Below are 72,089 nucleotides of genomic sequence, written 5' to 3'. Positions count from 1 at the left end.
CCTATGTCTTGCGCTAGTCCTTTCATCCAATCCTTCTCTTCTTTGATAGTCTCCAACTACTTGGTCCCTTGCTTGCCCAGCTTCACAAAGTACCTGTAAGATCACAGAAGAAGAAAACTATACAAAGACATGGATCTATATTCATAAACAACTTAGGATCAGATTTAAGTTAACCATACAAATGTAACAAGCATCAATGATACAAAAGCATGGAGGAAAAATCATATAGCTTTTATTGATAAACATGAAAAGATCCAGGAGGAGTTACAACCATTGGTTCCTGACCTAGCATCATCCTCCCAGCAAAGAAGCCCCTCTTCACCTCAAACAAAGCATAGATCACCCAACAATCTGATGTTTGTCTCAAAAAACCAACAAAAATTCCTTACAATATGCAAAATTCCAACCTCTGGATCTCTGGGATGAGGGATCCATATATAGATATCTGTAAGGAGGATGAGTCAGCTTGTGATTTGATCAGTGTCTTCTCTCTGTCAGTTCTTGCTTCCACTTGGAGACTGAAGGCCTCTTACTCATCCTTGGTCGAATTCAGTGAGGCAAGTGTCACTGGAGAAGATTCTGGAAGCTTCCATTGTCTCTCCACCTCGCGAAATGACACTGCCATTTGTCATTTCTCGCCCATCGCACCCCACAGAAGGGACTTTTGAAATGAAACACACCCTCACAGTGTATTTAGGTGCAATGCAATGCACCTAGCCAGTGGAGCAGCTGAAATGATCCTGTTTTGACTTATTCTGAGCAGTTTCTGGTGGAGAACTTCTGGGAGAAGCTGTAATCTGTTGACCTTGTTCCTTTAGGGGTTAGAACAACACTTTTAGGGACTTAGGAGCCCTTGGTTTATGGATATTTCATGCTTGGAGTTGTAGGGCACAAAAATGTCTATAACACGGTATAGCCAAGGATCAAATGAAATCATAATATAAATGGTTATATATATATATGTATATATATATATATATATATATATATATATATATATATATATATATATATATATATATATATATATATATATATATATATGTTAGTGATGCGATTAAATCACAATCACAAATCACAGTGGGCAGTTATAACATAGCACCTCAACTTTAGCCGATTACGATTCGCGATAGTCGGACCCGAAACACATACATATTATGTTTTAAAACCCCAAAACCACAAAATACTACAGGAATGGTGCAAAGTCAAAGTGAATGGACAGATGAAGAATGAACGCACAGGAACTGTTGGATCTTGGAGATCAACAAATAAGGTCGAAGGAAATGGATGATCCAGATGAAATCATGTAGATTGGAATCAAGTAATGAATGACGGAGATTAACCAGAAGCGCTGGTGGAAGAGAAATCTGAAGGTGCATTACCACCATCGATGGTCGAAGATCTACAGTCATCAGGCGCAAACAAGTCCAGGCATTAATCAAGACGAATGGTGGCTTTAAAGCTATAAGTGGGATTTCAGATGGATGCAAAGTGGTAAAGGGTATTTAGAGGAAAGCACCTAATTCCATTCAATGATTGACACGTAGCACTAGAGGAGACAGAAAAATCGCTCATTTTGGGTGGGTAACTCTCGTGCAAGTATCCCACCCGAAATTAATATCATACGTCGGATCTTGGGGTTGAAATCTATGGTGGAGAATGGTCAGACCCGAAAATATATGCATTATGTTTTAAACTCTTGGCGCGTCCACCTTATCGCATATTGTAAAGGTTTACATTGATATAACATTTGAAATGGCCGATTGTGATTTGCGATGTGAAGTCAATAGAGCGTTGAATGGGCAGATCCAACGAATTTATGAAGCAAGATTAATTCTTTTTGAGTTTCGTATTAATCAAAGGTTTGCATTGATTTCGTTGTGTAAAGAGGAAAATCCGTGTTAGAGTTAAATCTGAAGAGGTAGGCAATTGGGTATGTTTTCTTTGTATTTTGGCCAATCATAATTCCCGATACATATGTAAGCCCAGGTTTACACAATTCATACACATTTCGTTACGGCTAAAGTGAACTAAACATCATTAAGGCATATACAGAGGAACTCGACAGTGAATTAACAGAGTAAGCCAAATGTTATCATCCTCTTATAAATTCAGTTATTTTCCTGTTATTTCATTTTCTTTGAGGTGTCATTTACCCTATGTAAAATTCTCTAACATTTTTTACTTTAGATAGTTAGAGAAGTAGTTAAATAATTTAACAGTTTCATAAATCAACAATTGTTCCACAATGTATAAAAATATGAAAATTTACAAAGAAGGGGTTCGAATTTTGGATAACGTGGAGACTAAGCCACTATATTCCTGATATAGCTATTGACTAATGAAAGAATCAGAAATTTCCATGAATTGTTGGGTATAATTTTGTAACTTCTCTGTCATGTGTCATCTTATGTTTTCTTCTTTCAAGTATAGTAATGAAGCTGCAGGTCTTTATTTGCTTATGTAGATAAAGTTAAAATCCCTTAAAAGAGCGCTCCTATACTTGAAGTTTCCATTTTCCTTTCTAAGTTATAGATAATAGTTTTTGTGTAAGGCAACATATTATCTTTAACTTCTCCAAGGGTCATAGATAATAGTTTCTCTATCAAGCATCATATTGTCTATGATTCAGTTCTCAATTTTCATAATTCTTCTAAGTGACAGATAGTAGGTTCTGTGTTAAGCAGCATATTATATTAAACTTCTCCTTCAAGTTTTCTTCATTCATCATTTATATCTAGCAATAAATGGCATTCTAAGATTTTTTGGTCACATATGTATTAAGGGTTAAAGACCAAGTTTTCCAGGTTCTTCATTTAAAAATACAACAAACAATAAAGTGACAAATAAGTGACAACAAACAATAATCATTAATGTCTTAAGCACAATTTCTCCACAGCCAAGAAATTGGTTTCTTAAGGTACAATAGATAGGAATTACCACTCCTCAAACTATCAAGATAGAAGGACATATCAAGAAGAAAAAGGTAATAGTGTTGATTGATTCGGGCAGTACCCATAATTTTATGCATTGTAAGATAACAAAAGAATTGAGTTGCTTCCTATATCCAGCACTAGAGTGTCAAGTGATGGTTGCAAATGGAAGAGCCATAAATTTCTCTGGAAAGTGCCATAATATCAAGCTATCAAAGGGAGAATATGTTTTGAATAGTCCAATGGTTTCCCTTCCAATGGGTGGTGCTGATGTTGTACTAGGAGTCCAATGGCTACAATCTTTGGGTACGAAAACTTTTAATGTTCAAGAAATCTTCTTGAAAATATTTTCAGAAGGAAAGGAAGTTGAATTAAGGGGTATCATAGGGAAAATGAGAAATATAATAAACTCTAACATCATGACAAAGCTTCTAAAGGAATAACAACGTGGCGTAATTGCACAATTATGTTCTTTAGAGCTTCCTACGTCGAAATGATCTATTTCTCCAAATCTCAAAAACGTCTGGGACAATCATTCCAAGGTATTTGAGACTCCCAAAGGCCTCCAACCTATTTTTGATCATGATCATGCTATTCATTTTCCAGGAAGTGTTCCTCCAAATATCTGGCCTTACATATATCACTTTGCACAAAAGAGTAAAATTGAATGTATGGTTGCAGAAATGCTAGAGGCTGGTATAATTCAACCTAGTCAAAGTTCTTTCTCTTCTCTAGTAGTATTGGTGCACAAGAAGGATAGATCATGGAACATGTGTACGGATTATAGGGAGCTCAACAAGCTTACTATTAAAGATAATTTTCCCACTGATGAATAATTGGATGAATTTCATGGAGAAATTTACTTCATCAAGTTGGACCTTCATGCAGGATATCATCAAATCAGAATGAAGACTGAAGACATTTCGAAAACAAAATTTAGAACTCATGAGTGTCATTATGAATTTTTGGTCATGCCGTTTGGCCTTACCAATGCACCTTCTAAATTTCAAGGTTTGATAAATTTCATTTTCAAACCCTTCCTTAGAAAAATTGTGTTAGTATTTTTTGATAATATACTAATCTACAACAAGTCTTGGGAGGATCATGTTCAACATGTTGATAGAGTGCTCAGACTATTGGAGGAGAAACAATTATATGAAAAGACCTCCAAATGTTTATTTGGAGTACAAGAGGTGGAATACTTGGGTCATATTGTATCTCATGAATGTGTTAAGGTAGACCCTCAATAATAACAAGTTCTCCATAGGTAGATCAACATCGTAGCAAAAGAAGTTTTGATGGAGGCGACTCGATATTTCTATGGCTACAACCATAAAAAAAAAATGTCCCTCAAGCAAGCTAAGAAGGATAATAAATTATCACCAAAGTACTATGTTCCTTACAAGGTGTTGCAAAATATTAGTACTATGGCATACATATTGGAGCTTCTTGCATATTCCTGAGTGCCCCTAGCTCTCCATGTTTCATGCTTAAAGAAAGTTATTGGTGACAAGCTCCCAGTTAAAACAATATTGTCAGAACTTGATGAGGAAGGAGAAATCATATTGGAACCCGAAGTAGTCACAGAAATTAGAACCCGACAACTATGAAATCGATCAATTTCAGAGTATCTTATCAAGTGGAAGAACTTAACTGCAAAAAATTTCATATGGGAGGATGAGAATTTTATACAGAAGCATCCGGAGCTACTCAAGCATTGAGGACAACACCTTTTGAAGGAGAGTGGCAAGTTAGGTCCCTATAGTACTAGTGTAACCCCTTATTTTTATTAGTGCAACCCCCTTATTGTATAATTGTGCCCATATAGTCCCCATGTTGCTATTAGTATGCCCCATAGAAGCCCACTACTTTTATTGTTGTGCCCCTAAAATATTATTGTTATGTAAGCTCTGATTTTATTGGGACCCCTTAGACTCCTATATATAGAAAGGAGGTCTTGTCATTTCTATCATCCAAGAATTGTTCATTTGTGTAATGTAAAGGAGGTTCCCCCCTCGAAGAGGCTGATTTATAAGTCATTTATCTCTATTTTCTATCTTTTTTGAGATAGTTTCGTAACACATTTTCCTAGTTAGAGAGAAGGGTTGGACTTCAAAGGAGAGGATGTGTATCTTATGCTTTCACTTAGTTAATCAAAGGAGAAGTTGCAACTATTTGTCAAGAATTCATGTGCAGTGAGTTTGTGATGTTGTTTTATTTTTCTTAACATGTTTTGCTTTCCTTAGTGATTTTCCTTACAGTTATATAGGCATAATTATTTATATTGAAAGCTATGTTTATGTGGAAAATAATTTCTGTGTATTTCGTCTTCTAGATTAATGAATTCCTGGCACACATGCTCATTATGACTTTCTAATTTTCTTAGACACTACACTACATTGACCAAACTCTCATATCCATCACAAAACACTACTATCTTGCTCCTCATTATGCCTGCTACTGCAACTCTTTAAGGCCTTGACCTAGTTGATTTTTTTTTCTCATCCCTGATCCAACAATCCAAAAAAGCATAAATTTATTAAAAATCATCTGTAACTACTATATCTAGCCTAAAATCCATCTTTATTCTAGTCGTTGATTGTGAAATCCTTAGAGAGATCCCTCTCTGGTTTAGCAGGGCTAGCTTCTAAACTACAATTGGTTTGAGGTTACCTCTTTTGATCTCCTCGTTAGCCTGGGACATTGTAGAGGATAAAAATAGACACCATAATAAATCCAAGTGGAATTGTCATAGCCAACTTGGCCTTCGCCAGAACTAAAAATTTAAACACGGAGTATTTGATGGGGCAAGAACAAACAATTGGAAAAGAACATGTAGGCTTGCAAGGAAATAAGTTGAACAACTCCAATCAGAGGTTAAGAATGCAACTCCCATGTAAGTTTATCAGGAAGAACTTAAGGAAACCATACTCAGTGAAGTATCAATGTTGGGAGAAACTATGTAGAGCTTGTATGAAGAAATTGTCACCATTCATAAGGAAGTTTTCCACTTGCACAACATGCAACAAAAGTGTAAGGATAATTCCAAAGCTCTTAAGGCAGTCCATATATCCATCACTATCATGCATGAATGGTCAATGGAATACAAAGGGGCACTGCTTGAATTGGTGAAGAAAAAAGGCAACAAATAGAGTTGGAGAAAGCACAAGTGCATATGATCATTCAGGGAAACAAACAACTCACCTCATTCATCACTAATATGTAGGCCTCATATGCACAGTTGTACAACAATATGGATTTCATGGTTAAATCACACAAGGTCCCATCATTTTGCTTACTCACTGAAGCCAAATGCAGGAATCATGTCAGGCAAGAGGTTGAATAATACTTGGATTGGTTTAGAAAGATTGCTACCACGGAAGATATCTAAGTAAACATGCAAAACATGCAGAAGTACATTGGTGGCCTTGTCCAAATAAATACTATGAATCTCCTGCTAAGGAAGGAAATCTAGATTGGCTCCAAATTAGTGTACCCAGATGCCATAGAGGCTAGAGTCTTCTTTTATCCCAATCCCATTGCACAGTTTTGGGAAGTCATCACACAATACAAAGCTTGGCACCAACGTGTGACCGAGAACCTACAAGTCGAATTTTTTGAGTTGGAGTTTCCTCAAAATCAAGCTTGAATTTTGTCTTATTAGGATGTCTAGTTTGCTCTATCCAATTTTGTCTCATATGGGTATGAGTATATTGTAATATTATTTTATAATTAATTTGTAAGTGAGATTCCATGTGAAAATTGTGGAATGTGAAGGGTCATGACATAATGAAGTTGAAGAGTCATTTCGTAAAGAAGTTTAAGATTGGAGAGGGAAGTCCAAGAGTCATAAGGGGACGTGAATAGTTACCCCTTTTGTTATAAATATACCCTCATAGCTCATGTAAATGAATTTTGGGAGCCAATATTTTGGCTAGGATTTTAGCTTAGGATCAAGAGCTTGGGAGTTTGTTGAGAGCCTTGGCTTCTCCATAATATAGAGGTAGTATATATATCTTTGGAGGAGCAGGTGTTGACTTCATGTTATACTATTGGGACTAGTGGTTCATCAATGGTATAAGTATGCTTGGAACTTTCACTTTATAAAGATTAGAGTCAACATTGTTTCATGCATAAGTTGTGAAAATAGTAGGACTATTCTTGTTATGTTTGCAATATATGTTATTTCACTTACACTAATTTTTATGAACTATTTTGTTTGCATTTGTATGAATCTTATTGAGTGAGTGTTTTTTGTTTATTTCCATCATGGTTAATGTGTGAACTATTTCGCAAGCTAACTCATGATGTCTTTATGCTTGTGTGTTCCTTTCAAGTTGTCTACTATTACAGGCTTCTAAGGGGCTCACTCATTTTCACCTCATATGTTAGAACCTTTCATACATCGCACTTGACCCTGCACAAATTCATGCACTTGTTCACAAAAATCATGAATACAACACTCTATGCATCATTGAATCCAAGGCACATCAATAAAATTGAATTCTTCAACAACCAAGTTGTATTACAGATGAGGATCCTACACCAAACGATGTGAGGTCTAATTGGGACTTCATATTAGGGAGACCCCCTGAATGTTGGCAGATCCAACACCATCAACACAAGCCTATAGCTCGATCAAGCCTCTACTATCAAACCCCAAAAAAGAATAGTCTCTAAATTCAAATCTAGAAAAAAAAACATCAGACATTCATTCATATAGAAATATCAAAGCGTGAAAATTACACAAGGATTTGTTGACACCTAATCCTTGTGATTGGGTGAATTTATGTAAATAAATAAATTAGAAATATGAATAGTCATCGGGAGATGAACTGAACAGTCTCTCCCTCATGTATATAACAAACACCTACCTGATGGAATAAAACAGTCGAATCATTTTTGCCTTATGGAGTTACTGCCTGGCCTGACATGGTATCAGAGCCAGCACCTTTCTTTTTTTGGATTTTATGTCCTTTGTAACTCCCTATTCTACTCCTCTTCTCTCCATTCAAAGGCACTGTCCATACTGCCATTTTCCTTGTCTAATGTCTGTCTCAATTGCTATTTGTGTAGCCTGAACGTTTCACTGCCTGAATTACCTACTCCACGCAATGACCTGCTCCACCCAGTGCCTGTACATTTATCTATAATTCACTGTCCATAAACATTGGTGTCAGTGGTCTGACACGTTCCTTGCAACCTCCCCCTTCCCGCTTCCCTTCACTTCTTTTCTCCACGTGCCTTGCCAGGCTGCCCTGTTGTTCATTAGATTCCTCAAAAAAAAATAAAATCTTCCTATTCGAATGAAGGCCACCACAAAACCTGAGAAGTAATGGCTTTGGCATCTACATCTCCCACCTCGATGCATTTTTTAGCAGGCTCTTGCCGATTTGATTCTCTCTATTGCTCATGCGAGATTTTGCTTCACTGCCATTTTATTTTGGGTCACCAAGTTCATTTGGGTTGGCTGAAATCTACCATAAGCGGATTTTTGGGATTGTTTTTTCACCTGAACACAGATATATTTGAACGTTGTCACATATAGTTGAATGCTGGACGTAGTCACATATAGTTGAATGCTGGACGTAGATATATTTGAACGCTATCACATATACACTGTTTTGAACACTGTGAGTGTGGAGTATCTCAATTTAAAATCCTGTCGACAGTTGTTGATGTTGCAATGCATTGGTTTCTATGGTTTTTATGAAGACTGAATGGTGTTTTAAATGATGGATTTATATGAGGTTTAAAGCAAAACATTTATATGAGTCACATCGTAATTGAGTTTTTTATATAAAGGGGATGTATTCAATATATATTTATATGGTGGATTTATATGAAGCTTATATGATATTTATATGGTGGACTTATATGAGGTTTATATGAGGTGGATTTATATAATGATGGATTTATATGGGTCACATGGTGGATTTGAAATCTTTTGAGAATGCCCTTTAGAGTATAATTTTACTGTATATTGGCAGAAGTATTTTTCTATCAACAAAAGTGAATTTTTTTACAAAATGCATTCAATCATATCCATGGTAGGAATAGTTCTCACTGGCAAGGATAACTATCTCGAATGGTCCTAGATGATAAACCACACCCTCATTTTTAATGAGTTGTGGAAAGGAGTGTGTGTCAGAGATGGAGACAATGACCCAGTACAGCCTACCTCAGACAAAGAGCTCGTCATTTAGGAAAACAAGAACAACGAAGCTTATGCATTAATCGCAACATCTGTAAATGAAGAGGTGAGTCACCATATTTCATCATATTCAACTGCCTTTGAAGCCTTACAAAAGCTAAAAGAACTTTATGATTCACATTCTGCACTTGAAGTTGTTCAACTCATGATTAAATTCTGCACTCTTGAAATGCAAAATAATGATCCTCTTGCTCTTGCATTTGAAGTAAAGTCTTTAATGCATCATATCAAATCCACTAAGGTTGAATTGGATATTCCTCTTATTGCTTTTCTCAAGGCACTTTATCTTACTTACTCCAATTATCTTAAGTCATTGCAAGCAAATGGAAATCTCAAAGATATAACCTTCGACTCTCTTGTGAAAAAGTTTGCTGAAAGAGAGAAAGCTTTTGGAAAGAAGACAACCCCTGAATCTTCTGAAGAGGCTATGTGCCTTGATCATAAAGAAACGAATCCTGCTCAAGATTCTACAAGAGGAAGAGGTGGTCGAAGAGGAAGAGGAAGATATTTCAGAGGCAGGGAGGGCAGACATTCTCAAGGAGAAAAGGCAGATTTGCACTGCATACGCTGCAAAAGAAATGGATCACATGATGCCTCTACATGCAAGCTACCATGGGACAAAATTGAGCAAAAAAGAAACTAACAAAAAGGTAAAACTAATGATACAGACAAAGGTAAATCACTTGAATCCACTCACTATGTTGTGGCACAATGTAACACTTGAGTAAATGAAGATTTATTTAATGCTTCACTTGCTTCTTGGAAAAATGATTGGTTTCTTGATTCAGGAGCAACCTGCCACATGACTCATAGAAAAGATTTTTTTTGAAGATTTCACTGACAATGTTGATGGAGTAGTATAGTTTGCAGATCAATAAAAAATCAAGCCATCAGGGCTTGGCACAATCAGGCTTAAACTGCCTAGTCTTCCAGACTTTCTTCTGCATCATGTTCTATATCTCCCACAGCTCAAGAGAAACTTGTTGTCCTTGGTCCACATCCGCCAGCAAGGTCTCTCCATTCATATGTTTGATGGCAAGATTGAGGTAAGAAAAGCATCTAATCACTCACTTGTCATAAGGGGAATAGAAGAAGAAAGGCTTCTCAAGCTGTAAGGAACCTCTGCTCATGCACAACATTTCTCATACAATTCTCATCATGAAGAAGGTACACTTCCATCAAGTTTATTATGGCATGCTAGATTTGGACATTTGAACTATGACAGTCTCCACTTGTTGAAGAAAAATGGTGTTGCTGGTTTGCCTACAATTCCTAGAAAACTTAAGTAATGTGATGCTTACATTCTAGGAAAGCATAGAAAACAATCTTTTCATGATTCACATTCAGGAGCACATAGAAAAATTGAACTCATTCATTCAGATTTATGTGGTCCAATGCCTGTTCCTTCTGCAAATGGAAATAAATATATCATGACATTTATTGATGACTACACCAGAATGTGTTGGGTTTATTTATTGAAGAACAAATCTTATGCTTTTCAAACATTAAAGAATTTTCATAAATGGATTGAAAATGATGCACAATCTCATATTGGGTCTATTCGCACTGATAATGGAAAATAATACACATCAAATGAATTTGAAAACTATCTTTGCCAACATGGGATCAAACATCAAAAAACTGTGCCTTATGATCCCCAACAGAATGGCGTATCTGAAAGAATGAATAGGACAATCTTAAATATGGTACAATCCATGCTCTTCTTCAAAAATGTAAAGATAATGTTTTGGGTTGATGCTATTCTATGTGCTGCATATATAAAGAATAGATGTCCATCTAATGCTATAAGAAACAAGACTCCATATGAAATGTGGTATGGACATGTTCCTTTAGTAAAGCATCTCAGGGTCTTTGGTTCCACCTGTTATGCTTTGATACCAAAGGTACATAGAAACAAACTTGGTGCTAGAAGTTGTAAGTGTATCTTCCTGGGGTATTCAAACACCTCCAAAGCATACCACCTCTATGATGAAGTAAATAAGAAATTTGTTGTATCTAGAGATGTAATTTTCCTTGAATCATCCAAAACTGACAATGTTGTTGAGCGGCAACTTGATCACTTGGATAGATTCGCAAAAGAAAAATCATTTCAAGAATTTGATAATCAAATTCCACATCTTGAAGGGGGGATTCCTATACTAGATCAACATGTGGAATCTTCTTCTGAAGAACACTCTCCCTCGCATGAAACTCTGACAACAGATGATGCTTTAAGTGATGTAATTGATAGAATTGGGAGACTCAATCTTGATTCAGTCCCAACTGAATCAACGGAGCAACCTGGACCATCTAAAAAAGGTCCCCCAAAGTGAGTGACAAAGACACTTGAAAGTGTTCATCCTGATGAAGTTGGAAAGACAGGAACTAGACATTCAAACCGGAAAAATGGAGGTGATGTAGATGACTCTAATTCACCTATTGATATGGATGTTTCTTATGATTGTGAATTGAACTTGTCTACAGATTTTGAACCAACTTCCTTCAAAGAAGCTGCTTCTCATGATGAATGGAAAGAAGTGATGCAAAAGGAGTATGATGCCCTCATAAAGAACAACACTTGGAAGCTGGTTGATCCTCCATTAGGAACCAAACCAATTGGCTGCAAGTGGGTCTACAAGAACAAGTATAAAGCTGATGGCTCACTTGACAAGCACAAAGCTAGGCTTGTGGCGAAAGGTTTTGCACAGAAGGAAGGGGTTGATTATGAGGAGACTTTTTCCCCCATAGAAATATGGGCTACCATCCGAACACTCTTTGCATTAACAACTCAGAATGATTGGAAAGTCCACCAAATGGACATAAAAACTGCTTTCTTAAATGGAGATTTAAAAGAGAATGTTTTTATGTCTCAGCCTGAAGGATTTGCTGTGAAAGGACATGAACATAAAGTATGCAAACTTGTGAAGTCCTTGTATGGCCTCAAACAAGCACCGCGAGCCTGGTATGAAAAACTAACTGAGCATCATATGAAACTCAATTTCAAACATTTTGATCTTGATGATGCAACTTTATTTTTCAAGAAAGTTGGCAAAACAGTTGTATATCTTGTGGTATATGTAGATGATGTTTTGATGATTGGGAACAATGAAAGCTACATTGCATCCATAAAGAAGGAATTGGGGAAAAGTTTTGAAATGACTGATTTGGGCTATGTTCATTACTATCTTGGCATTGAAGTAACCCAACATCCAAAGTCCATATTTATTTCTCAAAAGAAATACATTGGAGATAAGTTGAACAGGTTTGGCATGATAGAGTGCAATCCTCTTACTACTCCAATGGAACAAAACTTAAATCTCACATCTATTGAAGGAAAAGAATTTGAGGATGCAACAAAGTATAGACAGCTTGTAGGAAGTCTCAACTACCTAACTACTACTAGACCAGACATTTCTTTTGTTGTTGGAATCCTCTCTAGGTTTATGAAAAAGCCTTGTGAGGGACATTGGTCTACTGCAAAAAGAGTTCTAAGGTACTTGAAGGGAACTCAAGACTTTGGAATCAATTATACACAGGTGGATGACTTCAGTTTGATTGGATACTCTGATTTAGACTTCAATGAAGACAAAGAAACTAGGGTATCAACTTCAGGATATGCTATGAGTCTTGGATCAGGAGCTGCCTTCTGGAGATCACGCAAACAATCAGTTCCAGTAGATTCCACAACAGAAGCAGAATACGTGGCAACAACTAAATCAACAAAAGAAATTGTGTGGCTCAAGAAAATTCTTGAATATTTGCAGGTAAAACAAGTACAATCAACTCCACTCATGATTGGCAATACCTCTGCAATAAAGTTGGCCAAGAACCAAAAATTCAATGATCGAACAAAGTACATCAATACTAAATATCATCTAATTCGACATCGTGTTGAGGCCAAAACAATCCATCTCCGTCATTGTTCCACAAATGAGAAAATTGCAGACATCTTCACCAAAGCGCTTGGAAGAGAAAAGCTTGAATGATTCATAATGATGCTTGGACTCACCAACATCCCTTCAGATTAAGGGGGGAATGTTGACACCTAATCCTTGTGATTGGGTGAATTTATGTAAATAAATAAATTATAAATATGAACAGTCATCGGGAGATGAACTGAACAGTCTCTCCCTCATGTATATAACAAACACCTACCTGATGGAATAAAACAGTCGAATCATTTTTGCCTTATGGAGTTACTGCCTGGCCTAACAGGATTCACAACAAACATGGGAAATTGGAGATTTCGATCTAGAAAAGGAAATAAATTTCCATCCATAGAGGAAATGTGAGAAAGATCCAGAGAAAGGATGATAAAAATACGTCAGACATTGAGAGAACAAGAAGATCACACAATTCAAGAAACTCATGAAAATACAGGTAATTCAAATTGTCTCACTTCTCATATTACTTGATGCATATTGTATGTATTAGGAAATATGATTGAAAACCAAAAAAATTTGGAGAATGAAACAATAAAATTAAGATAAAATAATCATTGAAATTATTACCATGTAGTTAAAAAATGAGATGCAACAATAACTAAACAAAACCACTTCAAACCTTGCAAATTATTGAAAACCATTTGAAACAATGCAAATGATTGAAAACTACTTGAAACCATGGTTTATTGGAGTTTTCTGAAACCAATTGAATTCATGAAATTTATGAACCACCTTCGAATAGTAATGGTTTAGGATAACCCGCAAAAATACGAATGTGATTTAACCAAAGAAAACCATTGGAACATAATTTCCATATATCATTTACATGAATTACAATTCATAACAATTTGTTTACAAGATGGATTAGAAAACATGGTTGTGATATAGGTGCTCCAAAACCTATAAACATTAGTTATATTAATGTTTGATATCCTTGTAGGAGTTAAAACAGAGAAAACGTGTCAAGATCTAGAAGGAGCAAGAATATCCCTACTTCAAATGTGTGTGAACTAAGAAGACATTCTTTGTTAAGCATATATAACAACATTAAATTTTCATAACATTCATCATCATATATAATATTTAATGGTTCCTTGAATCCTAAATGATGGTCTCTACCTTTAAAAACCTCATAAGTTTCTTCTTTCAATTCTCACTTGAAGGTTATGAGATTTTTTTAAAGAGAACAAGCTTTTTAAACACATACAAAGCATATTGTGGATTTTTTCTTTCACAAAAAGGATTGTATTATTGCATATAACCATAATGCTCCATGGAACGGTCATGTGATTAATCAATATTAAATTCATAAATAATAAATGCAAAAGATATAAATTAGCATGCATGTATTGATGATCTGCTAGAAGTGTTTACAATGTTAGTCTTCTTAGATGGTGGTGTTAGTGTTGGTATCTTCATCCCTCCATTAGTGATCAAAATTCTTTTTTTTGCATGCATTTTAGGTGTCTCATCTGATCAGCTACATTCCATTAGGATCATGGATCATATGATGGTAGTGGCGCATTATCAAATTTCCCTCATAGTGTTTACCTGCTGGCCTATTTTTACAAGTTCAGGTCATTTACGGTCATATTTTGTCATTACATTTGCAAAAACCATTTTTAGGGTCTTAGGTCTCATTAGGTCTAGGGTTTGTCATCTTAGTCTTGTAAAAGCTCAATAATGGTCAGCAGGCACATGAGGAGGTCTAATAAGGTCTCAGCATCAAACTTTTAATAATGATATACTCAGTGATTGATTTTTCCTCAAAACCCCGTTTTGAGGAAAAATAGAGTTTTATGTTCTATGTATAAAAATTTCATGTAATTTAAATTTTCCTATATGTAATAAGAATCATATGTAGCCCTGGGTCACCTTGTCAAACTCCTGCACTCCAGCTCCTACAAAAGAGATAAGAAAATCCAAGCATTAGTCCATCAAATGTCAAAAAGAGAGCCAAACTGAAAAATAGAGTTTTTAAAGAACAAAGTGAAAAAGAACACTTTAGAAGTGGGTTTTATAAATGAAAAAAATAAAGTAAAAGGGTATATAAAGTGTTCCTTGTGATAAACACTTCATTTTTTCTCAAAGAGAGAGAGAACAAGAGAAAATCGTGTTTGTGAGGCGAAAGGAGAAAAATTGCAGAAAAGTTAAGAAATTTCATTGGCGTAATGCATTTGGGTATAGGCACGCCGCACCTGCTCGGCACGGTGCACCGGATGAAGAATTTACAAAGGAACTTGAATTGGGTGCAGCACACCTGGGTATTAGCACGGTGCACCAGTCTGCCAAGCCAAAATTTCATCCAATCAACTTGCTCAAGCTCCAAAACCTTGCAAATGTCATTCCTCAAGTAAGTAAAAGCCCCCATTTTGCCATTGCAAGAGATGTAATCCTCCTTGATGGTGTTTTAATAGGTGAAAAAATCAAACCCTAATTTGCTACACAGTTGCATTGCAAAACTATCTATGGTTTTGTAATTTGTAATCCTTGTTGTTTTTGCTCCCCTACATAATTCTCTCATATCCTATTCCTCTCCACTGAATTTCCCTAATTTTTATTTCCCTTTCCCTTTCTCATTTATACTCATCCTATCCCCAAAACCCTAAAAACCCTAACACCTAATTCCCACTATTCCCCAAATCCTACTCTGCATTCCCAAACCCTATCACTCCCAAATAACCCTACAGCTAGCATCAAATCCCAAAGAAGAAAACAACAGTCACCTATTCTTGAAATAAAATCTCTTCATACTCATCATTTTACACCATACAATGTCAAATATGGAAACAGATTCAACTTATGAAAGAGATGAGGAAACTGTGAGTGATTCCTCCCAAGAGATTCATGCACCAAGAAAATCACATAAGGGAGGAAAAAACATCCGGGAGGATCCCACCACACTCAAAGAATTATTGGCTTGTCCCCTTGCAGTGACATGTTTCAAACATCAGTCTTGCTACCAGTTTTGTGAGATGGTGGAGAGGGTGAAATATGACCATGAACTTGCTAGATTATTTGTCCTTCATCTTCACAATGGCCAGGTCAGCTTAGTATGTGTTTCCATCACTTTGACACCTGAAACTATAGTTGAAGAAATAGGTATTCCAAATGTAGGTGAATAGTGGAACAAAGGACAACATGTGAGCAAAGAGAATTATGAGCCTTATATCAAGGTTAGTTATCAAAAGCAAATCAGTAGGGTCTTTTCTTTCAGATAACTACAGGACACTTATGCTCCACTCATGAAGCTCATTATCAAATACTTCAGCTATGAAGGGATATTTTCTCGTTTGTACGCCTATCATGTTAGATTATTGATGCATTTCACTAGAGTGAGGATGATGAACCTCCCCTATTTCATATGCAGAAACATTGAGAAAATGACCACATTGGTGCAAAGAAAACCTCCTCATCAACAATACAACAACATTTATCACTTTGAATTGATAAATATTGTTGTTTTGCATCAGCTGAGCTTGTAGAATATTTCATGGGATGCTTTCATTTCACATGAGGTTTTCAAAATCCCTCAAGTGACCCCATCAGTATTTCAAGAGGCAGGAGGGCCTTCAAATCAGCAAGAAGTTCATGAGACTCAAGCTATAGGGGTGCCAGTATTTGTCACTTATGAAAAGGGGACACGGAGGCTATTTGCAGCTGCAAAATGAGTACTATCTGCACCTGGGGTGGAAGGGGTCTCGTTTCCTTCATCTGAAAACAGGAAAATGCTATCTTCACCCGGGGTGAAAGGGGCTTTTCCTTCTTCTTCAACAGAGCAGGTATAGGATAAAGGGAAGAAACCATTGCGTGAGGAAGGGCCTTCTGAAGGTCAGGAGAGAGATTTCATTTTGATTCAAGATGATAATACTGATTTGGGCTCCCAAAGCTCAAAACTCAAGGAGATCATCAAAGAACAAGAAGTTGAAATCCATGACTTGTCTCTTAACCTTGAAAGGGCTAAGTGGATCATCAATTACCATGAGGAAATGAACAAGCAGTTGGAGGATAAATAGACAATCATGGAGCTGCAAACCATAAGAGAAAACACGCAGGCAACAAAAAGAAAGAAAGTCAAATTGACACCTCTTGAGCAAGAGATTGATGCTAACCGGGAATCATGGCAAGAGAGGGAAAATATGCACTAGGAGAAGTTTCTTGAGAAGGCCAAAAAGGAGAAAATGATGTTGCGGGACATGGATTATCACTATTTGGCACGAAACAAAATTTGCAAAACTAGGATAAGGTGCCTAGAAGACAAGCTGAGGAAAATTTTGAGGAGAAAGAAAGAGAAATATAAGATCAAGATCTTGGCTGAAGGTTCCTTGGCCCAGCATAGCACTTGATGCAGATCATTCATGCCAAATTTCAAGAAATTTGGCAAACTTTTTAACAATTTTGAAGTTTTCAAGGAAAGAATAGGTTTTTCTAGCAGGTGCGTAGCGCCACCTTGCGCTCGCTTTTTTTAGGAACCTCCTATAGAGGAAAACTTTTCATTTTTGATTCCTCATGAAAAATAATGCCTGCCGAGAAATTACTAGAAAATTTGGACAAGTTTTGGGTCACCAAAAGGGTCAAAAACACCTCAAAAATGACCTCTCTGCCACTTTTTGGCCACGCAGAAAGCAGTGTTGGGAGAACTGATTTTTGGAGGGGCAAATGGGCACCAAATTTAGAAATTCCACTTTTCCTAGAAAGTATATAGACATATCTTTCCAACAAGCCTACTTGGAGTAGAGTTGGTGAAGGGTAAGGCCTCCAAATTCAGCTAGAAAAAAGTGCTACGCCCAAGGTGAAAAAGTGCCAATTTTGCCCAAAAACTATGTTTTTCGCCTAGTTTTCTTCTAGTTTGACTTTTTCTCTATTATGGTCAAATTCATGAGCTGACATTTTGTAAATTGATCTACTATGATGTAAAAATGATAAAAATTGACTTGATAAGGTAGATACATTAGTTGTAGGTGGTTTGAAGATGAATGAATTAGTGTCCAAGGTTTTAGAGGCAAGTTGTTCCACTGCCTACTTTTGTGTTCCTAGTTTAGATATGGTTGAAACCACCCCTCTTCTCATGGATTTGACCTCTGATGGATAGCACAGGTGTTTTGGAGGTCTATATCATGTGTTGTTTCAGTCATTTGTCAAGGTTGGACTCTTTTGAAAGCTTTGAGCATTATTGTACATTCATCTCTGCATTTTGGCAAGGAAATAGACCAGGGTTTGCAGCATTTTGTGGGATTCTTGTGGCAAGGTGTTTTAGTATTGTTTCTCCTTCTGTAATTTCAAGTTATCATGTGTTTATTTATGCCATTATCTCTCTCTTTTCAGCTTAACTAAATGAATCAAGTATAAAGGTAGAAATCATTGATGTTGTAGTGCTCTACCTTAGGGTTTGTTTAGCTTTATATGTTTTCTACTGTTTGAAGAGGATTCCTGATACTTTCATGACCTCTTCAACTCCTCACTAGTCTTAAGAATTTCCATTTCACTCATTTCAAAGTGCTAAAACACTTGCCTACCTCGCCTCACAGAAACCTCTTAAAATCTGTGTTCATTTCCTGGACCCAAAGTTGTCTTCCCCATCTGATCCAGCAACCAACCATTAAAATCAACAAGCATACCTAGCCTAAAATTAGTTTTTATATCAGTAATCTCAAGCCTTCCTTAACAAATTTTCATTGATATTGACAAGGAGAGAGCCCTCTCCCGACCTGGTAGGACTAGCTACCAAGTTAAGCATGGTTTGATGTTACCCTAGACCTGCCTTTTTCAGCTTGAGGTAGATTTACGCCCTAACATAGTGCTGACCATATTGTGGATGAAAAGTTTATTTGTTTGTTAGTGTTGTTTGCTTTATAAACTACAAATGGAGCCTGAAGTTAGCCAGGTAGCCTTTGAACTGCACTTGCTTTGCGAGTGCATAAGTAGATGAATGCTGCTTCAGTCAATCTCTGGTTTAGTTTTATAAACTGAACATCTGACTTGCAAATTTCCCTAGTACATTAAATAATTCTAGAATTTTGGATGATGAGTTTAGAATTCGGCAAGTTGACAAGATTGTAATGTCAATTTGATTTTTGGGAATAATTCAACACACTGACTTCTAGACGATACACCAGAGCCCATCCTGATCCTGATCCCCCTCCCGTGTATGAAAACCCAAATATCATTCCAAGCATTCTCCACCAAGAAAGTTCTGTGATTCCTGTGTTTAGATCTCATTCATGCCCGGTTGTTTTTGAATATCTTGAAGATCTCCCATTTGATGAACATTTTGAGCTATCATTGTTTGAAACTAAGTCTGAAAGTGCAGTTGGTGCTACTGCTCTAAATCCAGAGTTTGTCAAAGATCTTGAAATTGAAAGAGAAAATCGATCAATTGATGCTTATATTCTGAATCTTCAAACTTCAATTGTAGCTACCAATATTCCTGAGTTCTTAGAATCTGCATCTGCTACTCTTGGTTCATTTGTTGTTGTATCTAATTCATAAATTCCTACTGAAACTCCTTTTATTCCTACCATTCCCATGTAGCATACCATATCTGATAAAAAATCTGCAATGATTTCACCCCCATCCATTCCTTCTACACCTCAAACATCAAGAATTTCTTCACCTCCTTCGACACCTCATACATTGGTCACATCAGCTACTATCTTTGTTCCAACTCCTCCTACATACCCAAGACCGGTTGTAAATCCACCTCGAGTAATGGCTGCCACATATGCACCTCTTGTTTTGCCACAAAACTTGGATGCCATGCCCACTAATTACCAAAGCAAGATCTCATTGTTTGATGCTTCTCAAGGAGTCACAACCTAGAAGCATGTAGATAAGATGAGTGATTTCTTTGATCTCCACGAGATTGATGTAGAGAATGTAACTATGAGATTATTTGTGCAAACGTTTGGAGGTGAAGTGCGAAAGTGGTTCAGAGCATTGCCTGCTGGAACAATCAATTCATTGGAAGCACTTCATAGACAATTTTTGGATCGCTGGGAGGTAAAGAAAAATCCACTTCAAATCCTTTCTGAATATGAAGACATAAAAAAAAATGTTGGTGTAAGTGTCCAGGATTATTGTGTTAGATTCAATACTATTTATAATGCCATTCCAACTGATATTAGGCCACCCATGGGGTTGGATTTGATCAAATTTCTCGATGGTTTTGATCCCCATATGGCGTATCAATTGAGGGAAAAAGACCCAGCTACATTGGAGGACATGCAGAAAATCGTAGTAAGTGTTGAAGAAAATTTTCTAGCTAAGAGAGCTAGAACAAAGGCCGAGAAAAAGGTGACTTTAAAAGAAGAAGCTTCTACCTCAGATCAAGTGCTTCGTAAGCTTGAGAAGATGTTTGATAGATTAAACATTGCAGATAAGCCCGAGACATAGGTCAAAAATCCAAATTTCCATGGTCAGCAGCAACCACAGTTTAGAATCAAGCAACGGGAGCAAAGAGCTCAAGATCCATCAGCTCAACAGCAAGTTAAAACACCATTACAACAAAATTATGTCCATGGCACTGAATCAGAAGAGGATGTGGCCCCAATTGGAGAGGAGAATCACTTTTTTACACCTGATGATTTGCCAATTTATATCACCAAAGATGAGGAGTATTCAGAAAGTCTAGTTGTACAAAAAGATGAAGATTTTATATTGGCAAATGAAATAGTCCTAGAAGAGGAATCAGATGAGTATCAGAGAGGGTACATGAATGCATTGACAATGCAGCAAAGGCAATACTCACTTAGGAGTAGGGATGTTCCGATCAATCCAATTCAAAAGTGGAAGGAAGCAACACCACCAAAGAATGATTCTCCAAATGTGCAGAAAAAGGGAAAGGAGTTAGCAAATCCTACTTCTAGTAAAGTGAAATCAGCAAACAAAAAGTCAAATCAGCCAAGTGAAACAAAGGAGAAGACTAAAAATAAAGATGCTCCAATCAAAGAGATGGAGAAAACTACAAACTTTAGCTTAGAAAATGAAATTTCTAAGTTAAAAGTGTCAATACCTTTGACTGAATTAATGAAGAACAACAACTATAAAGGTCAAGTGGCAAAGATTTTGAATATAGACCCTCTATCTGATATGGTAAATGCGGAAGATGACTAACCTGAACTTATCTTTGGTCTGGCATTAGAAGGTCAATCTGAGGATAGTGATGTAGCTCCTTTTTACATCAGCCTTAGATTGCATGATTAATTTTCACACAACGCCATGTTTGATTCAAGAGCGTATCATAATCTCATGCCAAAGGCAATCATGGAAAAATTGGGTTTGGACATCACTCGAAAGTATCATGACCTTTATTCCTTTGATTCTGGCAGAGTAATATGTATTGGTCTCATTAAATATTTGGTTGTAAGTTTGGATCAGATTCCAGCGAAAAATGTTCTTATGGATGTGGTTGTGGCTGACATTCCCCCTAGATTCGGCATGCTTCTATCTAGATCATGGGGTGAAAAAATCAAAGGTACATTGTAGTTAGATTTCTCCTATGATACTATTCCCGTGTTTGGTTAGATGAGGAAATTATATAGAGAGAAAAAGATGAGGTACATGATCACAAGAAAAAACCTATGAATCATCCAATTAATTATGTACATACATATTTAGAGTCTTTTGTTCTTTATTCTGATAGTGGTTTCAATGATGTAAATAGTCAATTAGTTGAAGTTGAAGATATACCCGAGATTACAGAAAATTTTAGAGCTGTACTTCATCAAGAGAGGCAAAGGCTTGATAGTACCGCTGAATAGTCAACATTCCATCAGCAGCAAGAAAAAGATGGACAATAGCCAAAGGAAGAAAAACAGGCAGAATTTCAGCACTTGGAAGAAGAAGCCAGTTTGTGGAGTATGGACTTTGATGGAGCAGTAGGTAGGGAAGGTGCCGGAATTGGTATTTGGATACGCAGCCCTATTTTCTCACCAAATAAAGTCCCAAGTAATGTAAGAGTTTGTTCGTACAAGTTGGCTTTTGATTGTTCCAATAATGAAGCAGAATATGAGGCACTAATTGCAGGCTTGAAAATCCTCAAAAAGCTAAATGAAAAAAGAATTTCAGTTTATGGTGACTCCAAATTAGTAATTAAGCAAGTCAAGGGAGAATACCAAGCAAAACATCCTCGAATGAGGGCTTACTGTAATGTGGTTTTAGACATTTTGAGGTTGTTTCCAGATTTTACCTTGACATGTGTTCCTCGTGCACAGAATGTTATTGCAGATTCCCTTGCAACAACAACAAGTAACTTGAAGATTCCAATGAATTCAAACAATAAGTTTGAAATTCATGTGAAACATCACCCAACTATCCCTGATAATCAAAGATATTGGTAGGTGTTTCAGGATGACAAAGAGATTGAAGAATTTCTGCGAAATGAAGGTAAATATCAAGACACTTCTATAGATGGCGAGCAAGATAATGGCAAACCAGACTTAGAAGTAAATTAGATGGAAGTTTTGCGTCTGAAGGATAATGTCATCCCTAAAGGCCTTATACCTTTAGAGGAATTATTCGACCAAGATGATGTAGCCCGGAAACCAAGTTTGATGCCAACTGAAAAGGGAGTTGAAGATGTGAATATTGGAACAACAGAAAATCCAAATATGGTGAAGTTGTCAAAGGATTTATCTCCTTAGGTAAAGGCAAAGTACATTAGTCTATTGTCTTCACTTACTGATATATTTTCATGGGACTATTCAGATTTGAAAGAGTACAATAAAAGTATAATTCAACACGTCATTCCAATCAAGCCAAACCAAAAGCCATTTCACCAAAAATTAAGAAGGATCAATCCTAAGTTGCTGCCATCAATAGAGAGGGAAGTGAATCAATTATACAAGGTTGGTATAATCGTTCCAATAATATTTTTAGAATGGATTTCCAATTTGGTGCCCGTACAGAAGAAAACAGGTGAGATTAGATTATGCATTGATTTCAGAAACTTGAATAAGGTGTCTTTGAAAGATAATTATCTGTTACCAAAGATGGACCACATACTCCAAAGGATGGTTGGGGCATCTCGTATGTCGTTGCTCAATGGATATTCTGGATACAATCAAATTTTGGTCCATGAGGATGAAAGAGACAAAATAGTGTTCACCACCCCGTGGGGGACTTTCCATTATGACAAGATGCCATTCAGTTTAAAGAATGCTGGTGCAACTTTTCAACGAGCTATGGATATTTCCTTTGCAAATGAGAAAGATGTATTTTTAGTAGTTTATCTTAATGATTTTATGGTTTTTTCTAATTTAGATGAGGAGCATCTTTATCATTTGAAGATTGTTTTTCAGCGGTGCAGAAAGTATGGCATATCTCTTAATCCCAAAAAGAGCTTGTTTTCCATGGATGAAGGGAAGCTTCTCGGTCACATCATATCCAAGGAGGGCATCCACATCGATCCTGCTCGAGTGGAAGCCATTCAGAAAATTGATTTTCCCCATAGTAAAAAGGAGATCCAAGCATTCAACGGTAAGATGAACTTCTTACGTCGTTTTGTGCCAAATCTAGTGGAACATTTGAGGGAAATCACAAACATGTTAAAGAAAGATAGTGTAGTAAAGTGGACCGAAGAAGCTATCAAATCTTTCAATTTGGTAAAGTTGGCCCTTTCTTCAGCTCCAATTTTGATCAGCCCAGATTATTCCCAAGATTTCATTTTATTTTCATTCGCTTCAGAGCATACTATGGCAACGGTCTTAATGCAGAAAAGAGACCAGCTTGAGAAGCCAATTTCCTTTTTCAGCAGAACAATAAGAGATGCAGCCTTAAAGTATAATATTATTGAGAAGCAAGCTCTTTTCCTGGTGAAAGCTTTGAAATATTTTCGAGTATATATTCTGCATTCTCATATTCTTGCCTATTTCCCTAACAAGGCTGTTAAAGATGTTTTAGTTCAGACAAATCCAGAAGGGAGATGAGGAAAATGGATTGCAGCTTTGTTAGAATATGACTTGGAGATAAAGCCAACAAAGCTCATAAAGGGGCAAGGCTTGGCAAAATTGATGGTGGAGTCCAATTTGCATGCCTCAGACATAAACTTGATCACTGCTATGTTCGAAGAAGATGAAGACATCTCACTTGTTCAGGTATCTGAATTTTTTATCCATTCTCCTTGGTATTCAAATATTGTATATGTGCTCCATAATCTTTCACCACCACTGGGAATGGCTAAAAATAAAAGTAGAACTCTGAAATCAAAGGCTGCTAAATTTTGTATTATGAATAATGCATTGTACTACAAAGATCCTGGAGGCATGTTGCTGAATTGTTTGGTTGAGGAGGAAGAAAAACAGGTTATGGATGATTTTCACAAGGGAGATTGTGGAGGTCACCTATTTTGGAAGACGACGACAAATAAAATTTTGAGAGCAGGGTACTATTGTCCTACCCTCTTTGCTAATGTTTATAAAACTGTTACAAGATACCACGAATGTCAAATTTTTTAGGGAAGGAGAAAATTACAACCACTTCCTCTCAATCCGGTTGAAGTGCTCCATTTCAACAATGGGGCCTTGATTTTATTGGAGAAATCCACCCTACATCTTCAACTCAGCATAAGTGGATCTTAACAGTGATGGATTATTTTACAAAATGGATTGAGGCAATCCCCACTCGGTAGGCCATATATGCAGTAATAATTTAGTTTCTTGAAAATAATATTTTGTCACATTTTGGTTGTCCTAACAAGCTGATTACAGATAATGCAGCAGCTTTCAAATCTAAAAAGATGATTGATTTTTGTAATAAATATCAAATTACCTTGGGGCATTCTACTGCATACTATCCGCAAGGTAATGAATTGGCAGAATCTTCAAATAAATCATTAGTTAACATCATCAAAAAGCTATTGGAAATAAACAAAAAGAGCTGGCACAAGAAGCTTGTTAATGCACTATGGGCAAATAGAGTAAGTCAGAAGAAATCAATTGGCATGTCTCCATTTGAACTAGTATATGGTGTTGACACGGTGTTCCTGACATCTCTCGCAGTCCCAGTGGTAAAACTTCTGCAGGAAGCTGGCAGCAAAGAGGATTATTTTCAGTGAAGGATAAACCAAATGATCCATTTATAGCAGACAAGAGAGGAGGTTTTCTAGAATACCTTCAGGCTGCAAGAGAGAATCAAGAAAATCTATGATCGGAAGGCAAAGTCACATAAGTTTCAGATTGAAGACATAGTGCTCAAGTGGGATGCTAGAAACGAGGAAAAATGTAAGCACAGAAAGTTAGAGAATTTGTGGAAGGGACCATTCAAAATTGCTACATATCGAGGTCAAAATGCTTTTCTGCTGAAAGAAATGAATGAAGAAGATTGTCTAGGTGGGTCGGTTAATGGTCAGTTGCTGAAACGGTATTATCTTTGAGAAATTTTCCACTGTCATAATTTTTCATTGTACATACCATTTTATTTCCTTCATTACAAGTGTGCACTGTCATCATTTAGTCAGTTTTGGGCCCGAAGTGAAGGCTATAAAACTGAAGGTCTGAACTCAGTTTTTGATTACTTAGTGTGGATTGTTTGAGTCAATTTTGAGTCATGTAATTGAGTCAGTTTTGAGTCAATATATTGGTATTATGTTTGCAGAAGTTATTGAATCCATATCCCAATGGAAGAGGCACTATTTTCTTTCCAGAGATCTGTAGTTCTTGGCACCTCCCAGGAGCTAACATCCCCATTGGAGCCAATGTTAGTGTCGGTATCTTCATCCCTCCATCAGTGATCAAAATTCTATTTTTGCATGGATTTTAGGTGTCTCATCTGATCAGTTGCACTCCATTAGGATCATGGATCATCTGATGGTAGTGGCTCATTATCAAATTTCCTCATAGTGTTTATCTGCTGGCCTATTTTTACAAGTTCAGGTCATTTACAGTCATCTTTTGTCATTGCATTTGCAGAAACCATTTTTAGGGTCTTAGGTCTCATTAGGTCTAGGGTTTGTCATCTTAGTCTTGTAAAAGCTCAATAATGGTCAGCAGGCACATGAGGAGGTCTAATAGGGTCTCAGCATCAAACTTTTAATAATGATATACTTAGTGATTGATTTTTCCTCAAAACCCTGTTTTGAGGAAAAACAGAGTTTTATGTTCTATGTATAAAAATTTCATGTAATTTAATTTTTCCTATATGTAATAAGCATCATATGTAGCCCTGGGTCACCTTGTCAAACTCCTGCACTCGAGCTCCTGCAAAAGAGACAAGAAAATCCAAGCATTAGTCCATCAAATGTCAAAAAGAGAGCCAAACTGCAAAATAGAGTTTTTAAAGAAGAAAGTGAAAAAGAACACTTTAGAAAGTGGGTTTTCTAAATGAAAAAAATAAAGTAAAAGGGTATATAAAGTGTTCCTTGTGATAAATACTTCATTTTTGCTCAAAGAGAGAGAGAACAAGAGAAAATCGTGTTTGTGAGGCGAAAGGAGAAAAATTGTAGAAAAGTTTAGAAATTTCACTCGCGCAGCGCATCTGGGTATAGGCGCAGTGCACCTGCTCAGCGTGGTGCACCGGGCGCAGAATTTACAAAGGAAATTGAACTGGCATGGCGCACCTACCAGGTGCAGCGCAGCTAGGTGTTGGCGCAACACACTAGTCTGCCAAGCCAAAATTTCATCCAATCAACTTGCTCAAGCTCCAAAATCTTTCAAATGTCATTCCTCAAGTAAGTAAAACCACCCATTTTTCCATTGCAAGAGATTTAATCCTTCTTGATGGTGTTTTAATAGGTGAAAAAATCAAACCCTAATTTGTTGCACAGTTGCATTGCAAAACTATCTAGGGTTTTGTAATTTGTCATCCTTGTTGTTTTTTCTCCCCTACATAATTCTCCCATATCCCATTCCTCTCCACTGAATTTCCCTAATTTTTATTTCCCTTTCCCTCTCTCATTTATACTCATCCTACCCCCTATCCCCAAAACCCTAAAAACCCTAACACCTAATTCCCACTATTCCCCAAACCCTAATCTGCATTCCCAAACCCTATCACTCCCTAATAACTCTATAGCAAGCATCAAATCCCATTCACCTATTCCACTCATCAAATCCCAAAGAAGAAAACAGTAGTCACCTATTCTTGAAATAAAATCTCTTCATACTCATCATTTTACACCATACAATGGCAAATATGGAAACAGATTCAGCTTATGAAAGAGATGAGGAAACTGTGAGTGATTCCTCCCAAGAGATTCATGCACCAAGAAAATCACATAAGGGAGGAAAACACATCCGGGAGGAGGCCACCACACTCAAAGAATTATTGGATTGTCCCCTTGCAGTGACATGTTTCAAACATCAGTCTTGCTACCAGTTTTGTGAGATGGTGGAGAGGGTGAAATATCACCATGAACTTGATAGATTATTTGTCCTTCATATTCACAATGGTCAGGTCAACTTATCAGGTGTTTCCTTCACTTTGACACCTGAAACTATAGCTGAAGCAATAGGTATTCCAAATGTAGGTGAATAGTGGAACAAAAGACAACATGTGAGCAAAGAGCATTATAAGGCTTATATCAAGGTTAGTTATCAAAAGCAAATCAGTAGGGTCTTATCTTTCAGATACCTACATGACACTTATGCTCCACTCATGAAGCTCATTATCAAACACTTCAACTATGAAGGGAGATTTTCTTGTTTGTACACCTATCATGTTAGATTATTGATGCATTTCACTAGAGTGAGGATGATGAAACTCCCCTATTTCATATGTAGAAACATTAAGAAAATGACCACATTGGTGCAAAGAAAACCTCCTCATCAATAGTACAACATCATTTATCACTTTGCATTAACCAAGATTATTGTTTTACATCAGCTGAGCTTGTTGAATATTTCATGGGATGCTTTCATTTCACATGAGGTTTTCAAAAGCCCTCAAGTGACCCCATCAGTATATCAAGACGCAGGAGGGCCTTCAAATCAGCAAGAAGTTCACGAGACTCAAGCTACAGGGGTGCCAGTATCTATCACTTATGAAAAGGGGACACGGAGGCTATTTGCAGTTGCAAAATGAGTACTATCTCCACCTGGGGTGGAAGGGGTCTCGTTTCGTTCATCTAAAAATAGGAAAATGCAATCTTCACCCGGGGTGAAAGGGGATTTGTATTCTTGTTTAGCAGAGCAGGTACAGGATAAAGGGAAGCAACCATTGCATGAGGAAGGGCCTTCTGAAGGTCAGGAGAGAGCTTGCATTTTGATTCAGGATGATGATACTAATTTGGGCTCCCAAAGCTCAAAACTCAAGGAGATCACCAAAGAACAAGAAGCTGACATCCATGACTTGTATCTTAACCTTGAAAGGGATAAGTGGATCAGCAATTACCTTGAGCAAAGGAACAAGAAGTTGGAGGATAAACATACAATCATGGAGCTGCAAACCATAAGAGAAAACAAGCAAGAAGTAAAAAGAAAGAAAGTCAAATTGACACCTCTTGAGCAAGAGATTGATGCTGACCAGGAATCATGGTTAGAGAGGGAAAACATTCACTTGGAGAAGTTTCTTGAGAAGGCCAACAAGGAGAAAAATATGTTGTGGCACATGGCTTATCACTATTTGGCATGAAACAAAATTTGCAAAACTAGGATAAGGTGCCTAAAATCCAAGTTGAGGAAAATTTTGAGGAGCAAGAAAGAGCAATATAAGCTCAAGATCTTGGATGAATCTTCCTTGGCCTAGCATAGTACTTGATGCAGATCACTCATGCCAAATTTCAAGAAATTTGGCAAACTTTTTGACAATTTTGAAATTTTCAAGGAAAGAATAGGGTTTTCTGGCAGGTGCGTAGCACCACCTGGCACTTTCTTTTTCTAGGGACCTCCTCTGGAGGAAAAATTTGCATTTTTGGATTCCTCATGAAAAATCATGCCTGCCTAGAAATTACTAGAAAATTTGGACAGATTTTGGGTCACCAAAAGGGTCAAAAACACGTCAAAAATGCCCTCTCTACCACTTTTTGGCCACATAGGAAGCAGTGTTGGGAGAACTGATCTTTGGAGGGGCAAATGGGCACCAAATTCAGAAATTCCACTTGTCCTAGAAAGTAGACAGAAAGATATTTCCAAAACACCAACTTGGAGCAGATTTGGCGAAGGGGAAGACCTCCAAATGTATCTGGAAATAAGCACTACGCACAGAAAAAAGTGGCGCTACGCACAAGATGAAAAAGTGCCAATTTTGCCCAAAAACTATGTTTTTCGCCTAGTTTTCTTTTAGTTTGAATTTTTCTCTCTTATGGTCAAATTCATGAGATGACATGATGTAAATTTATCTACTATGATGTAACAATGATAAAAATTGACTTGATAAGGTAGATACATCAGTTGTAGGTGGTTTGAAGATGAATTGATCAGTTTCCTAGGTTTTAGATGCAAGCTGTTCCACTGCCTACTTTTGTGTTCCTAGTTTAGATATGGTTGAAACCACCCTTATTCTCATGAATTTGACCCTTGATGGATAACACAGGTGGTTTGGAGGTCTATATCATGTGTTTTTTCAGTCATTTGTCAAGGGTGGACTCTTGTGAAAGCTTTGAGCATTATTGTACATTCATCTCTGTAGTTTGGCAAGGAAATAGACCAGGGTTTGCAGCATTTTGTGGGATTCTTGTGGCAAGGTGATTTGGTATTGTTTCTCCTTCTGTAATTTCAAGTTATCATGTGTTTATGTGTGCCATTATCTCTCTCTTCTCAGCTTAACTAAATGAATCAAGTATAAAGGTAGAAATCATTGATGTTGTAGTGCTCTACCTTAGGGTTTGTTTATCTTTATATGTTTTCTATTGTTTGAAGAGAATTCCTGATACTTTCATGCCCTCTTCAACTCCTCACCAGTCTTAAGACTTTCCATTTCACTCATTTCAAAGTGCTAAAACACTTGCCTACCTCGCCCCACAAAAACCTCTGCAAATCTGTGTTCATTTCCCAAACCCAAAGCTGTCTTCCCCATCTGATCCAGCAACCAACCATTAAAATCAATCAAATTCTTCTAAGCAAGCATACCTAGCCTAAAATTAGTTTTTATATCAATCATCTCAAGCCTTCCTTGATAAATTTTCATTGAGATTGACAAGGAGAGAGCTCTCTCCTGACCTAGTAGGGCTAGCTACCAGGTTAAGCATGGTTTGATGTTACCCTAGACCTGCCTTTCTTATCCTGAGGTAGATTTAGGCCATAACAGGTGGCAATCTAATGTCGATTAAATTCACATAGTTGTTTCTCAACATGTAATCATGAAATATATTGCAAAATATGGTTAAAAGGTAAAAAATGGGAGTTCCTTAATTTAAACTTTATCAAGATTTGATGAAAATAATTGAAAACATAAAAGAAATTGTATATCCAGCTTTGCATGTGCATAAAAAGGGTTTCTTATAGAAACATATAGCATTTTAAATCATCATACCCCTCCTTGTGCCCTACTTGACTACTTGATTGTTGTGCTAACATTTCCATGTACATTCTTCCAAAAAAAAACTTAAATCATTTGTGCCCCTCTCCACCACAAATGATAACAATGTACCTTCATTGTTGATAAGAACTTGAAGCATCTTGTTTTCTAAATCCACTAAAACCTATATCTCTTGATTTATTTTTGTTTTCTTATCAAAATTTAATTGTCTTTCTCATACTTATCATCCCACATTTCTTCCATTTTTTATTTGGAATCTTGAAATTCCGTGTAGTTATGATAAGCTCTTCATTAAGAATGTTCTTGTTACTATTGTTTTATGGTCATTTTAGTTACACGTTTTCATAGGGGCTTCACTGGGGGAGAAATACCATAACACGTGTGTTCATCTTGGGGGATATATATTCAGGAACAAATGACATTATATATTGGGGGATATATAAGGGTAAAGGGTTTTTATATTGGTGGGTATAAAAAATGGAGTTCAAAGTTAATGAAAAAATATAGAGGGGTATAAAAAATGTTAATGAAAAAATGGATACCTATAATATCTAGTGGAAGTTGGGTTTTTTTTTTTTAAATTGGGAAGGTGTATTGAGTTTGTATTGGTAGGATGTTAAATAATGTAAGTTTTAGGGGTACTTTCCAATATGTAGTTAAATTAAGGGCATTGTTTAATATGTCGCGAACGCACGTGACAGGTCAAAGGTTCTATTGTATCTCCTAGAGACAACCCCCAGGTTGAGGAAAGGATTAGTGTTTAGGACATATTAGAGGAGTGCTTTAAGGATTTTCTAAGATTTTTGTTGTAATTTGTATTGAATATTATTGGAAATAAATTGATTTAGAACTTGGTTCAATAACCCTTCACCAAGGTAGAGTTAAACATACACATATCAATATGTAGGCAGATATCGCTCATCCTGTTAGGGTCCTATAGTCTAGGAATCACAGTGTTTTCTTATCTTACTATTCCATTCTGGAGGTCTATTTGTAAAATTTGGCCTATGAATCACTAAATGTCATAGTCTAAAGGGTCATTGCCTAAGGTCATTACAAAGTTTTCCATGTCATAAAGGGGTTTTTAATTACAAAATTAAGTTTGAATGAATCTAAAGTCCATGAGAGGGTCATAAGGTCATATTTCCAAATCTATACTCATGTAAAGAAAAAGATTCATTCAGGTTTTAAGGGATCTTTTCATGGGGTTCTTATTTATCACAAGTCAAAAACATGACTGTCAATTAAATTTCTATGGGTCTATTAGTGGTGTCCATCATCCCCATATCAACATTCACATGTTGCCATTCCCATGTCATCATTCAAAATTCATAATTCACCTTTATGTACTCCTTTCATGCACCATTTATCATCATTTCACCCCTCAATTCACACCTCATCATCATGCCAATACACCCCCGTAAATTTATTCTCCATCATCATAATTCATAATTCATAATATCATAGCCCCCTTTACTCAAAATTCACGTTCATGACAAAACAAGACATAGGGAGGCACAAAAATTAGTTTTCTTTAGAACAAACCTCATCCTCTCTCCATTTGCAACCCATGATCTAAGAGGTTTTCATATATTGCATAGTATAATTCTGAAAGCATAGAAGAATTTCGAAGGTAAGTTGTTCTTTAGCTGGAAGAAGGTCGTTGTGCAAAGCTCCAAGCCACACAGTCATTGCACAACCGCTGCGCAAACTGAGAATTGTCATTTTGGAGGTCTGCAAGCATGGAAGGAAGCACTCAAAGGGTCATACATCATCACTAGGTCATCTCAAGAACGTATACACACTCCTCCTTGCACATAACCATCTACAATCATATCAACCATGGAGGTCTACTACACTCTGCTACAAATTTTCTCCGAAATTGTCTGTTTTGGTCATCATTTTCAGAAGAGGTTTCAGACTGATTAGGAAGTAATTTCGAACAAATAAAATAGGTGTTTTCCAAGAATGGGCCAAATAACACAAACCTCCTTCAATTTCTGCACAATTATTATGGTTTTAGAGGTATGCAACGCTCTTGGAGGCCTATTTTTCAAAAAATAAAATTCTCCATTTTCCTGTAGTTTCAAGCATTGTTTTTTGGCACACTTTTCTAACAAATGGAAGTGAAGTTTTCAAAACTAAAAGAGGTTTATTTCAAAAATGGGACAAACAAAATAAATTCGCTCATTTTGTGCACAAGTAACATGGTTTTGGAATTACAAGTGTCACTTGGAGATCCATTTTCCACAATTTCTAGCTCACAAAATTATGCTTTTTTTTTTTAAATTCGATTTGTAAAGTCAAGTTTTGGAAGGTTTGATGCATATTCGGTGTTATAAGGTGAATGTGATGGATTGATGGGCACTACAATGCTTTTTTTTGGAGTGGGAAATATCATAACAAATTCAGAATTTAAATTCTGCTATGTAAGTGCTGCACAAATGGTGAACAGTCAGTTGGGTGGTCAGAAAAGGTTAAAGGGGATATATCAAGGGTTATACACTAGCACAACACCATTTAAAGCATACCCATTATCTCCATTTTTTCCATAATGATCTACAACTATATCAAGCTTGGAGGCATATTTCACCATGCAACGCAACTATATCAGTTAGGGTTATTTTTGCATTTTGGTATTTCGAGACCTTCTAGAAGCATGCTAGTGACCATATAGGTGTAGATAAGCATATATAAGTTAATTTATTTGGTAAGTTTGGAAAATTTGTTTCTAATTTGTTTTTAAGCTTTAAAACAGTGACGTGTCTGAAATCATGACAGTTTTTATATGGTAGGTTTCTGCTTTTTCTACAAGTACATTATATTGAGCCTGTTTGACTCCTATTTAGTGAATACGACCACTTTTTGTGGTAATTTCAAAGTCCTCTTTGTATTTAATGATGTAAGAAGATGAAAAAGGGGTTGGTCAGGGTATGAGAGAAAATGTTGGTGTTGTGTACATTTTATAAAAAAAATAGTGAATGGAAGAAGGAGGAAGTGACCTGTTGCAAGAATTCAAGTGTTAAGCCTCTATGGTGTTGTGATTTCTTATTTTGTTCATTACCTTATGTTATTTACATTCAAGAATGTCTTACATAATCTTTAGTAAAGAAAAAGTTGATTTGAGAATTCACTGTTAAGGTGCTCTGTCATAGCTTTCTAATAGTTTTAATGTTTATTCCTCAGTAAACACATGAAATTCACCCCTAGTGAGGTGATTTTGGTGTTTCTAAGTTCATTATTCCTCTGCTCACCCTCCTACAATGAATTTTTCTTTAAACACTATAAGACCACATATCTTGCTCCTGTTGCAAGAGATCTTCATTGTCCCATTTATTCACTAAAAACATTAGCTAAGAGTGACTCCATGCCCAAGGGATTTCGTCCCACACCGACCATCAAACCTTTAAAACAAATTCATTTCTCTTTGTACTTAAGAACTAGCCTAAAATCTGAAACACTTAGTTATCTAATTAACTGAAAAATCCTATAAAGAGAGACCTCTCTGGAGTGGAAAGGGCTAGGTTCCAATTCTGCAAGTGGTTTATGTCTAATACATAGAAAAATGTAGCTTAATAGTTTTTGTTGTAGTGAAAATGGAGAGAGAGAAAGTAAGGAAAGCAATTCAATGCAAAGGGCTAGATAACACAAAATCCTAACCATTGAATCCCAACAGAGCTATAGAAGGTTAGGGGGATGAAATGCAGAAATATTGCAGCGCATTTGAGGTCTATAGCTCTATATTTTCATGGGTACATTCTGTCACAAAATAACATTGGAAAATATGTGATCTCAAAGGCACTGTTGGCTAGGATATAACACTAGTAAACATGTAATTTCATAAGTACTTTTTCTACCCTAAAATAAGTAAATCCATAATTTGAGAGTGAAACCAAAAACTTCATTACACAATTTCAGAGGAAGATAAACATATATGAGGTGACAAAAAAAGGGGAACACATACTACACATTACTTTGCTTGGAATCATCACATCTGCTTCATTAATATTTGAAAATGGAGTCCATATCATAAGTCCAACATGGTTGACATTTGTATAAGAATTAGCACCTCCTGAACAAGCCATTGAACCAAGATTTGGAACCTCTTTTTGTATATAGAACTTAGAATATCTGTAAAGACGGATTTTGGACCTTTGAGAATAGGATTTTGGAACCTTCAAAATGAGTTTCTTCCCCCTATTTATAATGAGAGGGGGAGCTTGGAAAAATAGTTGAAAAATATATTCTAAAGTTACAGTTGTCTAATCGACTAGTTGTCCTAGTGTGTTCATATTCAAATAATTACATAACATAATGATTCATTCTTTAAAATGTAACAAATTACAAAATAAAAAACATTGGAAAAATGCATGATGGCCACAACAAAATATCTCCATGTCGATTATATTTGTCACCTATGATCAAGCCATGTCTCTACCACGATGTTCCTCTACATTTACCAGCTACTATGTCTGTCACTTTCTCCCCTTAACTGCTTGAATTCCCCACTTTGTGGAGCTAGAAGTGACCAACTATGGTGGCATTGGCGGTGCTCTATAACATAGTCGTTGACCCATCCATATCTAATTAACTCCACACTGTAGTATCGAGACTTACAACATCGTAATCCTTATGAAAGAACGTTACGAAAATAAAAAAATCTAATCGCCCTTGGCTCCTCTTGCTTAAGTTCCTTTATCAGTTATTAACCATGGTACCACTGCATGTGTCCAAAGGATTAATGCATAAGCACTACAATATCGGGGCTTTCAATCTTCGTAACTTCATTTGAAATAACATTTTGAAAACATAATCTTATGATGACCTATAGCTCCTTTTCCATTGGGCCTCTTCCTATTTATCCCATAGGACCAAGTGTCATCACCTTAGGCTCCGCACTTGGGTGTTAAGGCCTTTGGGTTCCTGTCGGGGGCCTATCTCCCTTTGTAATTGATTTTGTGCTTTTGGTTCTTTGGATGGTCATGACCAAGCACCACCACATATTGGGGCCCCTCTTCATCATAACTTTTCAAACTTAGCATTTTCATAGCAGTTGTGATAACTACCACTTCTAATGAGCTCATAGATCTTGCTACTTGGCCCTAGCTCTGTGACCCTGGTTCTTTTGAGTCTTTGTCACCAACTACTGCATGATTTCAGAGCTCCTTCCATCGGAGGTCCTCCCAGTAAAAATTGAACTAAATTTCTGATGGCCTTTCCAAACGAAATTCTTTTTAACATTTGGGTGCTTGGCCTTGGTTTGAGCCCTTGGTTCGTTTAGGTCTTTGTGACCAAGTGCTAGCATATATCGAAGCCCATCTTCATCAAAACTTTTTCCAAAAGAGTTTTGATGGTGGCCATCCTAAGAAATTCTATCTTAGCCCCTGGGTTCTCTGCCCATTTCTATGCCCTTGCTCCCTTTGGTTTTCCATGACTGACTGCCACATGATTTTGGAGCTCATATTCATTGTAAGAATTTTTAAATGCTAATTAAAATAGAGTTATGATGGGCTCTTCCTCTAAAATGTAGAACTTTTTAGTGACATCATGCTGACATCCTCATCTCGACATGGAACCTCCTGGTTGGTGACATGTGTCACCGAGGTTTGCCTATTTAGGCCCATTTGAAATGCCAAAATTGACTATCACGTGTCCCCCTTACTACCACATCATCATGATATCATCAACCATAGCTTCTTTTTAGGACCAATCACCATCTACTAGGTGTCTTCTTCGAAGGAGAGAGAATCAGTCCTCGGGGGCTTTGGATTTTCAAAGGTCTCCTTTGTATTTCCCTTTCTTCCAAGATTTCGGCTATTTCCAAAAAGGTGTATTTGTTAAGGAGTTATGAAAATCCGATGTTCTAATTGCATATGTTCCAAGGTCCCACCTTGTTCTATGCCCCCTGGTACTTTGGAACGCTTGGTGAGTGAGTGTGAGACTAAATCAAAGCCCCTCTTCATTGTAACATTTTCAAAAATGAATTAAACAGAGTTTCGATGCTTTCAATTCTCTGAAGAACTGAACTCCGATATTTATTCCTTCCAACCTTCTTGATTTCAATTTTCGATGTGATCGGGTCCTGAATTTTTGACAATCCTCTTTAGATTTCAGATTTCTCCTTTTGGATTCGAGACTTGGGCTTTTGATTTTGGCCTCCTCGTGATTTTGGCCTCTAATATTTTCTCGCCTCTTGGACCTATTTTCTCTTAGGCTTTTCCTTTTTTCCCACCATTTGACACAATTGCAGAAAAGGTGTAATAGGTGACAACATTGGCTCCAACTAGGGACAGTGTCTTGATAGCAAGGCGCGGAGAACCTGCAGACTAGTAGCCTTCTATCCATTGGGCATGGAGTCATTTTATTCAAGAATATGAAAAGAAAAGAACACAAACATCAAAAAAATTAAATCATTACTGGTATACAGTGGCTCACTAGTATGTATAGTGGGTGAAAATGAAAGTGCTGGATGTAAAGCTTCAAAAACTTCCCATTCACACGCATCTGAAGCACTTCCCCATCCAATTTTTCTAGAAAGAAAGTATTGTTCCCCTTTCCCTCAGCAATCTCAAAAGGCCCAAACCATAAGGGATTGAATTTTCTATGTTTTCCTTTATCTTCTCGTGTAACATCACACTTGAGCACCAAATCCCCTCGTTGTAAGGTTGTGTATTTTGCCTTTTTGTCAAACAAAGCCTTCATCTTTTCCTGATATTGAATCAGATTTTGAGTCATGCCCCTTAGTTTCTTAAAGTTCTACCAACTGATTGATCCTCCTGGTTAGAGAATTTGTCTCTTCATCAACATCCTATATAATTTTGGCCACTGGAATTGCTAGTTATATGGGGAAAATTGCAGCTTTCCCATAAGCTAATACAAAAGGAGATTTCTAAGTTGACCTCTTGGTGGTAACTCTATTGGCCCATAAGGAAAACTTCAATTTTGAATCCCAATTTTTTTTATTTTCTGATATTGTCTTCTTAACAAATCTTCCCAAAGTTTTATTTGATGATTTAGCCAATCCATTTGCTCGTGGATAATAGCTAGTGGAGTGGCCCATAATGATGTTATACTTCTGGCAGAAGCTCACATTAGAGGAAATTTCAGCCTAAAAGTGCCCATGAAATTTTCACGTAATTTCCATGTCATAATATGTAAACCAATCAAAATCATTTAAATTTAAAAAGAGGTACATGTAAATATTTTGGAGGGAAAAGAAAAAAGCTACCTTTTTTAATTGTATTTTTGGCTTATCTCCTTATAGGTTTACTCAAATTTACAGTGTAGGTACTGGTTGGATGCGGAATTAAATTTTTCATCCAACGAGTACCCATCATACATACTTTTGAGAAGATCCACATTGATAAAAATTGCATATATATTAAAAAAGTGTGTTGAACATGTTTTTTTTAATGTATCTACAATTTTTATCACTGTGGGTCTTTTCAAAAGTATGCATAATGGGTACTTGTTGGATGCATAATTTAATTCTGCATCCAACAAGTGTACACATGAAATTTGGGATACCAAGAGAATACCAAACCTTGTAGGGATATCAACCACTACAATATCCATTATAACGCTCTTCGCATGGATCGATGCCAAATGGACCACGAGGTCTTTAATCAACCCTAGAAATTTTACTCTCCTGGAGTCAAAAGAATACAAATCTTTATATGGTCTTGTTATTTGCAGCCCCAATTTTGACATAACAGACAATGGCATTAGATTGTGATAAGCTCCTGAGTCAAGCATGCAATTATGTAAGATAAGTTCATGAATCACTAAAGTGACATAGAAAGGGGGAGTAGAAGGGTCTTGTTCCTCAACATGAGGTCCAAACATAACCATGTGTATTTCTTCTTGGAGGTTCAGGATGTCTTGTAGAGGGGCCACGGTGGTAGGAAACATGAACTGAGATACTTGAATTTTGTAATTTGACTGTTTCAACAATTCAGTTAAGGGAACACAAATTTTGAACTTCTCTATCTCTTTTTGAATACTAAAGGAAAAATATTTTTCTATTAGCTATGACAACATCAACAGACTCTTTCTCTTTCTCAAATATTGGTTAGGATGGTAAAGATAACTGCTCTGTTTTAGAGGCCTCAGGCTTGTGGAGAATGGAAACTGAAGACTCTTTCTTTTTGGGTGAGGCTTGGTCTAGAGGCTTATTTCCTTTCTCTGTGGGTTTTAGAGGATTTTGGGGAGAGGGCTCCTCATTTTGGTCCTGCATTCTAGATATTTTTGTAGAAGATCTAAGATCATATATCCTATGTAAATGTCCTAGAATGAAATTAGCAAGTTACCTACAATAGTTGTCAATCTCACCATCATCTAGTGGTGCATCCAAATAATCCCCTTCTACTTCATTGGCCTCTCTTTCATTTTCTCCCTGTTAAAGAGAAGAAAACTAATTTTCTTGGACTTTTATTGTTTCTTCGACATTCTCCTCCAAATCATCTTCTAAATACAATGGAGGTTGAATGTAATATTTTTTCTCCCTTCTATCCCTTTGTAAAAGATACAAAGGAGGTCTCCTATACTCAGGATTGAAACTTTGGTTAGGAGCTAGTTAGTTTTTTTCAGGAGGATTTTTTTTTCTTTTAATTCTAGTTTCACAAGCTTATTAGACATGTTTCCTATCAGCTTGTTCATTTCCTTGATTTTCTTCTCTTGAGATTCCTTTCCTTGGTTTTAGAAAATAGCTTCCTCTTTTCCCCTTCTCCTATCTCTATGATCAGTTCTCCCTCTCCACTTCCTAATAGAGGTGTAATCTGCTTCAACTTCTCAAGAATCTATTTGAATATGGTCTAAGGAGCGAGACTTCCTTTCTTTGAGAGTGAAAACAAATTTTGGTTTAAAGGCCCCAGTGAAAACCACTTTAGTAGTAGCCTTTGGAGGTTTCATTTTAGAAGAGAGACTATTATACAATTTGTTAAACTTTTTTATTAATTCTGACACATCTTCATTACATTTTTTCTTCATAACATTGAATTCAATGAGGATATACCCATGGTCCCTTTTCTCTCCCCATTTTTGCATGAAATAATTCTCTATCCCCTCCTAGGTAGGTATTGAAGCATTTGGTAGGGCTTTATACCATTTCTTGGCTTCTTGTTAGGTGCCACAATTATTGTACTTAATGCACCTTTTTATTCATATGATGCCCCACCTATTCCCTTGTTTTATCAGTTTATGAACTCTTTCAATAGTCTTTTAATGCAATAGAAAATATTTACGATTGATTTGTATTTTATATAAGAATACCTTCATTATATGCATTTTTAGGATTATTGTTCATTAAAATATTGTTAATGTAGATTTTCTTGTTTCTTTATTGCATAGGGATACTACACCAGGTATATGTGGGGTACTTCATCATTCAAGCTTTCCAAGGAGGAAAATGCTAGTTGTTAGTATAAACACACATATGGACTTCTCTTGGATCCTTTTTCAGAGTCAGAGGTGCACTTATCTTTCATTGACCTGTTCTTGCATTAGAGAGCAACCAATTTAGAGCTTCGACATCTCAGCACACTTTCAAGGAAAACCGAGGAAGGTTATTGTCAAAAATGATGTTCTAACACCTTCCCATCAGTTGGACTACACCCATATCACACATGCGGGTCTCTATAATACAATCAACAAATCTACTCAAAATTCACACAAATTTCAAACTGCCAAGTTTGACCTCGATTTGCATGCAGCTAGAGACGAACCTCGAAAATACGAGAAAAGTACAACAAATTATCTAGAGCAAAAAACTTTTCTCAATATTTACATTGGTTTAAAGGTTAGACAAGATTCTTTGAGACATTTTTATAAGAAATGACTGCTTTTCCAGAATTTTAGGATCTTACCCAGATTTGCAAAAATAGCTAAACAGTCAACTTCGTGCACGATTGCTGAGGCAATGGAGATGAATCAAAAAACTCCAAGAGAGGTTATTGTTGAAAACATGACACATTAGATTTCCTCCAAACAACTTCCCCATATTTGTAATGGTCTAAGAATTACATGAGGTTCTTTGAGGTAGTTTTATTAAAATGACTATTTTTTTCCAGAATTCCAAAATATGTTGAGAGTTGCAAAATTCATATCATATTTTTGTTTATTCAATTATACCATGGCTGAAATAGATTTCCCATCCATGGAATAATGTTGGGATTTAATCTCCATATTCTTTGCAAAGAATTAACTTGTTTAAAGCCAAACTTGTAATGTAAAAACATTATAAAAACAGAGATATGGCTCCAAGCCCAACTAATAAGCCATTCTTTGTACCCTCATGCTGCTAGGATGAGTGATGGGGGTCTTCCCCTTCCTCATATCAATTTTGAACTGGACTATGGAGCTCTAAATGTATAAGGACATATATTTCCATTAATAACAAGCAATAATGCCAAGTTTATGCATCTATTTTGTCTATTTCTTGTAATGTTAATCTTTCTTTCATAGACTAAGTGTTTTCCTTAAAGAGAAACGAGATGGTTGGCTAGGGCCCTGCCAAACTAACTCATTCTCCCATTGTTATGATATTTTCTATTGAATACGTGAAGTTAGTGGTGTTAGGGTTGCTTAAGAATGATGTGTGTGAGTGGTTGAAAGAGTCTTGTGTATTTATTTTCCTTTGCAACATTGTTCTCGGATCTGAGGTTTTATGTGATGAAGTGTGTTTCTTTATTTTACATTGAAAGCATTTCTTTATGTTCATTTTTAAAAGCACAACAAGCATTGTGGTCTGGGAAGTTTTCCTTTAAATCACTTTTCAGTTAAGGATAAAGGGTTTGTAGGATTCCATTTGTTTTGACCTTGCTTAATGATTAACATAGATCTTGTTTAGAATTCATTTATTTGCAGTAAGAAGGGAAGAACCCCTCGTCCTGATAAATGCATATTGTGACTGTGTAAGGGAACTAATTTCTTTGTGGAAATTGTCAGATCTAAATTGTATTCCTGACTTAGTTAATCACTTGTCTATTTAAAGTCTTTAAGTATATGAATCAAATATCGTTATCATTTAGATCGAAAATTACAAGTTGAACCTTTCTATCTGAATCAATTTCCTTTATAGATATAAGGGTTCACTCGAGACACAATGTTAAATAGTTTAGAGGGGAAATATAAGTAAAAAATATTTGTAAGGTGATTTCCTTATTCAAGCATAGGAGTTCGAAATTTGCATTGAGGTTTGATTAAAAAATCCATTTAATTTTGCAATTTATATTTTGAAGAAGCATGTGATGGTTTGGGAATTTTTATCTTGGTTTGAATCATAGTTTCCTTTTCACGCCTTTTGATTTCAAGCTTGATATCATAATATTTTTGTTGGTTAAGGAATAAAAGGCTATTGAGTGCAAAAGCATGTTCGTTCTAGTGCAGGAACATAATCATTCTAGTATAGGAACAAAGTATAGGAATTGTTTTGTCTTTCCTAGTATAGGAAAAAAACACAGGAACTATTATGTCTTTCCTAGTACAGGAATAGAATGCAGGAACTGTTTTTCCTTTCTTGGTATAGTAATAAAGTTGTTCTAGTGCGGGAAAAAAATATTTCCGGTACTTGGACAGAATTGTAATCTTATTTTGCTTGATAAATTAATGAGTAAAGTAGAAAATAGCCAAATTCATTAGTGTTCTTTTCTTTTAGATTTTTCATGCTTCATATGGAAATTGAGTTGGGAGTTTATGCATTATTTTCATGAACTTGGAAGATTGATAATGTAAGAACTGATTCTATTTTATCTTTTAAAGTTGCTAATAATTAGGGTTTTTTTATAATTGTTGACAGAATTGCAAGATTGGTGTTTATGTTTTCTTAGGTTTCCTTTGAGTGTAGGTTTTGAATTAATTGTTATTTACAAGAATCTATAAAGGGATTGATGCACAAGTTAGACTAGAATTTGATTTGCAGGTGGGGCTCTCTTTGGCATTTTTAGTGCTATGCCTCGAAGTTAACAAACTCCCAGATTGACAATTAAATGGTTGTCCATTAATATTCACTATATTGCAATCAAAATTTGGTGTCATTTCCTAGGAGGTGTTTAGGGGATAGACCTTGGTGACTTGCTGCAGTTTGGTTTTCTTTTCACCTAGTTTCTCTTGCAATTTTTTATTCTTTGAATTTATTTCTTTCCTGGATATATTGGTTGTTTTGAGGTTTTTCATTTCCAAGGTGTTGTAAGAACCACCCTATATATATACACTAATCCATTTGATGACGTAATATACCAGTTGTCGTGTTGAAAACTTGAAAATGGTATTTTCAAGAATCATTCAATGAGGAGTTTTGATACTACTACAGAGACATACAAATCATCCAATGAAGAACTAACAAGTGAAAATTTTAATATTTTGCTTGAACATCAAGTTAATATTATTAAATATTTGATTTCAAAATTGGATCATTTGTAGGAAGAACAAAAGAAGGATGAAAAACCACTGTTGATCTTTTGTGCCAACTGTAGAAAGAAACACTTCCTTGGAAAGTGTCCACTTAGTAGCTTGAAAGTTTGCAGAATTTGTGAAGAGGCTCATGCAACAAAAAATTTCCCATCACTTCTAGGAATACTAAAGGGACTCAGGAAATCAAGTAAGGAATCAAATCAACCACCAGGTATAACTCAAAACCCATCACCATTTAATACTTGGAATAATTTTTATTATCTTGAGCAGGTTTCTCAACATATTTATTAACCTACAGTTCCATGGAAAACTTTTAGTCCTCTTCCAATGAATATCATACTTCATGGCCACAATGTCCCTCTCCCTGGCCCTCTTCCTCAAGTCAAATATCCCTGTGGCCCCAAGAATGGCTTGGAGCCTCTTCCCTAGGGAAGTCTTTCATGCAAAATCCATTACTTGAACAACAAAAACAACAACAAAACTTTCCACTTAATGTGCCATCAAGTTATCATCCTCTATGGTCCCATCTATCTGTGCAACCTTACCCTAATCCATATCCTAGCCCTAATCCATACCTATCCTTTATCTCGATCCATACCCTAACCCTAATCCAAACCCTATACCTAACCCTAATTCAAACCCTAGACCTAACCCTAGTCCCAATCTGAACCCAAATCCTAATCCTAATCCAAAGCTTAGTCCAAGCCTTAAGAAAAACCCTAGCCCAAACCATAATCCAAACCAATAGGTTGCACAACAATTTGAAACACCTATTCTTCCCATTGATTCCCCTACTGAAATAAATTTTATATCTTCTAGGTTTGGGGAAGGGGTGAGTTTAGAAACATCTCCTATCACCATAAAAGAATCACCATAGGAAGATCTAATTTAAAGACGATTAGAGGAGAAATCTATAATTAGAACCTATTCTAAAACTGTTGTTGCTCAAAACCCTAGAATTTCCCTTCACCGTTCTTGTCAATCTAAAAAGAAAATATTTGAGCCCGAACTTGAGGAATTTTTCTTTTATCTTTCACCAGATTGTTTATGCCTCTAATAGAGTGATTATCAATTTGTGGAAGATTTGTACAAGTTGGAGAATCATAAATATGTGGATCCCGTTGAATCTTGGTTTCAAGCATTCATCAACACAACTTATTTCCTCATCATTTTACAACTCTTATTACCATATCAATCAGAGCAACTAGTTTCTCATACTATGGTATGTGTTGAAACTTAAAACTGAGTGAGTATATTTAATATTCTGTTATGCACATGGCTAGATTGGAAGTACTCCTACACTTGAAGGAGACCTTTCTTTCTTTAAATTAGGGTAGGGTAGTATTATAACAATAAATAGAAATGCCATTTGAAATAAAATTGTATAGCAACACTCTTGAAATTACAATTCTTAAGCAACAACTATTGGAATTTCTATCATTAAGCACTCTTGTGGTAAGACTTGTTAGAAGAAATTCACTCTTAATGCCTCATATTCTATAAAGTGATTGTTGGTTGATATTAATCATTGGGTCAGTTGGGGGGATTTTTATTGTTATATTTAATACTTTCCATTCATAAGCTTATATTTAATACTATATTGATGCAAGGGAGCATCAATATAGTAGTTGATTCACTTGCATGCGAACATGCAAGATGATGAACATGGAGGGATGTTACACCCAGAAATTGTTGTACTTAATGCATCTTTTTATTCATATGATGCCCTACTTATTCCCTTGTTTTACTAGTTTATGAACTCTTTCTACATTATTTTAATGCAATAACGAAGATTTACAATCGATTTGTAATTTATATAAGAATACCTTCGTTATATGCATTTGTAGGATTAATTTTCATTAAATTAATGTTAATGTAGATTTCCTTGTATATGCATTGCATAGGGATCCTACACCAGTTATATGTGGGATGCTTCATCATTCAATATTTCCACATAGGAAAATGCTAGTTGGTATTGAACATGCATCTGAAATTATCTTGGATCGTTTCTGACAGTTAGTGGTGCACTTATCTTTCACTGACATGTTCCTGCAATAAAGAGTAGTGTTCATGCACTTGAGAGTGTTATCACCCAGGTTGTTCCCTTTGACTCCTGAGGGAATACGGCCGGGGTAACCACTAACCAAGCTTTGGATTACGGGTTCTAGCCTACCTGTAATCAGAGAGGGCTCTCTCTTTTAGTTTTAACTTTGTTTTTGAGGATTTAGGCTAGTTATGAGGTGGAAGTTTGTTTGAATTTTGGTTGCAGACTGTTGTTCAAGGAAGGGCATGCAGATATGAAGGAGAGTTCAATCCATTGGGCATGTGGAGTCCAGAAATAAGTAGGTTTTGATGTCTGTGATAAAGAAAGGTTCACTGCAAGGCTAGATGGGTATTAATGATACAAACTTTGATTTTTAGCAAAGAAAACAATATAAATTACACCAGGAAAGGCAATTAAGAGTTCTTTCACAGTGCAATACGAAATGAAGAACAAATCCTACTCAGTAGCAACAGAGAATTACTGAATAAAGACTTATCATGTGACTAGAGCAAATGGGAGCATTTAAGAATTCCACAGTTGCAGCTAACCTTGAAGAAAACATATTTGGCAGTAAGGATTGAGTTTAGGGTGTCTTTAATGGACAAATCCTGAACTAGTCTTTCACCTTTCTACCAAGATTAAACACCATACATCACAGACAGATTACAGAAGAAATAAAACATAAATACAGTTAGAAAACACTTATTGTATCACGCCATAACACGAGAATCTTGCAGCAGTCAGTAATTTCATCACAGCACATCTGAGCCAACTTCTTTTTTGGAAACCACTAGCTCCTTTGCATTATACCTTCCAGAGGAAATACAGTCGAGTTTTCTTGAACAAATGAGTAACAACCACCCCCAATAAACTGCGCGGGGGTGCATATATACAAAAATATCACAAAAATATCTTAGTTCTGAGTTATTGCACAATAACTGCTCTTACCAACTTTAAAGATATGTATTACAAAATTAGAAGCTACTTTAATGAATACATAACAGTTGTTTGCTGTTTGTCAGAAGTCCTTGACTTTTGAGGGCAACTGGCTCTACAGGATGCTTTGCATTGATTCTGAATAATAGGCCTTTATTGCTCTGTCGTGCTGTAGCTTTCACAGCCTTGTCATTTGCATCTATCGGTGTTGCTTTAGTGGCCAAATTGGTTTGCTGAGTTGGCTCTGTCCACTCATCTCCAGTCATAGTAAATATACCACCTATTTGAACATGATGATTTATATTTGATGTACAAAATTTGGATGAAAATCTGTTTATTCACAGCAATGTCTGTATCATGCTTGTCCACCATTCCTGAGTAGGCAACTGATGTCTCAAAATTGTGCCTAAGGTTTCATCTGCCTCAGTATATTTGTAGTAATTTGGAGGCACTTCAAACAGATGTCTAATTTCATTCATGATAAAAAACAAATTTTCTATTCTGTCATAGAGGCTCTGCCCAGATGCAGGCCCTGTTTCCTCTGGGGTACTTGATGCTGCAGTGATCTGATTGGTGGCAAATGTATTTACCCTCTTGGCATAATTTTCATGGGATAGTAACCTTCCTGCACTGTTTAGTAAACTGGGAAGGCCTCTGTTATGCAATGTTGTGAATTTCTCCATGAACTTGTTCACCTCTGTTTGCATTTCCTGGCATCTTCTATCCAATGTTTGCACAAGATTTCTCAAAGTGAGCACCCTTTTAACTAATAAAATGGTATCAGTCCTATTTGAGATACCCATTGATGCCAGCTGAGGGCCTGTGCGGTTGTTCAGGACATTGATCATTCTATTGGCTATCTCAGGCATATTGCCTAGAGATGCCCTTGCTCTTTGGCTTTCCTTTTGGGCCCTGCCTATGAGATCTATGTGCTCATGGATGGTTTCTATATATTGCCATTGATCTGTTATTGACTGACCAATATTGGCCCACAAGACTTTCTTGATTTCAGCCACCACTTTGTCAAGAGAGAGCTCTTTCTCAAGCTTTTTTATCCTTTTCTCAAGAGCCTTCACCTCTCTTGTTTTTTCAGCTACACTTTGCTTGGATTTATCATATTTTTCATTAACTGTGGCCAATTTTTCTTTAGTCTGATTCAGTTCTGCCATCTGTGCTTCTAAAGCTTCAATCTCTTTCATCATCTTCTGCATATCAAGGCTGGGTGCCTGTCCTGATGTTGTTGCTGGTTTTGCTGTTGTATTTGGTGCTAATGTTGAAGGGCCTGCCCCAGCTATTTGTCCTATGGGAGGACTTATAACTTGAGGAGGTTCCTCAGGGTTAATCACTGTGGTTGAAGGGAAAGTACCCCTAGGGTCCTTTGGGCTAAGACTCTACCAGACTGAAAATTGCTTATTCAAAGAAACACACATACACAGCCATCATTTTTACTTTTAAGCAAATGCTAACGTTAAGGGTACGTACCTAAGGTCCTACGTTCGAGAAGACCTTAAGGGTCCAAACCCTTCTTGGAGTTCCCTTCTTCTTTCTTTGACCTGCAAGACAAACAAATCAAAGAACACAACAGTACATGTACAGATACTTATGTATAAATCATCTTTATGCTATAAAGTTAGTTATAAAAAATCTTTAAGTAACCACTTTCATAAGAATTCAACACAAGAATCTCATAAGCATAAAGAAAGATTATTCGGGAACAAAGATGTGTTTCTTTATATATAAAGGCAAATAAAGTACATATATCGGAAAGATATCACCTGAACACCTTCAGCAGGCTCCAAGCAAGCTTCCTCCCGGATTCGTTCCAGCCTCAAGCCTCCAACAAGAGCTCCTTCCAAGTCTTACTCAATGATGATATCAAGGATGAATGATCACCAATACACATGGAAACAAGGGTTTCCTATGCAAAATGGGGGAAGTGCAGAATGCACCAAGGACTTCAGACCTGGTCTAAGGGAAAAATCTCAGCATAATAATCTTGCTCTCCTTTCTCTCTCCCCTTGGCCTTCCCTTTGATGTCTTTTTATACCCTCTCCAAAGTAGTTTTTTAGTTAGGAGTTGGTTGGGAACAGTTGGGCCACGGGCACTAACAGGTGATCCAGCAGGTAAACCCGCGATCCCCGCCCGAAAAAGAGGAATTTATTATTTTTTTAAGTGTTTTAATAGATACACGCGGGTTGGGTATGACAGACCCGCGTGTACACGCGTTTAACTCAGGGCAATGTCGCGTATAGGGAATAAAACACTGTTTTTTAAATTTTTGGACCAGGTCTGGAAGGAGGGGTTGCCCTAGGCCATGAGTGCAGCATCACAAACCATAAGAGTGAGATTTGGAGCTATAACAGATGCCCCCTAATGTATGAGGTCAGAAGGGGAACATGATGGCCAAAATATATTAAGTAAGTACAAGGAAAGGAACTCTGCCGAAAAACCGAGGAGGACTTCACCAGAATTCAGCCTGCCAAGCCACCGAAAGGAGATCAGAAAGAAACACTGTCTGAGGCGGGCATACCCATGCTCAGGAAAAGTAAAGCATGTCCGCATATCAAGTACAAGCGGATCCACTAAGTATACAAGTATAAATGACTGGAAAATACATAATGGATCATCTGATCATAACGAGTAAGTACATGTCTGAATATCACATATAAGACTGTCAATGATGCTGAAAGATGCAACGGATCACTGATATCAAAGACTGATCCCAAAAAGGTACCAACTGAACATGATGGAATAGGATGGTACTACACTGCAAACTCAGGTGCCAGCATATAGAATGTCACCGTGACTGACTGCAACATATAAGGTGGAGTGGTATCAACTAGCAGCAACAGGAGCAACTGTCAAGTGAACCAATGAATGCTGATACAACCTGAGGTCTTCACCGACCGTCGTGGTACATTTCTACACCATGGGAATAAATGATCTGAAGTCAACCATGTGAGAAATCGTTTGATTACCGGACATTGATGTATACCGTTAAAAAACGCGAGACTACTCACCGATAATGATAATGAGCGTCAAGGTACCCAGTACAATCTAACAAGTGTGAATAGATGAGCTGAAGTCGAACACCTGTAAGAATCTATCAATCAGGAGACAATGATGGTTTCCCACTGTCGATAGCGAGGAATCTGCCACTAATGACTGCAAACCCCAAGGTACTGCCAAATGGACTCTAGATCTTTGCCCGAGAGCAATGAGTCGGAGTCGATAGGGAAAGATCTACTAGAAGGAAGGCATTAAGGCATCCTCCATCAATCTAGCGCGAGTGTAACCCGTAGGCCAATAATGTGGAAGGAATCAGACGAAAAAAAATGTAGTAACCCAACCGAAGTACGTTTTCGGCGTACACAAGATGTGGCTAGCGCACGGCAGAAACCCTCTGAACCAACCAATAATGAAAGCTGACACAGAGGCGAGGTATCCACCAATAGGGTCAAATGGAAACCAAGGTACTGCACGAATCCCAATGTGTGATAATGTATGCTGATGTCGAACACAAGGGAAACCACTCAGTCAAAGACCCATGATACTGATCGATGCTGAGCACAAGGTGACCTATCAATAATGAAAATAGGGCCAGGGTGCGGCTCTAGGCCTGTCCTCAGAGCAAGGTGTCGTCGTCGATAAGGACAAGACCCGCCAGCAAGAAGTCAATGGGGACCTTCTCAAACCGGCATGAGTAAAGGACCAATATAACTGATGTGATGATAGACATGACACTGACAACCAGGGATGGCCGACTGAAAAATGAGTCAAGAGACACCGCAGAAAGGCCGCCTCAGGCTAGCTTCCCTTGAACAAAAGCACGACTCAAAGTGACTATGTGGCAGCATATGATGAATCTGTATAAGTTCGTGATGCAGGAGGCACGAACGAACCCTCCATATGATTGGAAGAGATAACCAATCGGGGGAGAACTGACTCGATAACAAGGTTATGGCGTACCTAAGTCAAACTAAATCCCACCCATGCGGAGGAGACTTTGTTTTGAGTGCTTTGTTCAAGGGCGACACGACTGACTCTAGCTGCCAATAATAAATGGAAATAATGTCCCTGTTCCCGCTCTTTTTTGGAATATTTAATTTTTTTTGTCTTTTTCTGATAAGCCGGAAAAAGAATAAAAGAATGCTATAGTACAGTGGAAAGAACGAGTGTCGGTGAAACAGATGATCTAGTTCCTGGGAAAGGAACGTTCCTATGCTCAATGCAGGGAGGTGAAAAACTGGTCAGTGACACTCAGAGGTATGTTCCTTCCACGGATCTGGGTATGTCAAGCTGCAGAGGTCAAGGGTATGCAAGGTTGATTTTGCAGACGTCATGGTCAAAAGTTGGCTTAAACACGAGTCCAAATGAAGCCGGCTATAGGCCAAAAGGTGCAAATGGTCAACATGCAATGCAGAAGTACAACTCAACACACATAGGAGCCTCTAGGGTATAAGGCCAGAACGAAGCGAAGAAGCAAAGAGGAAAGAGTCTTCAACGCATAAGTCATGGCGGAACTACAGAGGGCTCCCGAGCCTACTCAAAATGAAGCAGCATGGGCAAAGAATGTCAGTGAGGTGCTAACTAGGATGCCCATGTAAAAGGATGGCTCTACCATCATGTCATGATTTAAAGAATCGGCGAGTGAAAATGGCTTGCGAACCATAACATGATGGGGTCGACCCTACGGCAGATGTATCGGTCAAATGGAGGCTAGTATGCATAGTGCAATGGAAAAAATGGTGTCCCTAACCTATATGCCAGTGAGAACACGATACCTGCCATGACGGGTCAGCAGTCATGGAACCGTCTCGAACCGTCGAAAAATGTCCAAAATGTCCTGAAAAACAACTCAATCTCGACATTCCAAGCTCCCAAGTTAAAAGTGACATGAAACCAAACAAAATAAAATTTTGAAAAAATTTTGCATTTTCAAAACTTATAAAAAGAAATTTTGGACTTACCATTTTCACCGTTTGACTTGGAGAGCAAAAATTGTGGAGCAAAAGGAGCAAACTTCCCCGTGACTTATTCAACCGTTCAAACTTGCCGAAAACTTCCAAGTAAGCACTAAACTTGTCTTGCAATCAATTGTGATAGTTTTTAGGAAGTTTAATTAATGTTTCACCGTTAGACTTTTGCAAAAAATCGTTCTGCAGCGTACACGCGGGTTGGATGTATATAAACCGCGTATACGACGGCCCTACACGCGACTGTGTATAGGGTAACCCGCGTGTGCACAGCGAAATTTTTTTATACATAAAACTAATGGATGAAAATGATTTTTTCTTCCAGGATGACTCTCACATGGCGTGAAAGAGAGCACTCAACCGTAGATAATGAAGTTATAAACAATGATGAGGCATTAGATGCCCTACGGGGATGCGGATTGCTAAAATTCTTCAAGTTGCCAAATATGAAAGCAAACGTGCGTCTGCTCGAGAGACTCATTGATTATTGGGATGTCGAGGAAGAAGCTTTTGTGATTGATCAGATGCCACTCAGGGTAGAAGTGGAAGATATATATTTCATCACGGGCCTTTCCCGAAGGGGAGAGGTAGTACACTCCCGGGGCAGGACCCGGAATAGTCTCAGTGTAGACGACTATGTTCAAATTTACTGCCCAGGTCATCGAAAGGTCGGGAGCCAGATCTCTATCCCACACGTGGCGAGTTTGTCACTGCGGATAATCTTGTTCACCATAGCTCAAGTGAACGGATCATCCTCGCTACATCAGGCATCACGGGTAAACATGAGCGTAGCAGTGGACTGTCTCACCACGGTGTTTGACTGGTGTACTCCTCTTCTTGCTAACATGAAGGAACAGCTTGCTTCTATCAAGAGGGGACAGACCAAGAACTTTGGGTACGGAACCATTTTATGCACTTTCTTCTTCGAGAAGGTTCCCGCACTCCGCCCCAGGGTAGCAGTTCCCATCAGTAGTCCACGTGATCCACGCATGGGCCGGTGGGCTGACTTGATGAGACGTCTGGGGGGTGGGGAAGTACCTAGGAATGCATTCAATGATGACTTTTTTGCTTGGTGGGAGCAACAGATCATCGCCACAGATGATTACCCCTATGCTGGACTGGATTTCCGAGGAGATCCTGATCTAGTGTTACCACCGGATGCAGCATGGGGCGAGATTGGTAAGATTTTGATTTTTATGATTTTATGATTTTTAGGATTTTTCAAATATAATGATGAATTTTGAAAAATATTTTTGATGAGATTCAAATGGCTAATATGATGATCATGTTCCAGACATTGGGCCCGTGCGACCAGATGGATTCCCACGGCATGGACGGCGTGGCCGAGGAGCCGAAGAGGCGGCTGCGGATGCGGAAAGGACCCTCGCCAACGTCCAGCGACACTTGGCGAGTCTGAGCTACCAAGTACCGATGGCCGAGATAGAGGACCTTCCTCCAGATATGCAGTGTCATGTGGTTGGGATGCCACGTGACTGGGTTCGCGTTTTTCGGCGTGTGGCCAATGCTATAGTTAGTTATTTAGCTGCTCATCCAGAGCCGAGGCATTAGATATGCCTGACATGATTATGGGCATTTGAGTCCCAATTTTGTATATTTTTGGACACACATATGTACACTCGAGACGCTTTGCGATATATATATATATATATATATATATATATATATATATATATATACAGTTTGACTTTTTGATGCATGATTTTATGATGATGAATGATTTATATGTCAGTCTAATGATTGATTAGCGATAGAATCAGCTAACCAATTTTGAGATCTTGGAATGTGCAAATAATTAATGTAAATAAATGATATTTGCAACAACCTCACCCTTAAATATTGGCGATATAATGATGGATCTCTAACTCGATAAATGTTATTTAACTGAGACACTATCAATTGAGAATCAAGATATACTACCAACGAGTCGATCCCATGAGAGATTGCCTCGGATAATAAATTGATAACAGCTGTATACTCGGCCATATTGTTTGAAGCAGGACTGATACACACGCCTCTCGATATCATCAACTGACCAGTTGGGTAATAAAGTACCCAAGCTGCGGAAGCAAGATTCCGAGTGTGCCGACTAGCACCATCGGCGAATCCAAAATAAACCAAATCATCCATCAACACCTGCCAAAGCAGACCAAAAAGTGCTGATATCAGAAAACGCTCGATAAGATATGTACAAATATACATAAAATACAAAGAAGTCATTGCCTGGTAAAACTAAGCAAAATACTTCTTTAAATAGAGCCCATTTCGGGGCTCCGCCAGCTTGTTTCCTTCGAAATCAATTAACTCATACGATCCTTTTTCTAAGACTCGTTTTATAATGAAAGGACCGTACCACATAGGCTTAAATTTGCCTGCCCCCAAGGCGTCCTTATCTTGGTCATAGACCAAGACAAGGTCACCTTCAGAAAAGACACGAGGACGGACAGACTTATCATACTGAGTTTTGACCCTTTTCTTATGGGCCTCATTCATCGTGGCGGCATCTCGACGCTGCTCATCGAGATGTTCCAGGTGAACTAGGTGCTCCTCGAGACTCGAAGTCTCAGGAAGAAGCTCGACAGCCAATTTCAGAGATGGAATTTCACATTCTACCGGAAAGATAGATTCCATCCCGTAAACCAACTGAAAAGGAGTAAAACCAGTAGCCGTTTTAATGGAGGTTCGGTATGCCCAAAGAGCCGGATACAACATAATGTGCCAATTGGATCGATTTTTATCGATTGTCCGTTGGAGTATCGTCTTAAGAGTTTTATTGACCGCCTCAACCTGTCCATTGGCCTGAGGATAGTAAGGAGACGAATGCTCCTGACGGAAACCTAATTTAAAAGCCAATTCAGACATTAGCTGATTTTGGAAATGACTGCCATGGTCAGTGACAATCTCTCTTGGGATACCGAATCTTGATATAACCTGATTGAAAAGAAACAAAGCTGCCGTGTCACTGTCGTTCTTATAAGTAGGCATGGCCTCAGCCCACTTCGTGAAGTAGTCTACAGCCACTATAATGTACTTGTGATTCGCCGCTGAAGGCGGATTACAAGTCGTAAAATCAATACCCCACTTAGTGAAGGGACCGACGGTGACAACGGGAAAAAGGGGAGCTGGATGCGCGCGCATCTTGCGAGTAAAAATTTGACACGGGTGACAGCGTTTGACCGCTTCCACACAGTCCTTAAAGAGTGAAGGCCAAAAGTAGCCGGCACGTAAGATGCGCTGGGCTGTAGCAAGCCCGGATAGATGACCGCCACAAGCTCCACTGTGGCAATCATTAAGCACAGACTCTGCTTCTTCTAAGGTTAAACAACGTCGGAGAATTGAATCAACCCCTCAACGATATAATGTGTCACCAATGATAACATAGTTTTTAGCCAGGTGACGTAACTTGCGACGTTCATCCTTGGAGAAAGTAGAGGGAAACTTCGAAGTCTGGAGATAAACAATGATATCTCCATACCAAGGGTCTTGTGAAGAGATGAGGAATATATGTTCATCGGGTAAACTTTCCTCATAAACAATATCCTCTCCACAAGGAAGCTCAGAAATTAGCTCCGCGAAGACCATAGATTTCTTAGACTTGGCGGACAAGAACTCGAGATCGAATTCTTGTAAAATGACTATCCATCTATTATATTTGCCCCCAATCACTCGCCTACTGAGGACAAATTGGAATGGATTGACCGCCGCTAAGACAAAAGTTTTGCGTAGCAAAATGTAATGACGGAGCCTCTGGACAGCATGGACCGCTGCCAAGGCCAACTTCTCAACTGGAGAATAGCGGAGTTCAGGGCCTATCAAGCCTCGGCTCAAATAATAAATCACGTGCTCGACAAGAGCATCGTCTTCCTGAACTAGAACCATACCAATGGTAGATTCTGCTGCAGCGAGATATAAAAGGAAGTCTCTACCATAATCCGGTGGACTCAAAAGCGGGGCAGAGACTAATGCCCTTTTCAAAGCATCAAACGACCGCTACGCAAAGTCGTCCCACAGGAATGGAACTCCTTTCCGTAGCAAACGCATGAACCCTTTAGTGATCTCAGCATAGTTTGCTATAAACCTTCTTAAGAAATTGGCCTTCCCTTGAAGACTTTGAAGTTGACGAATTGAAGATGGGGGAGGCAACTGAACTATTGCCTCAACCTTGAAGGGATCAACTCGAATCCCTTCATTGGAAACTATAAACCCTAACAACCGACCTGATGTAACCGCGAAAACGCACTTATTAGGATTCAACCGGATTTTGTAAAAACGACATCGCTCAAAGACTAATCGAAGATGACTAGGATGATCAGTTCTCTTTCGAGAACGAGCAGCGAGATCATCTAAGTATGCCTCGATGATATGTTTGATGTCGTGGAAAGCGTAAGACATGGCCCGCTGAAAGGTGGCTCTAGCATTTTTAAGACCAAAAGGCATCTTTCGATATGCAAAGGTACCCCAGGGACATATGAAGGCTGTCTTATGCTGATCTTCAGGACGGATGGAGATCTGATTATAACCCGAAAAACCGTCCATGAAGGAAAAAATTTCATTACCCGCACACTCGTCGATAATCTGATCAATGAATGGCGTGGGGTAATTGTCTTTTGGACAAGCCTTGTTCAAGTCCCTAAAATCGATGCATACGCGGATTGTTCCTTGCTTTTTGTCCACAGGGACTGGATTCGAAACCCAATCCGTAAGAGGAACAGGGTATATAAAACCCGCCCTTAGCAGCTTCTCAACCTCAGCTTTGATAGCCGCTACTTTCCTAGGGTTAACCGGCCGAAGCCTTTGACGAATCGGTTTTGCGTTTTCGTACGTCTTGATCTCATGTTGGACTATAGAAGGATCAATGCCAGGCATTTCCTCATAAGACCAAGCAAATACATCACGATATTCCTTGAATAGGTCGGTGTAAATTTGAATTTCTTCAGGGGAACACTCACTTCCGATGAAGATATTCTTGATGATGTTAGGATCCTTAGAGATGTTTATAGGTATCGTTTTTGAGATCACCGACATATTACCTTTGGCACGCACGTGTGTTGGAGCCAAAGGGTTCGACACCGTACAAACATCACTACCAACGAGCTTGGAGAATCTAGATTCTACTTCCTGCAATGGAGGAAGAAAATATGAGCGATGGTGTAAGTCTCCCCAAGGTCGATCTATACCCATCATAATTTCGAGGATTGCTTCTTCAGAAGGTAGAACCGAATCTAAGAAGTCCAAGGTAGAGTTAGAATCAAAGCTCCAAGTGGGGGCCACATGACCATCTAACTCCTCTTCGGAAAAAGGAGTAGAATGGTTATCTGCAGAGTCTACGATAGCCTGATATCTAAGCTCAGCTGCAGATATAGGAAATGCCATTCCATTAACTTGCCCTTCAACTAATGTGGTCGTAGGTGAAGGCAAGGTCCAAGGGTCAGAAAAATGATGAGTTCGGAAGAACTCTTCTCGAGAAGACTCCTTGGATGATGAAATAGCATTGATTCTTGCAAAAGGAGAGGGAAGATCAAACGTACCCATCAATGAGGAATACATCCCTACTCCTAAATTCTCAGTCGGCGGGCGAGGGTTATCCACTAAAGGAACAGTAGAGTCGGAGGTTGCTTGAGGATCGATTGGAGCATAGTCTAATTGGTCAACCTTAACGATCTTCCCCTCATGAGGAAAGCAAATGACACGAAACAGAGTCGAAACAACGGCTTCCATCTCGTACACCCAGTTCCTTCCTAATAGGAGATTATAGTCTAGGTTAGCATCTACGACTTCAACTTCGATATTAACGACCTTCCCTCCAACACATATAGGAAAGGCCAGGATAATCCCATGTGGCTTGTGAGAATGGCCATCAAATGCAGTTAAGACGGTTGGTGAAGGAACAGCCGAAGGTGAACCAATAGCCTTCCAACATGACATGGACATGACGCATGTGGAAGCTCCTTCATCTATAACGGTGCAAAAAATATTGATTTTCCGGTATGTTGACTTTACCTAAAAAGCCATATGATGAGGGAGTCTCTTTTTGACATTTGACATGTCAAAAGAGAGCACTAGAGAGTTAGCTGGATCGACTGCTCCAATGGCGGAGAGTAAAGCACTTCTCTGAGACGGACACGACTGGAGAACTTCCAAAGCAGACATAGCACATGGGCTTTGAGCCAAATCCTCCACAATGGAGTAATTTTGGGCGGCTCTAGCATTGGGGTTAATTGTCGCGCGTTTGGCGGAACCTTTCGGTATCCTAGGTATAGTCTCAACAGGAGGTCGCTCGATATGAAGGCCATTACTTCCAGGAACCGTTTTATCCTTATATGTTTCGGCTTCACCATAATCACGTGACCGAGTAGTCACGTTAACGTTTGAACCCATCATAAAAACATTTGATGCTTTTTCCCCTCCCTGGTTGCCCCCTGAGGAGGTCCCAGGATTCGAATTTGCGCCAGCAAGAAGTTGCTGCCCTTGGGGAAACGGGTTAGTCAACACAGCTTGCGAACTAGAAGTCCCTTGCTGTCCTAACAAGCGCTGAGCGTCTTCAATTCTAGGGCAAAGATGAGTTAGATGGTCCCCACTGCATAAATTGCAAGGGAACTTAACTTTCTTTCTCGACTCACCTTTACCACCACCAGCATTGTTGCCGGATTTATTTGCATCAGGCTTCCCATCCGAGTTCTTCTTTTTACCATGTCCTTTCTTTTTCCCATTGGAATTTTGATTTCCTTTGGGGTTATCGGATTGGACGGCGTTAATGGAAGAATTTTGGGAGGCTTGAGGATTAGACATTGTGACTTGGTTGTTAGGAGCAGTTTGTAATGACAACTGTTGCAATTGATTCAACAAGTTCACTGTAGTCGAGTCTACTGACCCTACGATACCATCCGCGTGCGGACCTGGCTTTGGCTTAGCTAAATCAACCTTAGATCCAGGAGCATCTGGCAAGTACTTTTGGAGGATCCCAGACTGAGAGTAAATCAGTTCTAGTTGTTGGGCCCTGAAAATGGCTTGCTCCTCAGAATAGACCCCAGACATGGAGACATCCTTGGAGATCTCGGGTTGCAAAGATTTCAAAAACCACTCTAGACGGTACTCCGGAGGGATTTCAGCTTTGATGAGCCTCTTTCTCCGTCTCCATTCCTGAATGTGATCAGAAATGTGGGTTGCCTTATCTTGACGAAAGGTAGCCAGAAGTTCAGTTCCGGCATCATAGCGGACAGGCAACTGGAAGTGATTCAAGAAGATATTAGCTAAGTCTGCGAACGATGTAAAGCTGCCCCCTGGCAACTCTATATACCATTTAGCCGCATTACCAGTCAAGGTGCGCTGAAAAAGTCTCAACCTTATCGAATCCTCGATGAGGGAGTTAGATGAGCACCACAAGTGGAATGTGGTTACATGGTCGCCCGGATCTTCACCACTCTTCCCTTCGAATTTTGGTATATCCGAAGGGAGTTTGGTTGGGACCGGAGGCCAGGCCGGATTGTATCTGATAGGGTCATTCGTTAGCTTAGTGAGATCTGGCAAGTTTAACGTTGCCAGAAACGGAAGCCTAGGAGGACCTAGGGGATTCCACCCAGACTGGGCAGAACTCCCAAAGTTCTGAAAAGATTGTCCTGGGATTTGGGAGGCACCAGGTTGCCCGAAGTGACCAGTAGAACCGGCTGAACCAAAAGGCAAGCCTTGTGGTCCAGCAAAATTCGGAGTTTGACCAACTCCTGCCGTATAAGCTCCATAGCTTGCAAAGTTTCCTCCTAAAGAATTGTAAGGAGTCGATAACCCCTGATATGGGTTCCAAGCCGAAGCGAGGGGAGGAATACTTTGAAACATGCTAACCGTGGAATACGGCCTACTTCCTTGTTGGCCAATAAATGGATTCACAGTTCCTGCGCTACTAACCCCAGGGTTATTCCAACCTTGGAAAGGATTGCTGCTTTGTCCTATTGAAGAAAAAGGCATGGATCCTACCGTTGGGTTGGAATGTGGGATATGACCACTTCCAAAAGGAAAACCCTGGAATGAAGCCGATCCGCCCATCATGGATGTAGCGGCACTGAACGAAACTGATGGAATACCCTGTGATTGGGTGCCAAAAAGGAAGGAACCAGTACTAAAAGCATTGGTTTGGGCATTTCCACTCGTGGATGGAATGGAGGTATACCCAACCAAAGATGTGCTAGCAAACGATCCGAACAAGGAAGCGGAGGGGATGGAAATGGTTCCTCCCCCTTGCACCGATGTTGGGGTTTGCATAGTCGCAGCACTCGTAGAAGCCATGCTTCCAGTAGTGATCATAAATGGTAAGCGCGTAGCGTAACCTGGACTCGATGGTCTATATAATGGAGGCCCAACGTACTGCAATACGTCTGGATAACTAGATGGTAGTGGAGAATTTGGAATCACTAATGATTCTGAAAGTTCTTCTACCTCTACGTTATTCTCCGCTTGAAAGCGAACTCGAGAAAGGACTGGAGTGTCCCTCTCTTGTTCAGAAGTACCAGGCCTTGCTTGGCCGCTAATATCCCCGAGAGGAGGATCAATCCCCGATGCGTCAACCGGCGTGGGATGGACCCCACCGGTAGTATTCCCTCTGCGCCTTCTAGGAGAAGGCTCTAAACTATGTGGCGAGAGACCACGAAGTCTTCGAGACCGTCTTGGAGACCGGTCAGCCACTTTGAATTTTTTGTTATGATCTTAACTAAAGACTCAAAAAATCAAAAGCTAGGCCAACTAAGAGCACAGAGCACACACTATAAAGTTCCTAAAGATACAGCCAGTCAAACAACTTCCACGTATTTCCGCTCCGGGTGATTAGGACCGGACACCAAAATACGAGAAAGTGAATCAAAGGGCCTTCCGAAGATAGTCTGGGATGATGAGGGCCCAGTCCTATCAGCGAAGGTATCAGAGGAAGTTACGCTGACCTCCTAACAACAGCCTGCGCCGGTGCAAGCCCCCAAGCTTCGCAAGGGTGCCCTCCGGAAGTACTGTCGAGAGTGATACAACGTCGACCTCAGGTGCCACGGGATTCCCCTCCGCAGCCACCTATGCAGATCCCTAGGAGAGGCAACTATGGGTACCAACTCGTCGCAGAAGCCAGGCGGAACAGTCGTGAGGTAAGTTCGGACAAGTAGGAGAGGGGGTATCTCTCTTCCCTGTCTTCACAGACCCTCGTGCTTAACTCCCAGATCCGGAGCTTTCCTGGTCTTCCTAACGCTATTGGATTTAGTCTCTTTAATCAGACTCTTATGTTTGACGTTTTATGTGGCCTTGGAGAGTTAACTCTCCACTCGCCTAATCCAAGGCCCTAAAATCCTAAACTTGTTGGTGTAATAACTAAAACAAAAAGTTCTAGTGGATTTTAATTAAGCGCTTGATTTTATTAGGTTGTTCTTTAAGTCAAAGGTAATGGAGGTGAAACTTGTGGTGTTTTTATGGACGCAAAAGAAATTAATAAAACTTAGCTACATGCACATGCACTTTTGTTTTCGATGAAGAGCAATTTCTATGAGGTTCAGAGGCACTTGTAATATAAACAAAATTTTTTCCTTTTTCTTTTCCGACTCCACACTCACAAAAACTAACAAAACTAAATATGCCTAACAAGAGATGCAAATCTTACCCTAATTCAAGAACTATATGTGGATGCAAGATTCAAAGACTACTCTAAAAACAAAGAAGGAAAGTTGCTGCTTTACCAGATTTTGTCTTGCCACTAAAATGCTTAGATAGAAGATGATGTGTTACCAATCATTTCGTCCAAACAATAAAAACAAGTTTTAAGATAAAAACAAAGCACTTTCACTTCGCAAAAAGGAAATCAAATGGAAAGCAAGTTTAAGAAAGCGAAACTCAAAACTTTCAAAAGATTTTCTTTCAATCAAACCAAAAAGTCTTTTTCAAAGGAAAGCTCTCAAAAATACTGACACCAATGATTGATAAACAAGCAACCAAACACTTTTGTGAATTGACACCTTTCAACTGATGAAAACTCAACAAAAATAAAATGTGTTTGAAATCGCTTTTGACAATCAAAAACAGCAATGAAAGTCCAAAGATCAAAAGACAAGTTTCAAGAAAATGGTAACAAACAACTTTCCCGAAACGAAGGAGCAAATGGTCACAAAAATGATTTCGTTAAGCAAACAAAAGTGTCATGAAAGCAAAATGGACACAAAGATTGAACCCAATCTTCTTACTTTGCCGAAACAGAGCAATCAAGATTCTTAAACAGAAATCTTGTGTGTCAAAAATCAATGACGCTTGCAATCAACGAAAAACAAGACTAGTACTCCTTATAACTAGAGAGAGTTCAGAACAAGATGCCCCCTGTTAAACAGAGAACTGTTACTGGAAAAGTGACTGCTTGACACTGACCCAAACCACCAGACAAACATTCAGCAAAAAGAAAAATTATAAATCTTGAAAATTATGGAATATACGCGCCTGCAATTATTTGCAGAATGCGTGTACACGCGACTGTAACTAAGGAAACCTGCGTATACGCGGGTTCACTTAGTGCAACTTGCGTATATACGCTTCTGTAATCCAGAAAAAGAGCGTATCTGAAGTCTTTCAAGAAAAATAAAAAAACACAGACTGAAAAACTGGAAAAGCTTGGATTTCAAGAAAAGATCAGACAGTCAAAGCCAACAAACAGAGGGGCTGAGCCTTGATTGGCTTGAGGACTACCCAAACTAGGAACAACAAGAGTGTTGTCCCCAGCGGAGTCGCCAATTCTGGTTGAAGGGAAAGTACCCCTAGGGTCCTTTGGGCTAAGACTCTACCAGACTGAAAATTGCTTATTCAAAGAAACACACATACACAGCCATCATTTTTACTTTTAAGCAAATGCTAACGTTAAGGGTACGTACCTAAGGTCCTACGTTCGAGAAGACCTTAAGGGTCCAAACCCTTCTTGGAGTTCCCTTCTTCTTTCTTTGACCTGCAAGACAAACAAATCAAAGAACACAACAGTACATGTACAGATACTTATGTATAAATCATCTTTATGCTATAAAGTTAGTTATAAAAAATCTTTAAGTAACCACTTTCATAAGAATTCAACACAAGAATCTCATAAGCATAAAGAAAGATTATTCGGGAACAAAGACGTGTTTCTTTATATATAAAGGCAAATAAAGTACATATATCGGAAAGATATCACCTGAACACCTTCAGCAGGCTCCAAGCAAGCTTCCTCCCGGATTCGTTCCAGCCTCAAGCCTCCAACAAGAGCTCCTTCCAAGTCTTACTCAATGATGATATCAAGGATGAATGATCACCAATACACATGGAAACAAGGGTTTCCTATGCAAAATGGGGGAAGTGCAGAATGCACCAAGGACTTCAGACCTGGTCTAAGGGAAAAATCTCAGCATAATAATCTTGCTCTCCTTTCTCTCTCCCCTTGGCCTTCCCTTTGATGTCTTTTTATACCCTCTCCAAAGTAGTTTTTTAGTTATGAGTTGGTTGGGAACAGTTGGGCCACGGGCACTAACAGGTGATCCAGCAGGTAAACCCGCGATCCCTGCCCGAAAAAGAGGAATTTATTATTTTTTTAAGTGTTTTAATAGATACACGCGGGTTGGGTATGACAGACCCGCGTGTACACGCATTTAACTCAGGGCAATGTCGCGTATAGGGAATAAAACACTGTTTTTTAAATTTTTGGACCAGGTTTGGAAGGAGGGGTTGCCCTAGGCCATGAGTACAGCATCACAAACCATAAGAGTGAGATTTGGAGCTATAACACACTGGCTGAGGGGGCTGAGATGTCTGCCCTCCTTCTTTCTATTTCAGGGCTGCATGTAGTGCACCCTCTGTTTCTACCAATCTCCCTTCTATTTCTACTAACTGCTTGTGTAAAGTTAGCAGCATGGCTGCTACATCTTGGTCCTTTCTCTGCTGAGCAACATCTTCTGTTTGAGGGTGAAGGGTTGCTGGAATTTTGACTATCTTCCTCAAAGCTGCTATATCTGCCTCTTTCTCCTTTAATAATGCTTGCACAGCTTTGGGATCACTTGGGTCATGCCCAAGCTCTATAATGATATCTTCCAAAGACCTAGTCTTGTTGTCTTTGGCTTGAGAAGATGCTTTCTCCAATTCTAATTGGGCAGTAGTATTATGGAGACTATTTTGCAGTTTGTGTGCCAGAAAGGTTTTGTCTGCAAGAGAGGAGTAGACCATCTCACCCGTTTGCTTATGTAGCTCAATCTGGTCCATTGGGTGGATGTCCTTTGCAAATACTTCCAAGTTGGTTCTTATGTAATATGCAGCTGACTGTGGTTGCAGCATAGTAGGCATGAAATGACTCATAGTCATCTTCCCCTCTGTTATGTCATATGCTGACATAAGCCTCTACTGGTTTGTGGGAGCCATTTTGAGTAAGTGATTGTATAGCTGGAGTCTAACTGGGTCATTCCTCTTCTTAATGTCAATGAATGTTGGCATTATGATTCAGGTGTTGTCCTTGATGGCAAACCCATTCAGGTGATAAATCAAGAAGGACGCAGGAAATATGTTCAGAAAGTGCGTCCCCGCAGGTATACCATACAGAACCCGCGTCCAGGGACGCCGGCCAGCCGTTCAGGAGGTGCGTCCGCCCAGTGCACACATTTCAAGGCAGAGAAAAGCACGTGGGGGTTTCTTGCGTGGTATCTAGCCGACGGTTTTGTGTTTCTATGGTGTCGGCTCATGGTATTGTTCCATGTTTTGGGGAGAAGCTTGCCTATATAAAGCAAAGGAGTTCATTTGGATTAAGCATCATCTTGGTTGAATATCTTTTGGTGAGATCTAGTCCAGATCTATGAGGGCGAATCTTCTAATGGACTGTGATCTCTATGGCGCATGATCAGATCTGTGGATCTGAGTGTTTGGGTTGGTTCTGAAGTCCTCATATCTTTTATATCTGAAGGGACGCAGGTTTAGTGAAGGGCAAGTGCGCCGGGACGCAGTACAGTAAAGGCTCAGGTGCGTCTCTGAGGCAAAGGACGCGGCGCGACTGTGTTATTGGGTGCGTCTCTGAAGCAAAAGACGCGGCGCGATAGTGTTTCGGGGTGCGCCGGTCGCAGAAAAGCATAGAGGAATAGTGCGTCTGCACGCAGAACAGCGGAGGGTAGACTGCGTCCAGTCGCAGGCCACAGAAAGAAAATATGCGTCCCTGTCTTAAGATGATCTGTTGACTGTATATTTCTGTTCATAAGGTGTTCTGGGTTATTTCTGTAATTACTGATCTGATATCTGTAGTGGACTGTATCTGTTATATACTTGTTGATCATTTGATTCTTCATGAAAAGAAGTAGGGGGTTGTAGCTCCCTTCCAGGAGAAACTGGAAAACGAGAGAGAGTTGTAGCTCTCTGCAGGTTGCAGCCTGCGTGCTGGTAAAGGACTGCACCAGTACAAAATCATTGTAAAAGATTTTCTTGAAAGAAGATAGAGACATATTGCAGCAGGTGGTTTTCTCCCGCATTGGGTTTCCACCTTACATCTTGTGTTCTTTGGTGTGACTGTCTATTTTCTTTATTCAAGCTCATTATTTTATGGTACTGATATGCAAGAATAATTCAAAAGATCAAAAAGGAAGATTTGGTAAATTGCTTAATAATACTGATTCACCCCCCCTCTCAGTATTATTTCCAACAATTGGTATCAGAGCAGGTCCTTCAGAAAAGCTTGATCGCTTGAAGGTAGATCGTTCATCATGAGCAACTACGAGAGAGAAGCATCAATCAGGCCACCATTTTTTGATGGGACAAACTTCAATTATTGGAAGGTAAGAGTTACTGCATATCTTCAATCTCTTGGTACTGAAGTTTGGGACATTGTAGAAACAGGCTATGCTTTTCCTTCAGCTACTCCTACAGATCCAGCTGAGAAAAAGAAGTATGAAACAAATGCAAAAGCAGTCAGTACTCTATTAGGAAGTATATCCCAAACAGAATTCATGAAGGTAATGCACTTCAAATCAGCAAAAGAAATATGGGACAAAATGATCACAAGCTATGAAGGAGATGAACAGGTAAAACAAGCTAAACTTCAAACTCTCAGGATTCAATATGAGACTCTCAAGATGTATAATGATGAAAGTGTGGCTAATTATTTTCTTCAGGTAGATGAGATTGTTAATTGTATGAAAAATTTGGGTGAAGAAGTAAAGGAGTCCATAGTAGTTCAAAAGATTCTAAGATCATTATCCCCCAAGTTTGAATCCAAAGTATCTGCAATAGAAGAAAAAGAAAATCTCCGTGTTCTTACTATGTCTCAGCTACATGGAATTCTAACTGCTTATGAAATGAGAAAGGGAGGACCATCAGACAGAAGGGAGGCTGCTTTTAAAGCATCAGGCAAAGAAGATTACTATGAAGCAAGCCATGATCCAGAAGAAGAGGAAGAAGAATCAAATTTTGTCGGAAATCTTCAAAGAGGTTCTGGAAGGTTCAGAGGTAAGCTACCTTTCAAATGCTTTGCTTGTGGAAGAGTAGGTCATTATGCTGCAAAATGCTCTTATAAGGATAAAGGAAAGGAACCAGTTAGATGGAACAAGAAACAAAGCGCAAATAAGAAAAGCTACTACACCCATGAAGATAGTGATGGCTTATCAAACAGTGATGAAGATGAACAAGGTAATAAATATAGGTTGTTAATGGCATTTGAAGATGATGATTATGAGGATGCTGTAGATGTGGATAACCTTTATGATGAAATTACTAGACTCAAGAGATGCATAGAAGAAAAGAACATGATTATTGATACTCTACAATTCCAAATTGATGAAAAGGAAAAACATCTTGAAAAATTAGAAGGTGAAATTGTTGGTCTTAGAAAAGAAATTGAGAAAACAAAAACTATTAATCTCAAGTTTGTCAAAGGATCTGAAACTTTGGATGAGATTATCAGTGTGCAGCGGTCTCCACTAAATAAGACAGGTTTGGGCTATAATGGAGAAACTTCTCAAGCATCCACTTCAAAAAGTTATCTTGATGCAGCAAGAAGAAATGAGCAAGAGCACAAGGAAGATCATCAGGTAAAGCAGGGACAAATGTCAAACAGAAACTATCAGGGGCAATCCAGCTTAAGGGTGAACAAAAGCCACAACCAGCCACAGGTAAAATCTTCTCAATTTGGTTCAAGAATAGATGAAAATAGAAATTACAATCAGTTGGCTGGTAGATCCAATAATCGCAGAAGCTTCTTCAATGGACAATGCTTTTCTTGCCATAACTTTGGTCACAAAGCAGCTCAATGTGTTGCGTATAAAACAATCATGACTAGGGAAGCTCAAAAACAAAGAAGTATGACAGGGATTACAAAAAGGACCTATAACAACTTTTCAGCTCTTGAAAATGAAGTTGAATGTTCTATTTGCAATAATTTTGGACATAAAGACTTTGAATGCAGAAGCAGGTTTCCGGAAAGAAAGGTACAAGAGCAGAAAAAGGAACAAGCCTCAGGCACCAAAACATGGAGAATAAAGGAACCTCAAACAGAAAGATGTGGGATAGCATTTTATGCAGAAGGACAAGAACAGTGGATGTTCGAAGCATATGACAGGTGATAAAGAAAAACTTGAGTCTTATTCTAATTTAGAAAAGGGAAAGAAAGTCTCTTTTGGAAATGATACTCCTGCAACTATAAAAGGAAAAGGTATTGCTCCTTTAAAAGAAGATGTTAAGGCTGGAAATGTTTTGTTTGTTGATGGATTGAAGCATAATCTACTAAGTGTCAGCCAGATGTGTGATCAAAGAACCGAGGTTATATTCAGATCAAATGGATGCCTTGTTCGTGATCTTGATACAGGTAAAACAGTTCTCAAAGGAAAAAGAACTCCAAATAATCTATACATATTTGATGAAGGACAACAACAATGCTATCTAAGCAAGGATGAAGAGCACTGGCTATGGCATCGAAGGTTGGGACATCTAAGCTTCTCACAAATAAGGAAAGCTTGCAAATATCAGGCAGTTCGCGATCTTCCAGATATCAAAATTCCTGACAACACCATATGCAGATCATGTCAGTTTGGAAAACAAACCAGAACTAACTTTCAAGAGAAAGAAGGATCAACCAGCATGCCTCTTGAGCTAGTACATACAGATGTATGTGGACCATTCAGAAAAAGAACACCTAGAGGAGAGGAATACTTGATATTATTTATTGATGATTTCTCCAGGTTTGTTTGGTTAGGACTTATGAAGCACAAAGATGAAGCATTCGAAAAATTCAAATCCTTCAAAGCCTTGGTTGAAAATGAATCAGGTCACAAAATTAAGTGCCTCAGATCTGACAGAGGTGGGGAATTTACTTCAAATGAATTTTTCGATTTCTGTGATGAACATGGGATAAGGAGAGAATTTTCTACAGCTAGAACTCCTCAGCAAAATGGAGTAGTTGAAAGAATGAACAGAACAATCCAGCAAATGGCTCGTGCTATGCTTGATGAATCAGGAACCCCTGCAACCTTCTGGGGTGAAGCTGCACATGCGGCGGTTATTATTCTCAACAAGACAAATGTCCGAGTGAACAACACTCAAACTCCTCATGAGCTCTGGAGTGGTAAAACTCCTTCGGTAAAGCACTTCAAAATCTTTGGGAGCAAATGCTATATCAAGAATACTGAGGAGCAGCTTGGTAAACTTGATCCTAGAGCAGATGAAGGTATTCTTCTTGGCTACTCTCCACATAGCAAAGCATACAAATGCTACAATAAAAGACTTGGCAAAATTGTTGACAGCATTGATGTAGTGGTTGATGAGAAGGGATACATTCCTAGGCAAATACATCGTGAAGACATCGAAGAAGATGAAAGCCACCCTCAAAGACAGAATGATGAACAAGAAGAACCGCAAGAAGAATCTCAAGAAGAACCTCACGAAGAAGCAGAAGAACGAACAAGAATAGAAGAAAAGACTCCATCCAGATATGTTCAAAAGAACCATCCAGAATCTCAGATCATGGGACAGAAAGAAGCAGGTATACAAACTAGAAGAACAGTTGCAGAAGCTTCAAGTTATTTGGCATTACTCTCCTCTACTGAACCACAAAATGTGAAAGAGGCATGCAAAGATGAATGTTGGGTGAAAGCAATGGATGAAGAACTTGAGCAAATCGAAAAGAACAACACTTGGGAGCTGGTTCCTAGACCAAAGGATAAGAATGTTATCGGAACAAAATGGGTCTTCAAAAATAAATTGAATGAAAATGGAGAAGTAATCAGAAACAAAGCCAGACTTGTTTGTAAAGGATATGCACAGCAAGAAGGAATAGACTTTGAAGAAACTTTTGCTCCTGTTGCAAGACTTGAGGCCATCCGAATGTTCCTTGCTCTCTCAAGTTCTCAGAATTTCAAAGTATTTCAAATGGACGTAAAATCAGCCTTTCTGAATGGAGACTTGGAAGAAGAAGTGTACATTGCACAACCAGATGGTTTCATTCTTGGAAATGATCCAAATCTTGTATGCCGATTGAAAAAGGCTCTCTATGGTCTCAAAGAAGCCCCAAGGGCTTGGTACTACCGGTTGGACAAATATCTTCATCAACAAGGTTTTTCAAAAGGTTCAGCAGATAGCAATCTATATATAAAAATTGAAAATGACAAATTGCTAATACTTGTTGTGTATGTAGATGACATTATTTTTGGCAGCAATGAAGAAGCTATGAGTCAAAGCTTTGCCTCAGTCATGCAGAAAGAATTTGAAATGTCCTTGCTAGGAGAACTGACATACTTTCTTGGTTTGCAAATCCAACAAAAGGAAGGAGGAATCCTTTTATCTCAAACCAAGTATCTCAAGCAGATTTTGAAGAAATATGGCATGGAAGATGCAAAACCAGTATGTACACCCATGGTCACAGGATGCAGTCTCAGTGCAAATGATGAATCTGCAGCAGTACATCAACCAACCTACAGATCTATGATTGGAAGTTTACTATATTTAACAGGTACCCGACCAGACATCATGCATGCAGTTGGAATAGTTGGAAGATTTCAGGCAAATCCGAAGGAGACTCATCTTCAAGCAGTGAAGAGAATTTTCAAATATCTTCAAGGGACTCAAAATTATGGCTTATGGTATCCTAGAGATACAGATCTTACTCTTCATGCCTATACAGATGCAGATTGGGCCGGAAGCGTGGATGACAGGAAAAGCACAAGTGGTGGTGCGTTCTTTATGGGTCCCAGACTGGTCTCTTGGTTCAGCAAGAAACAAAGTTCAATTGCCTTGTCTACAGCTGAAGCAGAATATGTTGCTGCTGCATCTTGTTGCACCCAACTCCTTTGGATGATGCAGACTTTGCAGGATTATCAAATCACTTGTACACCTCCAATCTCTATCTTATGTGACAACACAAGTGCAATCAGCATCTCAAAGAATCCGGTTATGCATTCAAAAACCAAGCACATACCAATCAAGTACCATTTTCTCCGGGAACAAGTACTTGAACAGAAGGTCAAGTTGGAGTATGTTCCTTCTAAGGAACAAGTTGCTGATATTTTCACCAAACCATTGCCCAGGGACACTTTTGAATACCTCAGGCAAAAGCTGGGGGTTGTTGATGCATCATCTTACTGTTGATCATCTTCCTATTGGTGGTATAGGCTCAGGGGGAGCACATAATGCATTGTTGGCATTATGGAGAAGGAGATCTTGGAAATAGCTGCAATATGTCTCTATCTCCTTCATGATGGATTTCTGGTTACAGATCTGGAGATGCATGAGCATAGGGGGAGCATACCCTTTGCTCTTGATGTCAAAGGGGGAGAATGAAGCTGAAGATTATGTGGTTGCCATCAAGTCCAAAGGGGGAGATTGTTGGCATTATGATTCAGGTGTTGTCCTTGATGGAAAACCCATTCAGGTGATAAATCAAGAAGGACGCAGGAAATATGTTCAGAAAGTGCGTCCCCGCAGGTATACCATACAGAACCCGCGTCCAGGGACGCCGGCCAGCCGTTCAGGAGGTGCGTCCACCCAGTGCACACATTTCAAGGCAGAGAAAAGCACATGGGGGTTTCTTGCGTGGTATCTAGCCGACGGTTTTGTGTTTCTATGGTGTCGGCTCGTGGTATTGTTCCATGTTTTGGGGAGAAGCTTGCCTATATAAAGCAAAGGAGTTCATTTGGATTAAGCATCATCTTGGTTGAATATCTTTTGGTGAGATCTAGTCCAGATCTATGAGGGCGAATCTTCTAATGGACTGTGATCTCTATGGCGCATGATCAGATCTGTGGATCTGAGTGTTTGGGTTGGTTCTGAAGTCCTCATATCTTTTATATCTGAAGGGACGCAGGTTTAGTGAAGGGCAAGTGCGCCGGGACGCAGTACAGTAAAGGCTCAGGTGCGTCTCTGAGGCAAAGGACGCGGCGCGACTGTGTTATTGGGTGCGTCTCTGAAGCAAAAGACGTGGCGCGATAGTGTTTCGGGGTGCGCCGGTCGCAGAAAAGCATAGAGGAACAGTGCGTCTGCACGCAGAACAGCGGAGGGTAGACTGTGTCCAGTCGCAGGCCACAGAAAGAAAATATGCGTCCCTGTCTTAAGATGATCTGTTGACTGTATATTTCTGTTCATAAGGTGTTCTGGGTTATTTCTGTAATTACTGATCTGATATCTGTAGTGGACTGTATCTGTTATATACTTGTTGATCATTTGATTCTTCATGAAAAGAAGTAGGGGGTTGTAGCTCCCTTCCAGGAGAAACTGGAAAACGAGAGAGAGTTGTAGCTCTCTGCAGGTTGCAGCCTGCGTGCTGGTAAAGGACTGCACCAGTACAAAATCATTGTAAAAGATTTTCTTGAAAGAAGATAGAGACATATTGCAGCAGGTGGTTTTCTCCCGCATTGGGTTTCCACCTTACATCTTGTGTTCTTTGGTGTGACTGTCTATTTTCTTTATTCAAGCTCATTATTTTATGGTACTGATATGCAAGAATAATTCAAAAGATCAAAAAAGGAAGATTTGGTAAATTGCTTAATAATACTGATTCACCCCCCCTCTCAGTATTATTTCCAACAATGAATTGTTGCTTTATGTTGGATTCTGCCCTTGTTTGCTGGCTTGAGGAGCTGACCTCTCCTCCAAGTGTTCTTTCTTGTTCCTGTTGGAAGGAACTCGCTGATGCTTCCATGCTAGGGGGGCCCATACCCATGGACGGCCCAATAGGCATCTCTTCTTCAGAAAGAGGATTTAATCTTTGCCTTTTCTCCCCTTGTTGACTTGTTGATGTAGTGAGGGGAGTTTCTTGCTGTCTATCCCTCTTCCTGGTTCTCTCTTCATTCAATGGGGTTTGGAGCACCGAGGCATCCACTGTTATTTCCTGTCTTGGGGGCACACTTTCTTGAGCCTGTTGCTCTGTAGATATAGGGGCCTCAGCCATTTCTTCTTGCTTCTTGGGCTTCTCTTTCTGCTATTCTGCTGTTGGGAGCGGCTGATCCTGCTCCATTTCTTTCCCTTTCTCTGTGCTAGCTGCTTGAGGAGTAGTTTGAGCTGCTTGCTGGGGGGCTGCAGAAGATGAGGCAGCTGCTCCAAGTTGAATTTGATAAGAAGAGGAAACCTACCCACAATTTTCCAAGTCAGCTTCCTTCTCAAGATTCTTTGCTTCTTTTTGTAGTATTTCCTCTTTAGTACTTGCCTCTTCTAATGTGCCCTCTTTCCATCTTAACAGATTTGCATATTTTTCAATATGAGGCAGCCTGACATGATCATAGCTAGCCAACTTATACTTGACCCTTCTAAGACTAATGAAATGATTGGGATCATAGGGTATCCAGAGGAAACTGGTTTGCAACCCGAGGCGCTGCAGGATCTTATCTGCCTCTTGCCATGCCTCTTCTCTTTTATTGTAAATAAATGGGCCTAGCTGATTTTTGACTTTTAATTGTACCTTCTTATTTTTGCTGTGGAAATGGACCATGTCTGCATTTCCAAATTGTCTGAAATACTCTAAGGCAAAGAGTCTCATAGGGACATATCTTGGTAGCCTATATGGGGCTAACTCACAACCATATATTCTGATCACTGTATGGTGTTGGTAGAAGTACCAATCCCCAATGCTGTAGGCCTTTGAGAGCTGGAGAATTCTTTTCATCTCATCTGTCAATCTTGGAGGAGGGGCACTCAACAGTAAGAACATGGATGGATGGATAAACAGGTCTATGAATTCACAGTATTTATATGGTGAAAAAGATATGTGATGAAAGACTGAAGACCAAA

Source organism: Pinus tabuliformis, chromosome 8, assembly GCF_031772625.1.
Source record: "Pinus tabuliformis cultivar Carrire ecotype Pingquan chromosome 8, CPIR1, whole genome shotgun sequence".
Lineage (NCBI taxonomy): Eukaryota > Viridiplantae > Streptophyta > Pinopsida > Pinales > Pinaceae > Pinus > Pinus tabuliformis.
Note: the sequence above shows the minus strand (reverse complement) of the source record.